The 60948-nt window shown below is 55.4% G+C and overlaps 2 protein-coding genes and 2 long non-coding RNA genes across 6 annotated transcripts; 2 read left to right on the top strand and 2 right to left on the bottom strand.

The window, feature by feature from the left end:
* Positions 1 to 2028: 2028 nt before the first annotated feature.
* Positions 2029 to 24420, bottom strand: Peds1 (plasmanylethanolamine desaturase 1). Its single transcript, XM_004858061.4, has 6 exons — positions 24203 to 24420; positions 16774 to 16893; positions 7319 to 7410; positions 6145 to 6289; positions 4487 to 4699; positions 2029 to 3367 (listed from the first exon to the last, which is right to left on the bottom strand). Exons 1-6 carry the CDS (start codon positions 24324 to 24326, stop codon positions 3246 to 3248), a joined length of 816 nt encoding a protein of 271 aa, XP_004858118.1. The 5' UTR covers positions 24327 to 24420; the 3' UTR covers positions 2029 to 3245.
* A 9671-nt stretch (positions 24421 to 34091) lies between these two features.
* On the bottom strand, positions 34092 to 35686 carry LOC106010539 (uncharacterized). The gene is made up of 2 exons (XR_015446031.1): positions 34844 to 35686; positions 34092 to 34754 (listed from the first exon to the last, which is right to left on the bottom strand). It is a non-coding gene; the product is annotated as an uncharacterized LOC106010539 (long non-coding RNA).
* A 13504-nt stretch (positions 35687 to 49190) lies between these two features.
* Positions 49191 to 51024, top strand: Cebpb (CCAAT enhancer binding protein beta). The gene has a single exon (XM_004858059.3). It carries the CDS (start codon positions 49457 to 49459, stop codon positions 50483 to 50485), a length of 1029 nt encoding a protein of 342 aa, XP_004858116.1. The 5' UTR covers positions 49191 to 49456; the 3' UTR covers positions 50486 to 51024.
* Positions 51025 to 54905: 3881 nt separating this feature from the next.
* On the top strand, positions 54906 to 57858 carry LOC106010536 (uncharacterized). Of its 3 annotated transcripts, none has more exons than XR_015446030.1 (3): positions 54906 to 54924; positions 56966 to 57357; positions 57689 to 57858. It is a non-coding gene; the product is annotated as an uncharacterized LOC106010536 (long non-coding RNA). The 3 variants fall into 3 exon arrangements; XR_015446029.1 differs by lacking the exon at positions 54906 to 54924 and adding an exon at positions 55058 to 55152; XR_001184289.3 differs by lacking the exon at positions 54906 to 54924 and having other exon boundaries at positions 55271 to 57357.
* Positions 57859 to 60948: the final 3090 nt, after the last annotated feature.

Genomic DNA, 60948 nt, shown 5'->3' with positions numbered 1-60948 from the left:
CATTTCTCACTTGTCACCTGCCTTGCCTTCTCCTTCCACTGGGATGCCTGCTGGATGTTAGAAGCCAAGGGTTCTGCTTGTACCTTCAGCCACCTAGCAGCTGTGTGACCTTGGGGATGATATAGGACCCTGTGCCTCAGATTCCCCATCTGCAAATGGGGCTAATAGCAATCACTGCTTAGAGCTGCAGAGACTGCATTTGTTTGTATTTTTAAGCCAGGGCCTCACTATGTAGCCCAGGCTGGCCTTGACCTCACAGCGAGCCTCCTGCCTCAGTCTCCTGAGTGCTGGGATGACAGGCGTGTGCCACCATGCCTGGGTTGCAGGGCCTGCTTTTGGGGCCTGTGCAGAGCTCTCTGTAGTTTGGAGTGTGGTCATTATTCGGTAGAATCTGAGTAGCATTTTCCCATCTGGCTGTCATGCACGCTGTTTGCAAGCCCCACCTCACAAGTGACCCCAACTCTCTCTAATCAGAGCAGAACATTTCTTCTTGTTTGTGAAAGTATTCAGGAGATGCAAGATAAAGAGTTTCAGGCCCAGCTCTCTCATTAGTAGCTGTGGGACCTTGTGCTTTACCGCTCTGGGCTCAAGCTGAGATTTTTTGCCGGCTCCGGGAACTGGCACAGGTTGGCAGGACCTGGGATCAGGAAGCCAATCCCTGAAGCTGCTCATCTGGCCCCTCTGGAGTGTGGCTGCCTGTCCCACCCTAGACTCTCTTGTAGTTAACACCTTTTGTTCCTGGCAGCTCCCGCCCTTCTGTTGTTTGGCAACCACAGAGGACCTGTTTCAGCCCTGGCCAATCAGAACAGTTCATCCCCCTTGGGCCAAGATGATTGATTCAGGGGCAGACAACGTGACCAATGAGAGCTTGCCCTGGGACTTTCACTGTAACCACTGGGAGGAAGACTACTGAGATTGGTGAGTTGAAGCAATGTCAAGTCTCAACTCAGAAAAACTGGGCAGAGGCAGAGACCACGTTCTGATCCTGCCAAACCCTAAGTCAAAACCACCTGTGGACTTTTCTGTTTTATGAGCTGATTCAGCTATTTTTTAAAACAGAGTCTTGCTGTGTAGTCCAGGCTGGCCTTGAACTATGTAGACTAAGCTGGGCTCAAACTGATAGCAATCTTCCTGACTCAGCTTCCCAAGTGCTGAGATTACTTGGTGGTGTGCACTACCACATGTGGGTGATTCAGTTACTTTAGGTATCAATTTCTGCCTTAGTTTTCTGTCACTTAGAGTTGACAAATCCTAATACCCCTTTCCTCAGTAACAAGTCTACTGGTGGGCAAACTTGAAGGAAAATGAAGTTATGGGTCACATTTTAAAAAAATAAATGCTATATCTGTGACTGCTCTGGAGTTTTAAAATCTCCCTGTTCCCAACACACCAGGCTTGCTTTTCTTCTCAGTAATGTTGCAGACACTAGCTCAGAGTTTGTGAGCTCAAACTTGGGGGTCCCATACATTAGGTAAGTGCTCCACCTCTGCCCTATACCTCCAGCCTAGATTGTGTGCATAGTGTTCACTATTGAATCCTAGTGCCTGGCCCATAGGAGGTGTCTTACAATTACTTAGTCAAAGAATAAACAAGTTACTTCTTTATCTATCTAATAGGTCCAGCAGCTGGACCTCAGCCTGTGAGGCTCTGTAAGAACTGTCTGGTTTTCTTTTTTTTTTTTTTTTTTTGGTACCGGGAATTGAACTTGGATCCTTGTGCTTGGGAGACAGGCACCAGAACCAGAGCTAAATCCCCGGCCCGAACTCCCGTTTTTCTACCTGCATCTTTCCTCTTAGTTTAGTCTCAGCCTCACTGTCGTTCAGCCTCAAGCATGTTCCTACCTCAGGGCCTTTGTACTTCCTGACCCATCAAGAGGCTCCTCCCCCAGTTCTTACCTTGCTGGCCCTGCCTCCTCCAGGTCTCACATCTCCTCAGAAACGCCTCTGCCCGGAACAGTCCCATCCTGCTTTTCCAGTGTGGTTCTATCCTGCTTGACTTTCTTCACAAATCACCATCTGAATCTCCATGTGCATTTATTATATTTATTGTCTCTTTCCCCCGTTGGCCATTTCCACCCGGGCACTTCCTGGTACCCCAGTATCCAGGCCAGAGCCTGGCACATCTTAGGTGCTAATAAACCCACGTGCAAGGGATTCTCCAACCTGAGTCAGCCTTCGTTACTCTGTCCCGATGTACTTGAGGACCCAGTCCCACAAAATTGGGGTCTTCTCCCAAAGTGCCGGAAGCACATATCACTACTGATTCAGTCTCAGGTGACAAGGCGACCATCCCGAGGCTGCAGTTGGAGGACCTGGGAATGGGGTTGGGGGCCTCACCCCGGCTCCTCACACCTCCCCTCTGGCAGGAAACACCAGGCAGCCAAGGTTAAGGAGACTCTTGGTGCTTTGTTATAAATATATTACGTACATCCAAAACATGACATTAAAATATTACTCCATGTTACAGAAAAGATATTAAGGCTTTCTATTATTTACATTAAACAAGCAAGCACCTTTAAAAAAAAAACAAAAAAATAAAAAAGCCCCGCTCTTCCTCCTCTGACACACCTGGGCCAGAAGGGACAGTGTCCTTCCTCTTCCCAAATGACCAAGACCTCTTGCAAATGCCATACCTGGTGAAGAGGTCCCCTGTTGGAAATGTCAGATCTGCTGGAATAGGGGGGCAGATGGAGGCGGGCGAGAAGGGGGTGTCGGAACTTGGGTCGGGACTCCAGCTGCTTCTGGCTGGCTGCCCTCAGACCCCTGCCCCTGTGATCAGTTTGCAGGGCTGTGGTGGGACAATGATCTGGGGATACTTGTGTGTCCCAGGGACTCCCCAGACCTCTGGGGCGGGAGAAGGAAGGGCAGATAGAGGTGACGTGGTGGTCTCAAAGCCAGCCACGCTGAAGGGCTACCTGGGGCAGGGCAAGGCAGGGCAGGGCAGGGTGTACAGAGGTGGGTGGCTGCCTCTGCCCGAGGGATGGCCGGCAGGGCAGGCTCCCTCTTGTGCAGTCAGGCTTGGCAGGCAGAGCAGCTCAGGAGGCCAAGGAAAGAAAATGAGAAGAGGAAATGAAAAACCAGTGGCTCAAGTATTCTGTGTCCCAGGGGGTGGGCTGGGGTGCCCAGGCCCAGCCCAGGAGGTGTCCCCTCCACTCAGAGAGGCCAGCTCGAGCAGGCTGGGGTTTGGCAGATGGCTTTGTACTGGGGCTAAGGGAAGGTTGGCAACCAAGTGGCAGGCTGGAGAAGCTACTTGATCTTCTGGGCCCATTTCATGTCATCTGCCCGAGGCTTCTCGCCCGTCAGGCCCTGGATGAGGTCCTCCAGACGCCGCCAAAAGCCCATCTTCTCCAGGGGCCAGTTGAGCCAGCCTGTGGCAGAAACAGCACAGGGTGGGGTGAGCGGGAGCCACCGTCCGTGGGGCACGGGCCCATGGGAAAGGCTCTGCAGAGGGAGGGGACAGCACCACCCATGACACCTGGGGTGGGGGCTCCCACCAAAGGCCTCGGGCTGCTCCCCCAGGCAGCTCCCCCACCCCTCTGCTAGGAAGCCTTCCCGACTGCCCACGGAAGCTGCCCTCCAGGTCTGTCCCCACTGCTCTTCATTTGTATATGGCCACTGTGACAATCTGTGAGTGCTGCCCTTAAACTCAGCTAAGGTCAGCACTGACAGGGAGAGCACCAGGCTCTTTCCACAGTGCCTGGGAGGGCTCTGGCTCCCAGGAAGTGCTCCCTGAAGAGCACTCCAAAGCTCCAAGCCGTAGCCATATGATGGCCTCCCATTTGCCTGCAAGGCAGACAGGAACACGGGTCCTGTCTTGCACATGAGACCGAGCTCGGGGAGGAGCTTCTGGTTAGTAGGTAGTTAATGTGCTTCCTAAATGACCTCAGTTCTACCCCCAAACCTGCCCTCCAAGGAGTGGGGTTTTAGGATGTGCAAAGAGTATTTTGTGGCTCTCAATGCCATCTCCAGAGATGGGGAAACCCAGCAGCGGCAGCAGTAGCGTATCAAGCACCTACTGTGCACCAAGCACTACACTCAGCCATCTCCCCACGCCCACCACGGCCCTGAGAAAGTGGGCTGTGAGGAGGGGTGCTGAGACCCCGACTTGTGGTGACGAAAGTGACTAGCACCAGGAGTCTCCCGAGGGCACATATGGGACAGCTGGAGGCAACTCTGGGGTGGCCTGACTTGTTTTTTAGTATTGGGGATGGAACCCAGGGGTGCTCTGCTACCAAACTACAGCCAGCCCTTTTTATTTTTATTTTTTGTGTCTCTGAGACAGGGTTTCGCTCTATACCCCAGGCTGGCCTCAAATTCAGAGATCCTCCTGCTTCGGCCTCCCACGTAGGTGGGACTCAGCCTGGTTGCATGTTCTGAGAACATCCTGGAGGGCCGGAACTGCAGGCCCTCCCTCTGTGACCTCTGACCCCGCGGATGGCGCTGCAGCTGGAGCTGTGGGAGCTCGGTCCTCGCCGCCAGTGCCACACCTGTGGTGATGCAGAAGTAGGTCTCGTGGGGTGAGACGTGGTGGATGCGGTGGTGTTTTCGCGGCAGGATGATGTGCCAGTCCTGCAGGAGGGTGACCCAGCGTGGCAGCCCAAAGTATGTGTGTGACCACTTGTGGATCTGGTTGGTGAAGGTGCCGAAGATGGTCAGGCAGAAGACAAAGCACTCCCAGGGGTACAGCTGCTCCAGGGCTTCTGCAGGAGGCAGGAGAGGACCCGCAGAGCTGTCACACGGGCAGCAGATGATGGAGGGGCAAGGGCTCAGAATGGAGCACTGCGGTCAGCATGGGCCCACCCCAGGTCCCTGCCCTCACTTCCTGGTGGTATCGGCTTAGGGTGAGGACTCTGCTCTTTGAGTTTCAGTTTCTTTAGGTTTTTTGGCGGGGGGGGGGGGGGCAAGGTCTCGCTGGCTGGCTTTGAACTCACTATGTAGCCTAGGCTGGCCTCAAGCCTATCCTGCCTCAGCCTCACAAGTTCTGGGATTACAGCCATGTGCCACCATTCCTGGCCATGGGTCTCAGTTTTTTTCACTGTAAAGTGGGAATAAGGCTTTCACCCAGAAAGCAGAGCCTGGGCAGCTTACGTGCATGTGATTTATCTAGGGGGTCTCCACCTGATTTCATGAGGTGCTCTGGGGCACTACTATCTCTAGAGCTGGCCCACCCAGACTTATCCAGAGGGGTGAGGCAGGACCTCCCCACCAGGTCAGTGCAGGAGGGGTGGCAGGGAGGGTACCACCCGCCCACAGATCCTCATAGCCTCCCCTGAGAGGTGCCCACAGCACCAGTGAAGTGCAGGGCTGTTAGAGAAGGACAAGGGCCCCCGAGCGACTGCCTCTGCGCCCGCTGGCTGGATTGGCTTGCCTGGGGACAGACCCTCCCCAAACAGGCAGCACTGAGGCCTGAATTAGCGGCACTTTTTCTGGGCAATGCTAGGGATGGAAACTTTGGCCTCGTGCATGCTGGGCAAGTGCTCTACACCGAGCCACAGCCTGTGCCCCTTCTGCCCAAAGCCTCAGGGCAGGCAGGTACTGCAAATGAACATGTGGGTCAGGGGCAGAAGAACAGGGATTAGCGAGGACTTAGGTCAACTGGGGCACATGTGTGCTGTCATAGGAGGTGGATACACTTTGGCTCCAGCTTAATGAAGCCCGGAAGGGACAAGGACCCAGGTGGCCCCGGTCCCTGACGGATGGGATTGCCAGAGAAAAGTCAGGAACCCAGGTCTTTATGTCAAACATCCCCCATCCCCACCCCGGCTTTGAGGCACTGGGGACTGAACTAGGACCTTTGCACTAAGCTACACCCCCAGCCCTTTTATTTTGAGACAGGGTGTCACTAAGTTGCTCATGCCGGCCTCGAACTTGAGATCCTCCTGCCTCAATCTTCTAGAGTGAAATACCCCACTTTTATGTGACGATGACTGGAGAGAATATTTTAAATAACTATGAGCAGGGCTGGGTGAGGACTGCTGCAAGTTCAAGGCCAGCCTGCTCTTCACAGTGAGACTGTCTCAAAAATCAAAAAACAAACAAAAAAATCACTGTGAGCAGCCCTGCACATACCTGCAAGCCCCAGAAACCTCCTGGGGAGTTTGTCCCTGATGCCCCTATGGGTGCTCCACCGACTGGCTGGCCTTACCTGTCCTCTGGGTGCAGAACTTGTAGGCCATGTTTAGCAGTGGCAGCAGTGTCACCAGGCAGTTGTCGCCATTGGTCTCGATGAAGTCGTGCCTTGTGATGGCCGTGGGGTCAATGTGGTGCTCCCGGAACGGGCGGATGAATGCCTGCAGTGGGTTGAGCACCGCCAACCGGTCAGCTATGGTGCCCAGTGCTCTCTGGCCCAAAACGCGCCTGCCTTGGGCTCGCCACCCTGCCTTTGCTGCTCCCGCCGCTCCTTTTGGGCCACCCCACTGACATCGAGGTCTAGCAACTGCAGTGGAGATGGGTTGAAATGTCCCCAGCAGAGACCTTCTGTGCCTCTGGCCTCAGTTGTGCTACGAGGGCTTGGAGACACTTCCACCCTGCTTCTCCACCCTGAGATATTTGAAGGCCTATGAGGTAAAAGATGGGACCATCTTGGTGTCCCCAGCATCTAAGTCCCTCCTTTGGGGAGCGGACTCCCCTCCTCACAGTACAAGCTGTCCTGACAGGGCGGACTCCATGAAGGGGCTGGCCATTAATGAGAGGAAAACTGAGGCAGAGACGGAGACATGGGGAGGAATACTGACAGGCTGGCCTCTGGGCCCCACCATGCCTCAATTTGGCTTCCCTTGAGTTTCAGTTATGTGAATCAGAAACCTTGTTTGAGTAGAATAGAACAGTTTGGATTAGATTTTCTTTCACAAACAAAAAAGTTTCACTGGTACAAGATAAAATCCAATTAAAAGCCAGGTATGGTGGAACACGCCTGTAATCCCAGCACCCTGGGAGGCTGGGGCAGGAAGATCACAAGTGTGAGTCCAGCCTGCGTAATGAAGCAAGATTATTTCGAAAGTGGAAAAAAAAAAAAGCTGGGGATATAATTCTGTGTAAAGGCCCTTGGTTCAGGCCACATCACTGGAAAAAATCCAATGAACATACAGACGTAGTAGGGAAGGAGAGGAAGAGCAAGACATGGTGGCTAAGCAGCAGGTGGGCGCCTGTCGGAGCTCTCTGGCTCTCCCAGGCCTGCTGCTTCTGCTTCCACTCGCCCTGCTCTTGGAGGAGAGACGCCAAGGACTGGCTAGCATGACGGCTCCATCTTTCAGACAGGGCAACTGGGGCTTAGCAAAGAAAGGGGACTCACCCAAGGCCGCGGAGCCCGACATACGCACCTTCCCCACGATGGGCAGCTCCACGGAGCCCCACGTGTCGGCCCCCCAGTGCACCAGGCCGGACAAGAAGTCAGCGATGAGCGCCCCTGCGACTGAGGACAGGAAGGGGGTGAGCTGGTCAGGGGCCGGCGGAGGCCCGGCCCTGCGCCCTCCCTCCACCAGGGGGCACTCGTCCACTCACTCGGTGGCCTGCACTCCTTGCTTCGGACGCTCCCTCCCCGCGGAGGAAGCCTCAGCAGAACAACCCCCCGCCCCGGGACGCACGCCCCCCCCCCCCCCCCCCGGAGCTGGCTGTCCCTCCCCTCCGCCCCATACAGGAAGCTCTGCTCGGGTGCCGCTGGGATTGGAGAAATGTCCAGCTGGACCTGGTGTGAACCCCACAGCTCGTGTAGCCACCCGCAACCTTTTCCTTGTCTTTGTTCTCAATGGGCTCAGAATGGAGTGGGGTCTCCCGCCAGACTCCAACGCCATTCACACACTTGAGGGGTCCACGTGACACATCTGGACTCCAAAGCGGGCTCCACTCACTTGCTGTGTGACACTGAACATGTTACTTGACATCTCTGTGCCCTGTGTTCCTCTTGGAGACAGGAACGATGACGATTATACAAAACAGGGGAAGGTATAAAATCAACATTAAGGGGATTTAGCTCAGTGGTGCCGCTGCCTGCCTCGGAAGCGGAAGGACCTGAGTTCCATCCCCGGTACCAAAAAAAAAAAAAATCAACATTAAGATATCCATAACTTTTTTATACTCCAATAGTGGACTTGCCCAGGCGTGGTGGCTCATGCCTGTAATCCCAGAACTTGGGAGGCTGAGGCAGGAGGATCACTGCGAGTTTGAGGCCAGCCTGGGCTACACCGTGAGCTCAAGGCCAGCCTGAGCTACAGAGCGAGACCCTGTCTAAAAAAAAAAAAAAAAGTGAACCAGCTGAGAAACAGTTCAGGAAATCAATTTAACTCATAATCATTTTTTTAAAAAATGCCTAGGGGGCTGGGGATTTAGCTCAGTGGTTCCGGCACCTGTTGTGCAAGCGCAAGGTCCACAGTTTGATCCTCGGTGCAAAAAAAAAAAAAAAAAAAAAAAAGCCTAGGGATCAACCTAAAGAAAGAGGTAAAAGCTCTACAATGAAAATTACAGAACACTGAAGAAACTGCAGAAGACAGAGATGGAAAGACCTCAGCTGGACATGTGGCACACACCTGTAACCCTAGTACTGTGGAGGGTGAGGCAGGAGGATCACAAGTTTGAGGCCAGCCTGGGCCATTTAGCAAAACCTTATCTAAAAAAAAAAAAAAAGGAGCCGGAGATTTAGCTTGCTGGCACTGTACCTGCCTTGCAAGTACAAGGTCCTGAGTTCCATCCCCAGTACCAAAATATCAAAAAGTAAAAAATAAATAAAAATTAAAAGGAAAGAACTTCCTTGTTCATGGATCAACAGAATTATTTTGCTTTGCTTTTTGGAACAGGGTTTCACTATGTAGTTCAGGGTGGCCTCAAACTCATGGTGACCCTCCTGCCTCAGCCTCCAGAGTGTTGGGAATACAGGTGTGTGCCAGCATGCCCAACTGAAACGAATACTGTTAAAATGGCCATAGTATCAAAAACGATCTACAGGTTCACTGTAATCCCAATGACATTCTTCACAGAACTAGAAAACACGATCCTAAATTTCATATGAAAAGACCAAAGACCCAGAATAGCCAAGGCAATCCTAGGCAAAAAGAGCAAGGCTGGTGGCATCACAATACTCAATTGCAAATTATACTGCAAAGCATAGTAACAAAAACAGCATCGTACTGGCGCAAAAATAGACACGTAGACCAATAGAATAGAATAGAGGACACAGAAACAAACCCATACAACTACAGCCATCTGATTCTTGACAGAGGAGCCCAAAATATGTTGCAGAAAAAACAGCCTTGTTAACAAATGGTGCTGGGAAAACTGGATATCCACTTATAGAAGACTAAAACTAGACCCCTAGCTCTCGTCCAAAAAAAAAAAAAAAATCGATTCAAAGTGGATCAAAGGCGTTGGTATAAGACTTGAAACCTTAACACTACATACGATAATATAGGGAACCACCGGAAGCCATAGGCACAGGTAGACTCCAACAGCACTGGAAGGAACAGCAGCACTCAAGTAATGGGACTAAATAGAAAGTTCCTGCACAGCAAGGAGAACAACAGACAGAGTGAAGAGAACGGGAGAAAATCTTTTCCAGATACTCTTCTGACTGAGAATTAATACCCAGAATATACAAAGAACTCAAAATCCCTAACACCAGCCCCACACACCTGTAATCCCAGCACTCTGGGAGGCTGAGGCAGGATGATCATTAGGTAGAGCCCCTCCTGATCAATTTACAAGACCCTGTCTTAAAATAAAAAATGTGTTGAGGATGTAGTTCAGTGTGAAGGCTCTGGGTTCAATCCCTAGTATCAAAAACAAAACAAGGACCAGGGATTTAGCTCAGTCGTTCTGGCGCCTGCCTTGCAAGCACAAGGTCCCGAGTTTGATCTCTGGTACCAAAAAAAAAAAAAAAAAAAAAATCAACAAATACCTTTAACACCAAAAATCAAACAGGCCAATCAATAAATGAGCAAATGAATTGAATGAATGCTTCTTGAAAGAAGCAAAAATAGCCAGTAAGTATTTGAAAAAATGTTCAATATCTCTAACCATTAGTGAAATGCAAATCAAAAACTACACCGAGGGCCAGGGATTTAGCTCAGTGGTTCCGCCACCTGCCTCGAAAGCGCAAGGACCCAAGTTCGATCTGGGTACCAAAAACAAACAAACAAAAAACTACACTGAGCTGGGGGTGGTGGCACACATCTGTAATCCTAGAACTTGGGAGGCTGAGGCAGGAGGATCACCACAAGTTTGAGGACAGCCTAGGCTACACCGTGAGTTCAAGGCCAGCCTGAACTACTGAGATTCCACCTCACCCCAGTCAGAATGGCTGTCATCAGGAATACGAAAACAATAAATGCTGGTGAGGATGCAGAGGGAAAAGGAATCTTTTACACTGCTAGCGGGAATGTAAATTAGTACACGTCCTATGGAAGTTAGTATGGAGACTCCTCAAAAGGCTAAAACTAGGACTACCATGTGAGCCAGCTAGAGCCCTCCATGATACACATGCAAAGGAGTTAAGAGTCGGCACATGGGAGGGTGCCTTTATACCATGTTTATTTCAGCCCAATTCTCACTACTAGTCAAGCTATAAAGCCAGCTTAGGTGCTCATCTGGGTGAACAGATAAAGCAAACGTGGTATCATGCAGTATGGACCATCACTTAGCCATAAAGGAGGAGGAAATTATGTCATCTGCAGGGAAATGGATGAAACAGGAGGTCGTCAAGTTAAGTGAAATAAGCCAGACTCAGGAAGATAAATACTGCTCATTCTTCCTCATACGTGGAATTGAAAAAAGATGACATGAAAGTAGAAGGGAGACTATGATTAGACAGGAGGAGAGGACTAAGGGAAGGAGGGGATAACGGGGAATGGATATGATCCAATCTATCATACATGCCAAAACCCAATATTTAGCAAAATTAGTAAATACTAATGAAAATACATTTTTATAAAAGGAGCTTTGGGGCTACCAGCTGTAGAGCACTTTCTCAGTGCCGGGAACCTCAGCGACCCCTCTTCACCCATGAGAGAAGCCGAGTGGCTCTTAGTCCCACTTTGTCACACACCTGGCATGTGGCATAACTGGGCTCCCAATCTGCCTGGAGACCCGAATCTAACTCAGCAGGATGTCCCAGCACCACACACGGGGAAGCTGAGGCTGGGTGGCTGACAACCCCAGAGCCGCCGCTCACTCTGTCCTTCCTCCCCCATCCCCTGCCCACTCCCCCTCCCATGTTGCTTGGTCCGCTCTTGGTTGCATTTGCTGTTCCCTCTGCCCGCAATGCTGTTCCAAGAGGCTGCCCAGCCCACAGCCTCCAGGACTTCACACTTCCCCCCAGCATCTTGTCAAACAGAACCATGGCTTTTTTGTTTGTTTTGCTTGTTTATTATCTCCCACACCACAAGAATGTCAGTTCAGTTCCTCGGGGGCCAGGATTTGTTTATGGCTGTCCCCTGGTTGCCAGCATATATCTGAGTTCAATAAAGTACTAAGAACAGTTGGGTGTGGTGGCTCACGCCTATGATCCCAGCACTCTAGGAGGATGAGGCAGGAGGATCACAAGATTGAGCCCAGCCTGGGCAACTTAGATACTGTGTCAAAACAAAACATAAAAGAAGGGCTAGGGAATGTAGTTTGCTACAAAGACCCCGGTTTCAATTCAAATCAATACATCTTTTTAAATGCAGCAAAAAACACAAAACACTTGGCTGAGCTGGGTCTGGTGGTGACACCTGTAATCTTAGCACTTGGGAGGCTGAGGCAGGAGGATCACTGTAGTTCCAGACCAGGACCTAATGTGCGCTGCACTCAAGCCCAAAGACGCACCAACACCACACTCACCACCTAGGGCGGGCGGAGGCAGAAGACACCGGCAGTCTGGTGGCCAGGCCAGCTCTTCCCTGGGCTCAGCTGCCCGTGGACTGGCTGCCTGAGGCTCAGGCTCCCTGTGCTGCTGGGGCCCTTGGCTGCTTGGAGACACAGGACAGGGGCCTCGGGGCACTTCGGGGGCTGCGTGAAGCAGGTGCACAGCCCCTGACAGCCTGAGAACCGAGCCAGAGCAGGCTGGGGCACCTTGGGAGCTCCCACTGCACACGGCCTGCTGCGGACACACGGCTTCTGCCTGCCAGGAAGGACAAGATGCCATGTGGCAAAAGCCACACTTAGACCAGACAACAGCTGTGGGCCACATATGTCCACACCTGGCCCTGGGCCTTGGCACCTTCACCTGGATATGGAGGGTAGCAGAGGTATCTTGAGGAGCCTGCTTCCCATGAACATGGACTATGTGGTGCATGCTCCATGGGTCCAGCATCCTTTACTACTATGATTCACTGGGGGTCCTTCATATGCTCACCCTTTTCAGGGCTGAGTAGTACTCCACCCATTGTTTGGTAGAATGTAACAGACTACCCCTCTGGTTCTCATTAGACATTTGGGTTGTCCTGCTTTGAACATTTGGGTCCATCACTAAGTATGAACAGACACTCTCGTTCCTTTGGGTGAAGGAGTCAGATGCTTTGTGTTTAACCTGATGGTATTGATCACTTAAGGCTCCCAGGCCCCGTGCCAGCCCCTCAGATGTTTCATCTCCTTTAATCTCTAAACTGTGCAGGCCAGGAGGTAACACATGTCTCATCTCCTTCATCAGCCTAAGCATTTAATCCTCACAAATAATAAGGACGATGATAAGAAGAACAATTTGTGTGACAATGGCCCACACATGTCGGGCGCTTCTTGTGCATGGTGCTGGCTGAGCATGTGAGACAGCTAGGCTGGGGCTTAGCTCCCACTCCTTAAGTGCAGCTGGGCAGAGACCTCCTTCTGAGGACACAGGGAGGGGACAGAGTGACTTTATGGTGGAGACACCTGCCAGGGCTGCCCGGGCCAGTGATCATGGTCACATCACAGCAGCGAGCCCTGCGGACCACAGCCCCATGCACGATGACACCCAGTGCCTGCCACCTGAACTGATCGCTCTGGGGCCTAGCTACTCATGACAAGTGCCATCCAATGCAGGCCGTCCTGCAAGACACCTGACCAACCACTTCTCAAGAGCGTCAAGGTCCCAATACAGCAAGAAGGGCCCGAGACTGTCACAGTCCGAAGAGCCTGAGTTGGTGGAATTCTAGCTGGGATCCTGGATCAGGAAAAGGACACTGGGGTCAGCTAAGATGACCCAGTTCACAGTGTATCCCACCGGGCGGACTCACTGTGACAACGAGGGATATGTTGTAAGATGTTAAAACAGAGGCCAGGAGCCCAGGGTGTAGCTTTGCTGGGCTAGCATGCTCCAGGCCTTGGGTTCAATCCTCAGCACTGCAGAAAGCATGTGTGCGCACAAAAAGGGTAAAAATGGGACAGTGGGAGCATGGGGTTTATGGGGACTGTGTACCTCCTGCTCAACTTTTCTGTAAACCTAAAACCGTTCAAAAGCAAAATCTATTAAGAAAGCACAACCTCTCTCCCCACGTCCTCAGTCAGAGGCCCCCCGGAGACTCAGCGGCAGGGGCGGCCAGGCCCACTCACTGCCACACAGCTGAGGTGCCGGGCCTTCCTGTCCAGGTCTGGGAAATGGGGCCACCTCCCCCAGCAGCAGAAGCTACACAGTGGATGCAGGGGTTGCGCTCTGCCCGTCACTCCCCTCGCAGATCCCCAGCCTCGTCATCTGTGGAGTGGCCGGCCGTCAGGGTTGGCCGGGCAGGAGGGGCGGGCAGCAAGCACACAGAGCCTCTTTGTCCCGGCTCTCCCTGAAGGCTGGCTCACCCCAGGGTGGCTTCAGCCTGCTCAGCACCCTTCCCTGCAGAAACAGAGATAGGAAAGGGGACAGTGACTTGGGACAGCACCTGGGCCTCCTGAGCCCCACACGCTGCCCCCAGACCTTCTCTGGGCCTGCTCAGGACCCACAGGCCTGGTGTGGAGCCGGAGTGTGTGGCTAGGGACCCAATGGACACCGCTGAGGGTGGGCCAGGCCCAAAGCCTTCTTCACGGCTTTCAACTCAGAATCAAACCCAGCCCTGAGCCGTGTGACCTCCCTTCCGACCTTTGAGCTCACTGGGTCCTGTGCCCGGAAGTCACACCCGGCCCTGGGGCAACCCCAGGGGACACCGACCCCTTCAGGGGTTGCCCTCAGCCCCCCAGTCTTTCTGCCTTCCTCAGGGGAGCATGGGCCCACTCCATCCTGTGACACTGTCCTCGGCAAGGTCACTGGCGACCTTCACGTGGCTAAGTCTGGCAGTCCCTTCGCTGCCCCCCTTGCGGGTGCTTCTAGCTGATCCTGGAGACTGCAAGGACTCTGGCCCTGGCGCCTCCCCAGCAGCCTGCCTCGGCCTTTCTTCCCCAGCCTCAGGCATCTCGCACTCAGCCCGGGCACCCCGCAGTCTCTGGGCTTCAGCCCCATTTCTTCTCCAGGCTTCCCAGTCCCGCTCCCCACAGGTGCCTCCCCTCTCCTACACAGCACATCCAGCACCTGCAACCCGTCTCCACCTCGGATGCCCTACCTGCCTCGGCGGACAGCCCGCTGTCTCCTCCCACCCTGGCTATCCCTTCCATCCTCCAATGTCACCTCCTGGCACTTATAGCTTCTCATGGTCCCTAGAATAAAACCTGCAGCTCTGATCATGGCCCTTACAGTCCTACATCTTCTGTCCCCACTACCTCTGAGCTGTCACCAACCTCCTTACCTCTGATCAATTCTTTCTAGCCACACAGGCCTCTTCTGTATTCACCTGCCAGCCTCAGGGCCTTTGCACTTGCTGTTTCCGCTGCCTGGAAAGCCCCTCCCCAAGATATCTGCATGGGCTCCTCTCTCCCCTTCTCAGGACTCCATACAAATTCCACCTTTCCAGAGGGCTTCCCTGACTACTCCCTTATCTTGACTCTGCTTGCCAGTTTTGCCACCTATTCTGCCTGGCTTTATCGATTGACACCTTTCATGCTTCTGTTTTCCCTGGCTTCCAGGGCCACTTGGGCACAGGAACCTCTGGAGACAGGTGACAGGGAGGGGCAGGCTGGCGGCTGGCATGGTGCCCTAACCACCTGCGTGTTAACACTCAAATCAGGCCGGCTATTGAAATGGATTGGGACCTGTGCAAACAGTGCTATCAGGGGATCATCGGCCCTTTATCAGCCGCTAGGCAGAGGTTCAGAGCGGGGAGCCGGTGCCACGTGGGGCAGCTGGACATTCAGGTCCCAACCAGGGAGGGAGGTGGGGACCTGCCCAGGACACCCCCCTCCACGCCTCTGATCCCGTAGCTCTACCCCAGCTGGCCCACGGCCCAGACCAGCCTCTGCCCCAAGCAGGAAGTCTGTGGTATGAGCTGAAGGTCTGGATTTGTGATCCCAGACTCTGCCGCTGCCCGCGTTGAGGGGCGACGGGAGGAGGTGTCACGTGCCCTCACAGAGGATGGTGACTTGGAACCTGCCTCTGCAGGCTGCCACAAAGAATAGGAAGTGCCCAGACCGGTGCTCTCATCCAGCAGAAGCTCGAAAAATACCCACTGTCGGTGCTGCCCTGGGCAGTGGCCTGGCGGGGGGGCGTCCCCTCCCCTCGCGTCAGGCACAAACTGTCTCAGCACTGATGCGCACCTGCATTTTGGCAGCACTAACTTTGTATGGATGGAAAATGAGGCTCAGAGGCAGTGACACCTGCCAGGCGGTGGGGAGGCCGGGGAGAACCCATCGCCCCAGCTGAGGCCCCGAGGCGCAGTGTCTGTTCAGCTCTGAGTGTGGTGCCCCATCCCAGAGGCAGGCAGCAGCCCGGTCCGGTTGCATTGGCCGGCTTACCCTCCCTCAGCTGCCCAGTGCCCCCATATGCGCCCTGTCCCACCCGGACCCAGATGCCTCCATTAGTCGGCCCGGGCTCTCTCGGCTTAGGTGGCCAGAATGTGGGAGCTGGACTCTTAGGGAGGACAGGCAGGACAAGTGTACAGCTGCCCCTCAGCTTGGGAGCCAGGACAGGGAGGGAGTGAGTGCCCGAGTGAGACGGGAGGGAAGCTGTGTGGGCAGGAAGGAAACTGAGTCACCCTGGGGTCTGGGACGGAGCTGGCACACTAAGACTGATGTTGTGCTTCTGGCTGGTGCCTTCTCTGAGCCTCAGTTTCCTCACCTGGAGAAGGGGGACAACTTTAGCATCCTCCTGCAGGTGGGGACCGGGCAGGACGGAACAGTGGGAACCAGAGGCATTAGGGGCACTCATGAATGGAAGCACACTTGTTCACTCATTCACTGATCAGTAAGCTCTGGGCACCTGCTGTGTGCCAGGCCTTGTGCTCGGGTCTAGGGACAGAACAGTGAACGAAACAAACACAGATCTCTGCCCTCAGTGAGCTGACATCTGAGTTCGAGGGAGACACGGGGCAGGACGGCGACACAGCCTAAGATGGGGATGCCACTTTTGAGAGACAACCAGGGAGGGCCTCCTGAGGTGACCTCAGGGGAGAGAAGGCTGGAGGTGTCCTGGAAAGAGTTCAGGCATATGCAAAGGCCCCGAGGTAGGAATGTGTCTGACAGAACAGTGGAGGCTGGGTGAGGAAGCAATGTGGTCCTGCCTGAGGTTCAGTGGGGTCTCGAGGGGGGCAGCTGAGGAGGAGCAGAGTCTGCACAACCTCTTCCTTGGGCCACATGTGGGGTCTGGATGCCGGGCGCGGCTGGGGCTGGGAGGGCGGGAGGCAGGCGGGGTCAGGGCTGCACTCGGAGCCAGCAGTGTGGGCCGATGGTTTGAATGAGGAATGGGGTGGGGTGGATGTCACAGTGCGACAGGAGGCCTGTGCGCATGCGCACACGCACAGGCCGGGCCGTGGGCACTCACCTACGCCCAGGACCACGAGCGGCGTGTGCTCCCAGCGGGCCAGCAGCAGGAGGTGGACCAGGTTGTGGGCGATGAGGCTGAAGCACAGCACCACGGAACACCACTCCTGGAGGCGCTTGCCTGTGGGGAGAGGGGCGGAGCTCACAGTGCCGACCCCGCCGTGGGCCACACGGAGGAGCTGGCCCCGCGCACCGGGCTCTGACCGACAGAGCCTGAACCCCCCCCCCCCCAGCCCTCTCTGGAGAATCTGGGGAGCGCAAAGAGCTTCCAGGCCCCACCTGTCCCCTTGAACGAGCGGACTCAGAGGCTCCAAATCTGCCCAAGCCTCCACGGAGCAGGAGAAACAGGGCCTGGGGGCACGGGGGCTTCTAGGCTGGGCCACTACCTGGCACGGCCAGTCAGGGTGGGGTGGGAGGCAGAGCTGTGGGTTCTCAAGAGAAGTCAGGGCTCTGGGCTTAGGTGGAAAATCTCTTCAATGGTGCTGTTTTGTGTGTGCCTGAATCTACGCCTTTGCACTGAGCTACTCTCTAGCCTGAAGCCCTTTTCAATTTTTCTACAATTTTGAGACAGGGTCTTGCTAAGTTGCCCAGGCTGGGCTCAAACTTGGTGATCCTCCTGCCTCAGCCTCCCAGAGTGCTGGGATGACAGGTGTGTACTACCAAGCCTGACAGCCATGGATTTTTTTTTTTGGTATTGGGGATTGAACTCTGGAGCTTGCACTTTGGAGGCAGGCAGCAGCAGCATGAGTTAAATCCCCGGCTAGCCATGTGTTTTTAACACGCCTGTCAAGCTGATTCACTCACTGTAGTTTGTGTGAGATGCCGAAACTGTGGGACTAATCCAAGTGCTTATCACCTGGGGCTTGGCCAAAGTAACTCAGTTCACAGCATCTGTGCAGTCAGGAGGAACCCAGCCGCCGTTTGTGTGTGGACCAGGGGGCTGTCTGCGATAATCCAGTAGCAGCAAACAGCAAAGCGCTGAACTGCAGCCATTTACCCAGGAAGAAAAACATCTTATGTGGTCAAGGGTGGCTTTATATTTATTCCTCTTTGAATGTACCAAATCCACATTTTCCTTTTAATTATAAATCTAAACATTTAAAATAAAATGAAATAAAAACACCACTGGATGACACAAAACCTGTGAATTGGTCCCTGGGAATGCATTTCCCAGGCAGCTGGTCCCAAAGGCACAGGACCCTTGATGATAGTAATAATGCTATTGTTGTTAGTGGTTAACATTCACTGGGCAGTTACTAAGCGCCAGGCAACTTTGAGATGGGAAAACAGGGTCAGAGTGGCGGAGGCGGTGCCCACAGCTGCCCAGCAGCAGACTTCAATGCCATGGCCACGGCTCTGGCTCGTGAGTCTCTGCTCTCCCTGACCCTGCCCTGATGCCCTGGCCCTCCCTCCTTCCCTGCCACCTGATCACCCTGTGGAGAGTCCAGAGCAGGAGCCCAGGCTCACCTCAAACAGCAGGGCTGGAGGGCCGGGGATTTAGCTCGGTGGTTTAGCAGCCTGCCTTGTAAGCACAAAGTCCTGAGTTCAATCCCCGGTACCAAAAAAAAAAAAAAAAAAAGCCATGTGACTGGGGTGGGGCTGGGGCCAGGGCATGCTGCTCCCCAAACCTCCACCTCCAGGAAGCCGGAAGCCATCCAGGATGCCTCCCCCACCTCTGTGCTCCCCCAACCCAGCGCCTACTGCTCAGGGCTACAGCCCTATGGGAATGTGAACTCAGGCTGCCCAGGACCATGTCTGGTGCACTCACCAGGCAGGGCCCTGGTGCTGGGCGCAGGCATCAGACCAGCCTGTGGAATCAACAAACTCCCAACCACAGTCCTAGAGGAAAACTCCCGGGCTACATTCACCAACATACCTTGGAAGGAAGTATTAGGTTGCCCATTTGTTCAGACAGGGAAACTGAGTCTCAGAGAGAGAGAGAGAGAGAGTGAGCGAGCACGTGCATAGGTCTGGTCCAAGTCAAATAACAGCACACTGCTCCTGCCTCATCCTGAACCAGAACCAGGACAGCCAGATACCTACCTCCTATCCCACGGGAAGATCAAAGCTCAGAGGACAGTACACCATAGTGTATAGCAGAGGACACTAAGGACCAGAAAGGGCAAGGACCTCAACAGAGGCTGCACAGCAGCAGAAGCGGGCCTAGAGCTCCTCATTCCTTGCTCAGTTGGACTGTTTCCCTTGGGCCTTCCTGGCCCAGCAGCCCCAACCTGGCGTCACCCGATTAGGCCCAGTAGGGCCTTCCACTTTCCGTTTCCTGTTTGTGGCCAGGGCTGAGAAGCAGGAAACCCTGGGAGTAGAGACAAAGAGCAAGAACAGGGGGATGCAGCCTGTGATACAGGACAGGTAGACCCTCCCTGACAGCCCGCTCTGCAGCCTGCAGGGACAGAGTGGCAGAGCCCACGCGGCAGGACCAGGTAACAGTAACCATCACCTGGCTCACACCTGTTGCCCAGCACACAGGGAACTGGGTGTGGCCCGCATCTGAGATGCTGTGAACTGGTCCCGCTGGCAGGTTTTACGTAGTTTTTTAAAAAGTGAGCTCAACAGCCGGTTTGTGGTGCACAACTGTGATCCCAGCACTTGGGAGGTTGAGGCAAGAGGATCAGGAAGATTGTGAGTTCAAGGACTATGGAGTAAGGCCCCAGCTCAGAAACAAACAGACCAAATCTCAAAACCCCACAAGACACAAAACAAAAGAGAGATAAATTTAAAAATCACATAAACTCCTGCATCCTCAAAGGGCTCAGGATCCTGGGTGCCCCATCAGATGTTGGCTCCAGGCTCACAGGTCCCCTCCCTTCCCTGTGTCCTTGCACTTTGGTGGCAGCCCTGGTCAGGCTCCTGTGGTCATCAGAGTGTCCCCCCGAGGCATGGGCTCTCACTCAAGTCGTAGCTGTCAAGGAAGGGACTGTGTGATCTGCTCATCCAGACGAGGAACCTGCAGCTCAGAGTTGGGTGTGGATGCTAGACTCCTACACGGGACACAGTGGCCTGCATGTTCAGGCCTCAGAGGTGGCCGGCTCTCTCCCCGCGCCATGAAGGTCCCTGCAGTCTGAGTATCTGGCCACTGAGACTCCACCTCTGCAGACTGAGTACTTCAGTCCTGGCCCCTGAGAAATACACAGGTGATGACAAACAGCTTCATGGGGCACCTTGGCCCGGCTGCATTCAGGGCTGCGAATGTCTGTCACGCCAAACCCTGGGGACCGTCCTCCCCATCCTTCAGAGGGATGAAATAGCCTGGACCTGGCCCAAGTTGCTCAAGGGCTACCAGAGTCATGGCAGGGGCCGTCAGCCCTGCAGGCTGGTGGGGTCAGGTGGTCACTGGACAGACAGATGTGCAGGCTGAGGCCAGGCTGTGCTCGGAGGACAGGGAGGCCCGCCTGCCCCCCAGCTGGAGTGCTGGAGCCCATTTCCCACCAGCCCTGGCTGGGGAGGACATAAGCCAAGTTACAGCAGTGACCCCTTGCTGGCCTGGGGTGGGGGGAGTGGGGGTTGTGCCAGTCCTCTGCCATCTTGCTTGGTCGGGGGCAGGCCACAGCCAAGGGGTTGGCATCGGGCTTGCCTCTTCTCACTTAGGTCAAGACGAGCCCTGAACAACCCATGCTTCCACCAGCCCTGGACACCAGGGGTCCCCTGAGCTCATGGCGGACAGAGGAGGTACAGAGAGGGCAGGGACCAGAGACAAAGGGGGACCACAGATGGCAGCAGGAAGCAGAGACCAACAGAACAAAGAGCAGGGACAGGAGATGGGGAGAGAAAAAGCATCACCAGGGACAGGAGACAAAGCAAGCTTGGCTGGCATGTGGCAGGGACCAGGCCTGGCTGGACACAGGGCCCCCAGGCGGCTTTGGGCCTTACCCTCGGGCTTGGGTGAGGCCACATGGTGAACCCCAGGCTCCTGAGACCCTGCTCTTGTCCCACCCTGTCCTGCAGTGGATGCCCGCTCCATTCCGCACCACCCACCCTGTGTTCCTGACACCCTGAACCCCTCAAAATGCTCCTGTGCCCTCTGGGGCAGAAGCGGCCACAGCTGGCCAGGGAGACAGACAGCTGGACCCACACCTCTCCAGGCTGCATCCACCCGTGGAGCCCAGGCCCTGAGAAGTGGCACAGCCAGGTTCCGGCTGGCACCTCTGGAAGAGACACCCACCTCAGGCCCTTCACAAGCCTGGTACTTAGCAGGGGGTGGCTCCTTATTAGGAAGCTCAAACCCTGAGTCGGGGGCTGTGCAGGACCCTCTGTGGCTCCCGGGTCCCGCAGGACCAGGCCCCAACTCCTTGGCCAGACACTTGGGGCCCACAGGACCAGGCATTGTAACCCCTCTGCCCCATGCAGCCTCCTGGCACGGGCCCTGCACGTCTACCCTGCACGCCCAGCCCCGAGCGGCTTGCTTCCACAGGGCAGGTAGAGTCTGGAACCCAGAATGTCCCCACCGAGTTCCAGGCCTGGGCTGCAGGAACTGTGGTGTGACCTCGGGCGGACCCCTCTGCCGAGCCTCGTGATATTCCTACAGAGGTGGACGGAGCGCTCAAGCCCCAGGCACCCAGGCAAACCCAACAGACGGCCCCAACCCAAGGGTCTTCCCAGCCGCTGGGGCAGGTGCCACCTGACCCCAATCAGGATGAATGCATGGAAGAACGCATGCGCAGGTGCGGCTGAGGCGGGGCCAATAGGGTCTCAGCTTCCTCCTCTGGAAAATGGAGTCCATACCAGGGCATTTCGCACCACTGCAGTGACAGTGAGATGAGAGCATGTGCGGAAAGTGCCCTACACACAGTCAGTGCTCAATAAAGGCTGCTAGTTCGCTGCCCTCAGGACTGCTGTCAGCTGTCAAGGGCCAGACCACTCCCGGCACCAGGAATCTCAAGAGCTCAGTCCCAGAGCCCAGGAATCTCTCCCACTCTTCTCTGCCCACTCTGCTCCAGTCTGCCCTTCTCAGTGCTCTGCAATTGTGCCAGGAGTGTGGCCACCTCAGGGCCTTTGCACTTGCTGCTTCCCTGGTTTGGATCAACTCTTCCTCAAATATTCTCGAGGCTCCTTCCTTTCTTCTCCCTTCAGGTCTCTGTTCAAATGTTACCTGCTCAGCAGGGCCTGAACTGGCTGCTGTCTACATCACCCACCTCCTGACTACTCTCCCTTCCTCCTTTCTTGCTATGCATTTGCTTCTTAGCACTTGTCACCACTAAGCAGGTCAGACATTTCCCTTATTTGGGGGTTTACTGCTTGTCTTACTAAAATGCCAGCTCCAGTTTTTCTGTTTTGTTTGATGCTCTGCCCTCAGGGACTCGCATGTACGTGCTCAATATATGTTGGCCCTGGCCTCTCCTTTTCCTGCCCAAGTCCGGAGAGGTCAAGTTATTTATTTCTCCAAGGCCACACAGCACCATGCCAGAGACAGAGCAAGGGAAGCCTATGGAAAGGAATTGCGAGGAACCTGTTTGGTTAGTCTCCCTTCCCCTTCCGGGTCAGGGGAGAGAAGGCACTGATTGCTGGTTTGGAGCACCCAGGGGACACTGCAGCCTCAGGTTCCTGTGTGGTTACTCTTCAGAAAGAAAGGCACTCCGGGAACCCAGAACTGGACAGCGGTGACCGGGGTGAGATGGCAGTCCCTGGGGAAGCCCACTGCCTGGGAGCTGTTCTGTTGAAAGCAGGCAGGGGGCAGATGTGGCCCCCAAAGGGGGGCTTTGACTCCTTACACTTCCTGGGTGGGGAGCCTGACGGCCAGAGAGGTGAGAAAGCCAGCTCACTCCAGCTCACACACAGCACTGCTCGGGCTCCTGGGCTCCTGGCTGACTGTAGGAGGGTGTGTCCCGCACCCCGGCACTGCACATTCGGAGACCCTGTTTCTTTTCCTAACACAAAGGGGCAGGCAAACTTTCTTTTGCACTTGGTTAGAAGGGACAAAAGGAAAGCTGGGAAGGGAAGTGGCTTGGCCCAGGTTCACATAGCTCAGTAGTCTGGATGCCCGGCCCCCCCATATATCCAGGGGCTGGGTGATTTGGGTGTGGCTGGAAGAAACCATGGCAGCATGGACCAAGTGCCCAAGTGAGGTTCGCAAGACTGTACACACAACCTGGAACTGCAAGGCAGGAACAGTCTCCGGTGATCTAGGACCAGTGAGAGAAAGGAAATGGCCCAAGGTCATGCAGCCACTTACGGCAGACGCTGGCAGACGTTGCATCAAACCTACATGAACAAGGTGGGGGTGGGGTATGGCAGCCCCAGGCCCACCCAGCCCAGGGCAGTGCAGTCCCAGTGACAGATGTCAGACAACCAGGATGTGACAGCGACACCCTGGCAGAGGGACCTGGCGGCTCCCAGTCACCAGATGAGTTCTCAAAGGCACTTCCTGAACCCCTGGGGTCACTGGGCCCTCCCAGAGAGTGCAGGGCATGGAGGAGCCCTCAGTGAGATTCCTGGGGCGCACTGGGGAGTCAGAAACAGGATGGGGGTTACTGCTTGCTACAGCAAGACGGTGGGCAAAGCCAGAAGCAGCCAGGGACCTCGGCCTGTGGGGAAGGGCAGAGCTGCAGCCAGAGTCTCTATGTTGTGATCCGGTCTGGGGACCATGCCTTCGCGGGCTCCGCACCCGAAATCCTAACGGAGGAGATCCATACATGGACGTGGGGGAGGGGCAAAGCTGGACTTGGGGCTTGTGTATGAAGGGAGCCTCAGCTGGGGGCTTTGCATCCCCCCACCGCCTGGAATCCAGGAATGTGGTGGGGAGGGCCGATGCTCCCCACCCCGAGGGTCCGCCCCCAAAGGGTAAGGAAAGACGATCGAAGGCGGCAGTCACTGAAGCAAGAACTAGGACGGGGCTCTGGGGTGTGCCAGTGTCTGGCACACTCTGCAGCCCAGGAGCTCCCAAGTTAGTGTTCCCTGAGAAAGGAGCTGACATTCCCAGGTTTGGAGGCGGGGAGGGGATGAGGTCACTGAAGCTGGGGTCCTGGCGAGGACGCAGATGCCACGCTTGGCTGTAGATTCTCGATCTGGGAAACCCAGGAGGGGATGCGACTTTAGGGAGCCGGGGACAGTGCTTGTAGCTGAGGGGCTGCACTGGGCTGGGCCCCGGAGTGAAGGTTCCTAAGTCTGGGGCCGCTCGCAGCAGCCCAAGTTGCCCTGGGGCCGGGGTTCTAATTTGCGGAGGGCTGTGCGTGGCCTGGGAGCGGATAGAGTAGCTCCCCGATCCGGGGAGTGTCTCCGCAGCCAGAAAGCCCCAGGGCTGGGATTCCGACACGAGGCTGGAAGGAGACGCCAGGGTGGGTTCCCTGGACCTAGGGCCACTATCTGCAAGTTAGAAACCAAAGCTGGAGCTCCCCATCTGCACCCGAGGCTGGGATTCTCCACCTGGGGAGCCAGGGTCCGGGCTGGTGATTGCAGGCCCAGGGGGGCCGAGGTCCTACCTGGCGAGTAGAGCGCGGCCAGCTCGCGAGCCCCGGCGTGCTGCGCGCCCCAGCGCCGGCAATACGCCGCCTCGTCCTCATCGAGCTCCGGCTGCGGGCCCGGGCCGTCCTCGGCGCCCGCCATGGCCACTCTCCCAGCCCTCTCGATGCGATCTGCTGGCGGCTGCACGGCCGCGGAACCGAGGCAAGATCACGCCGCCCAATGACCGCCCAGCGCCGGGAGCGGCGGCGGCAGCGGCGGCCTGGGAGGGGGCTTCTCCAGGCGCGCGTCACAGCCAATCGGGGCCCGCGCCGGAACTGTGCGGGCCAATCGGCGGCTGCCGAGCCGTAGCCAACCGCTCCGCCGGGGGCGGGGCCGCAGCTGGGCGCAGCTGGGCGCGGAAGCATGGGGCGGCAGCGTGTCCCCGCCCGTCCCGCTCCGCCCGCAGCCGGCGAGGCTGCGGCCTCTCGAGAGCCCAGGAGCGTCACTGCCCACCTCGGTCTGGGCCGACAGGTCGAAGCAGTGGGCGGAGACCCGGCCCGGAGACTGGCATTTCTACAGCAAGCACCGTTAAGCGCCGATCGTGTGGGAGGATCCTGAGAGAAAGGCCGGAGCTGGAACTCGGAGCGCTCATCGAGCCTACTGTGTGCGCCAGCTGTGTGCCAGCTCGGTGCTGTGCACCCCGCGGGGAGAAGCCTCCAGCTTGGTCCCCATCCGGCCTCAGGAGCTCATGTTCTTCCGAGAGAGGGGACAGGATGAAAATGACTATAGGTATCTCCAAGATTTGTTGAGTGTTTAATAACTGCCGGTCCAGAGCCAGAGAGCAACATTCCATTTAATGATAGGCCCTCTTCAGAGGTGCTCTGCGGAGGGCCTGCTCCGTTGCCCTCTCCTCCAGTCACTGTGGCATCAACCTGTGTTGTCTTCGCAGGCTTGACACGGGCAGGGAACTTGCAGTTCCCGTTTCCTGGGCCACAAACAAGCTCCTGAGGGCATAAAACTTGCTTTGTTTCTGAGAACATCCCCAACCCAACCCCTTACCTGCATCACCATTTGGCAGGTAGCAGCTCAAAAAATGCTTGTTGAAAGAATTAAGGTAAAGCCAAATGCCTTTAATATTTCAACAGGTAAATGACAGCAACAGGCTTTTAGCCTAGGTCTAGCTGGCTCAGAAGTACACAGTGACTGCCAGGATAACTTCCGTACAGTGGGATCAGAAGCTGCCCTAGAGGCTCTAAGGGACCCAGGAGATGCCTGGCCAGGAGATCAGGGAGAGGAGGTAAAATCTCCTTCCAGGTTTCTCTTAGAGTCTCCATCTTCATTTTTCTCTGAGTGTTTAAGCCCCAGATTCCTCAGCTGCCAGTCAGCCCAGGGCTGTTTCTCCCCTGGGGGGCCAATGTCCCAGTCAGCCTAGTGCCCCCTCCCCATCTTCCCACACCTCTCAGGAATCAAAAGCCGCCTTCAGATGGCAGGGATCAGCTGCCGCCCAAGTCCCTGCAGATGCTGGTGAAGTTGACTGGCCTTGTATCATTTACTAACTGCAAGGTTGTATTTTTAACCCAGGAGGTTACCGTGCCTTGCTTTGTGGTGGCTGGATCTTGGATTTCAGGGAAGCACCGTCCAAAGCCCACCTTGTGTCTTAGAGCCTTCCAAGCAGGCTGGGGTGGCTAGTTACTTCGGGCATCTGGAGACTGTCAGTGGCCAGCACCAGGGATGCCAGTGGCTGCTACACAGGCAGCCAGCCTGAGGTGACACATTACTTCACTCACTCGTGCTTGCTTGCAAAGCACCAACCTGACCCAGGCGCTCTTCTGAGAAGACAGGGAGAACAGAGGCAGGGACGGGCTCAGGGAAGGTCTGGTCACAAAGGTGACATTCGAGCCGAGACCTGAAGGAGAGGAAGCACCACCTGTGCAAATGTCTGGGGACATCACTCCCAGCTGAGGGAGCACCAGGGAAAGGTCGAGAGCCAGGAATGTGCTGGCCGCAATTCAGAAACATCAAGGGGGCCTGTGCAGTGAGGACCAGGGCCTTGAGGGGGTCGGAGAGAAGGGGAGAGAGGCACGTGGGGTGAGGCTTCGAACAGGATCACTGGTCTTTGGTTTTTTTCTCAAGCTGGTCTGGGAAGTCCCTTCCCTGCAGGGTTTGAGCAGAGGGTTCATATGATCTGACTTATTTATTTATTGACTTGCAGTCTTGCTATGTTGCCCAGGCTGACCTCAAACTCAAGATCCTCCAGCCTCAGCCTCCCGGTAGTTGGGATTACAGGCACACACCACCACCTCTGCTTCTTTTATTTTTAAGAAACTTTTACTGTTACTAGGTAAGACACTCCCAAGCTTGAAGCTGAAGATGAGATAGAGGGGTACTCATTAAGAAGATGTGCCATGGGCTCCTACCCTGGCTTCCTTCTTCAGCCCCCCTGCTGGGCCTGGAGTACGTTTTGCTGGGGCAAAATGAGTACATAGTGTTGTCCTTCCATTTTCACAGCAAAGATATGTGTATTCTGCTCTTGGATTGTTGTTGTTGTTGCTTCTTGTACCAGGGATCGAACTCAGGACCTTTCGCTTGCCAGGCAGGCGAGGTGCCGCTGAGCCATGTCCCCGGTCCTGTTATTTTTTATCCTTCCCTGACAGTACAGTTACAGAGTTTCCTCATCCGTTTTATTTTATGATATAAATTACATACCTATACAATTCAGTGATTTTTAGTTTATTTACAAAGGTGTGTAATCACTGTTGTCTAAGTAGAGAACATTTTCATCGCCCCTGAAAGAAAGTCCATGTCCATTAGCTGCCACTCCCTATTTCCCTCTTCCCTCAGGCCCTGGCAACCACGGATCTGCTTTCTGCCTCTGTGGATTTGCTTGCAGTGGACATTTCCTGTATGGAATCAGGTAACGTGTAGCCTTTTGTGTCTGGCTTCTTTCTCTTAGCATAATGTTTCCAAGGTTTATTCACACTGAAGCACGTGCTGGGCCCCATCCCCTTCCAAGGCCGAATACCACCCCACTGTATGGATGTGGTGCATTTTGTTTATTCATCTGGTTGATGCACATTTGGTTTGTTTCCATGCTTTGGATGCCGTGAATAATGCTGCAGTGGACACTGGTGCATGTGTTTTTGTGTGACATGCATTTTTGTTTCCTGTAGGGATATACCTAAGAGTCAAGTTACCGAGTCAAATGTCTGCTGTTCGAGAATCAGCATGCCAGTTAATCTTTATCGTCAGCTTCACTGGATTAAGAGACTCTCGGAGAGGCAATTGGATTGTGAGGGTACTGACCTCATCAGTGGGTTAAACCATTGATGAGTTTGTAGCTGAATGGATATTAGGAAGTGGGGCCCGCTTGCAGGAAGTGGGTCATGGGCGAGTGACCTTGGGGACTATACCTGACTCCCTAGGCCTTTCCTTACTGGGGTTCCTTCCCTGCTCTCTGCTTCCTGCATACCTCGAGCTGAGTTACCTTGCTTTTCCATGCATTTCCATCATGATGTTTCTGCCTTGGAGCCAGATAGATGACCATGGACTGAAACCTCTGAAACTGTGAGCCCAAATAAACTTCTTTAAGCTGCAGGTGCCAGGCATTTGGTTCCAGCAGTGGAAAGCTGACCAATACAACCATCAAACTATTTTCTACAGCAGCTGCACCATTTTACATTCCCACCAACAATGTATGATTGTTCTAGTTGCTCCACCTCCTCAGCAACATTTGTTATTTCCCATTTTGGGGTTACAGCCATCCTAAGAGATGTGACCTGGTATCTCATTGTGTTTTTTTTTTTGGCACTGGGGATCGAACTCGGGTCCTTGTGCTTGCACAGCAGGCAGTAAAACCACTGAGCTAAATCTCCGGCAATTTCATTGTGTTTTTGACTTACATTTCCATAGTGGTTAATGATGGAGAGTATGTTTTTTATGTGGTAATTGCCATTAACATATCTTTTTCATATCCTTTTTTAGAAATATCTATTTAACCATTGAGTTTTTTTCTTTTTACTGTTGAACTGTAAGAGTTCTTTATATATTTATGGACATGAATTCCTCATCAGATTTGAAAATGTTTCCTCTCATCTTGGTTGTTTTTTAACTTTCTTGTTAATGTCCTTTGACTAACAGTTTTTTGGTTTTTTTTTTACTTTTGATGAAATTCAATTTAGCTATTTTTTTTTGTTTAGTTGTCTGTGTTTTAAGTGTCCTGTCATCTTACTTTTTAAACAGCTGCATCATATTCCACTGTGTGGCCAGACCATAATTTACTGGGCCGGGTGCCTGTGGATGGACACTTAAGTAGCTTCCTCCCCGCTTCCTTTTTGTAGCTTCCCCTTTGCAAGTGATGTCCAGGTCTGCATGCCCAGGGAGATCAGTGTGTTAAATGCCTTTATCATGTTGATGGAAACTGACAAGCCCACTGGTAGGTAAGTAGCTGCTGGAATCAATTACTAATGTATATTCTCACTGGCTCTGTTACAGCTTTACCAACACAGTGGCTATTACATAAGGTAATTGCAGAAAATTTAAAATTTAATCATTTTGCTATGCGAGGCATATTTCAGATGCTCAGTAGTCCCTTGTGGTGGGGCTCATGAACTGGACTTGGAGGACATTTCCACCACTGCAGGGCGTTCTGTAGGGCAGTGCTGGTGAAGAAGGGTGCATGGCCCTGACTTCGAGTTTGAGGAGGCTCCTTCTGGCTGCCTGCAGAGAATGGGCTCCAGAGCCTCAGAGGCAGGAGACCAAGAAGGTGGCTGTACTAGCTCAGGAGGGAGGTCAGAAAGGTCAGAGCAGAGTGGTGGGCGTGGAGGTGACCGAGTGGGTGATTCTGGATCTGTTTGGAAGGTGGAGTGGCCAGGGTTTGCTGGCTGATAGGAAGTGCCAGTGAGCCGAAAGAAATCAAGATGCACCCCAGAGTTTTGGCTTGAGGCACTGGAAGAGTGGAAGGGCAATTGCTTGAATGGGGAAGACGGGAGTGGGAGCAGGTTTGGGGAGGGGGACCCTGAGTTCTGTTGGGCGAATCCTGTGTGCAAGATGGATGTCAGATTTCCTGAGTGGTCAGGTGGCCTAGAAAATGACACATGACTTTCCCAACTACATTAGAGCAGAGCCAGAAAAAGAGGGAAGGTGAAACCATACCCAGGGTGGGTGCCAGGGTCGAGTGGTGACCAGTGGTGGAAGGAACAACCTCTAGAGCTTGGGCTCTTCCAGCTGTGTGGCCATGAACAGCTACCGGGCTGGGCTAGGTCTCTTTCCATCCGAGAAGTGAGGAAGGCAGCTCTGCAGGCTGTGGAAAGAGAGACAGTCGTCTGACTGCGACGCTGCACAGGCGCTGGGCACCGTCTGCCTGGGACACTTGGCCATGGAGGGATGGGGGTTGGCCCTGCCCCGACACCTGGCAGCCTCGTCTCCTGTCCTCCTCTGTCACCGCTGTGTCAGGGCCTCTGCTGTCACTGCAGCTCCAGACTCAGGCTGCCCCAAGTCCCGCTGATGCAGATCCTCTGTTCATTTCTTCACCAGATCCTTACTGCGGGCTGGACTCCATGCAAAATGCTGGCAGACAGCTGAGAACAAGGTAGCGATGTCCCTGCCCTCAAAAACAGGTACAAATATAATGTCAGGTGGGGACAAGTGCTGTGAAATGAAGCTTCCTCAGATGGGGGCAGGATGATGGCAGGGAAGGCCTCTCTGAGGAGATGACATTTGAGCAGACGCCTGAAGGAAGGAAATGAGACTTCATGCAGATCCCAGGTGAGGAAGTGCAAAGGCCCTGAGGCAGGAGCATGTTTGGTGTCTTTAAGGACCAAGAAAAAAGGTGTATCAGTCCATTTTCTTTCCTTTTTAGCGGGGAGAGGGTTGAGACAGGGTCTTACTGTGTAGCCCAGGCTGACTTCAAACTTAAGCAATCCTCCTGCCTCAGCTTCTCTGGTGCTGAGATTACAGGTGAGGGCCACCACACCTGGCCTGTATTAGTCCATCTTCTGTTACTATAATGAAGTGTCTGTGCCTTTATTTAAAAAAGGGCTAAGTTCTGCATAATGAAAGAGTATTTAGCTCGTGGTTATGGAGATTCAAGGGCATGGCACTGTCATTAGCTCAGCTCTGGTGAGCACCTGGTGATTGATGGACATCATCACAATGGCAGGAGCCACGCAAAAGGGAGACAGGAAGCCAGAGAGAGAGGGAGAGGGGCCAGGCTTGCTGTCTTCTAACAGCCCTCTGGTGAGAGCTAACAGCACCGGGAAAGCTAAGCAGTCCCTTTAAGGACATGCCCTCTGTGACATAAGGACTGCCCACTATAACATAAGGACCGCCCACTGAGGCCACCTCTTAAAGGTCCCTCCACCTAACAAGGCCCACTGAGAGCCAAGCTCCCATCACCTGAATCCTTGGGGGACGTGTATGACCATGGCAGAGGCCACAGGGCTGGAGCAGAGACCAAAGGGAACAGGTCGGGGGAGATGGGGTCAAGCAGCGTTAAGGGCCCAGAACATATGGCACCATTTAGGCCACACGTGTGTTGAATGAATAAATGAAGGAAGAGGCAGCTGGGTGGCTGTGGGAGTCTACATCGTTGGATGACCTGCCGCAGGGTGAGGCATCAGGGCGGGCTTCCTGGGGGAGGGGTCACAGCTGAGACAGGGTTAGGTAGGAGCTGGCTGGGGAGGGGCAAGTGCAAGAGTCTGAGTTTTCCAGGCACAGGGCACTGCACAGAGGTTCAGACCCAGGGGCATGAACAATTAATTTCATTTGTGAGCAGTTTGGTTTACAAACAGAAGCATTTAGCAATTTTGCTTGTGTTTGTAAACTCTGTATCAGGTGGTGAACACGGTCACCATCTTTCCTGCACTAACATGAACATGGCCATCTTGTCCAGGATTGTGGAATAAATTAAGTTTGTGAACCGAGACACCACTGTTATTTATTTATTTAAAATTTTGGAGCAGGGTCTTGCTGTGTAGTTCAGGCTGGCCTGAAACTCACTATGAAGCCCACACTGTTCTTAAATTTTCTATGTAGCCTTGGCTGCCCTTGAACTCATGGTGATCCTCTTGCCTCAGCCTCCTGAGGGCTGGGATTACAGGCGTGTGTCACCATGCTTCGTTTTATTTTATTTTGAGACTGGGTGTTGCCAGGTTGCCCAGGCTTGGCTCAACCACAAGATCCTCCTGCCTCAGCCTCCTGAGTAGCTGGGGTTACTGGCATGCCCTGTGGTGCCTGGCTGAAAGATTGGGTTTATACTCTCAACTGGGGACAAAAATCATCGAGGCTGGAGTGGGGCTCGAGAACAGAGTCAGAGAAATGAAAGTTGGGTGGGGCCTTGGATGTTTGGTGCCCCTTGTGGGCACCTACAACCCCAGGGGCAAGCAGCCTTTGGGGTGGAAGACTTGGTTTGTGCTTTGAGAAGGTCCCATCAGCCTCTCAGTGGGGTGAGGTGACCTGGCGGGGTGCAGGTAGGCCCTGGTGTGTGACAGATGGATTGTGGTTTGAGGGAGCAGTCAGGATGGAGGTGCCAGAGGTCAGGGGAGGTGGTGAGGGCTCCCTCAGAGGACTTCTTCCAGCAAACAGCTCTGCCCGCTCCGTGCTGGCCCTGTGTGGTGCTGGAGCCTCGTTCCTGAAGGCCACTCCTTCGGGACGCAGTGTCTCCTGTCTCAGAGGGTATTTGAGAGTGCCCTGCTGTGCAGCACAAAAACTGGGTGCAAAAGGGACGCTCCCTAAGATTTCAGATCCTTTCCCATTCATTCATTCATCCACTCAGCAGGTGCTTATTGAGCACATACTATATGCTAGGACCCATTTCAGTACTAGAAACAGCCGTGGGGAAAAAAAGAAAATCCCGGCCTTGTGGAGCTGGTCCTCAAGGGCAGGGACAGGAGGGGGACAATGAAGAGGGGAATCAGCTGCTGTTGTGCACTGGGAGGAGGAGGCTGCTTTGGGAAAGACATCAAGCAGGGAAGAGGGTTGGGAGGATGGGAGGCAGAGGGAGGGGTTAACAGGTGTGGCCAGGAAATCCTCTGTCCATGAGGTGTGAGCAAGGACCTAAGGGATGGGAAGAAGGAAGCCACGCAGGATTGTAGGAGAAGAGCATTCCAGACAGGGCAGCCCAAAGGGAAGGCACCTGGTGGCTGCAGACTTTGTTCTTTAGTGAAGTTTTAGGTTCACAGCCAAACCAGGGGAAGGCACAGAGGTTTCCTACGTCTTTTCTGTGGTCTTGTGGGACCGGCTCCCTGCCCCGAGAGGAAGCCCCGCCCTGGGACAGGCGTCACGGTGGGCTTCAGGATCTGGGGTGTGAGTGAGGAGGGACGCAGGGCCGTGTCCCATCAGAGTCCCCTGGCAGCCGGGGAAGGTTGTCCTTGGGTTGGTTCAACCTTGGAGGAGACAAAGGAGAGAAACTAGGCCGGTGGGGATGTGTGGAGCGCACCGTGTAGGGAAAGCAGTCTGGAGCCCAGGACAGCAGTGGGAGGAAAAGCAGAGCCGGAGGAGCGGGGCCGGGCTCTGCCTCGGTAGCTGTGGTCCTTGCGTTAGGGGCACAACTGCTCTGTCCTTGGATCAACTTTCTCATCTAGGCGAGGGGCCCGTGGAGTGCATTTGGGTTAGAGTGGACGGTAATAATAAATACCCCAAAGGCACAGCCATTTCTTTCTCAGGCAAATGTAGATAAGGGATATTTATTTATTTATTTATTTATTTTTTAGATAAGGGATATTGTGGCAGCTGTACGGTCACTGGGGATCGGGCAGGCTGTGGAACCACTGAGCTAAATCCCCGGCCCATTGTTTTTTTTTTGGTATCCGAGATCAAACTCGGGACCTTGTGCTTGCGAGGCAGATGGCAGAACCTGTTTTTGTTTTTGTGAGACAGGGTCTCACTATGTAGTTCAGCCGGGCCTTGAACTTGCTATGTAGCCTAGGTTGGCCTTGAACTCACTGGGATCCTCCTGTCTCAGCCTCTGGAGGCTGGGATTACAGGTGTGTGCCACTTCACCCAGCTAACTTCACCATCCTTAACAGGTGGCTTCCACCTCATGGTCCAAGAAGATTGCTTATGCTCCAGCCATTTTGTTGTATTACAGGTAGCAAGAAGGAGTAAAGAAGGCAGCAACACTTCCTTGCTTCTCTCCCACTGGTTAGAACTAGTCTCAGTTACGTGGCACTCTTTGCTGAACAGCTGTGAAGTATAGTTTTTCTCTCAAGAGACCAATGAAAAAGCTAGAGTTCTATTAATAATAAGTAAATGAATGCTAGCATTTGATAGCTGGAGTCTCAGCCACATGGCAGGCAGCAGTCCTCATCCCTGCTATTGGAACTGCCTTCTTGGGTTCCCGAGTCCCCCAGGCCCCTTCTAGCAAGTTCCTTGTGTGTCTGCCTTCCCGAGCCCTCCCACCCTTCTCCAGCAGAGGCAGAGAGCGTGGGAGGATGCGGGGGTCCTGCAGTGGACGTGGGGTGTCCATCCAGGCTCTGACCGGGCCACTCGACCTCCAGCACTGGCCTGGCCAGGGACATGTGGTTCTCAGGCAGCACCCAGCCCCGTCACATGTCTCAGAAACTCCCTTACTCCTGGGTTAGTGACCCCAGCAAGTCTACCCCCAGCTAGGCTTCCAATACAGGGCTCCTGGATCCTCCTGGCCACTGGCCCCCGTGTGCCTGGGCGTAGAGCCGAGGCAGCCCCTTGATGGAAAGGCCCCAGCCCCACCCACGGCTCCTGGCCCTTCCCTGGAATCTCTCACAGGCCGCTTCAGCCTCAGATAAACGCAAAGGCTCTCCTGCTGCTGCCTCCTCACTGAGAGCGATTCCCCGGAAGACGGACCTTAAGGGTGGATTGTGTCCTCTCAACACAATCATGTCATGAATTTTCCTTTTTCTGGGACCAGGCGGCTCTAACAGGTTAAAAGCTGGAATAAGAAGACAAAGATGATTTTCTAAAAGGCTTCTCTTGCGTGGTCATTTAACAATGAATTACAGATTTACAGAAAAAAATTGCAAGAATATCGAAGCCTTCATCTTCCCTCTCTTGGGTCCTCCGGTTGTCAGCGTTCCACTCGCCAGCTCTGTGATTGTGGCCGGCATCTTCCTGAAACCTCTGTGAATCATCCACAGACGAGGGGCCCTCTCAGCCCTGGACCCCTGACGCCTACCACCCGTGAACAGGGCTTCTACCCGGCCACTGTCTCCTTTGCAAAATCAGGGGATGCAACATAGATAGCTGATACAGGGTTCTAATTCCATCTCTCTTGTTCCTGTTCAAACCCCTTGGCGTCCCAGAAATGACTGGAACCCTCATTAAGGTGGCGACTGCCAACATCTGGGTAGAGTGCAGCCCGGGCAACTTAGTGAGACCCTGTGTCACACACACACACACACACACACACACACACCCACACACACCCCGGGCTGGGGATGTAGCTCAGAGGTATAGTGCTCCTGGGTTCAACCCATTACCAGAAAAAAACCAAACAAACTGGATCAGAAGCCTCCTCCTGTTGCACCCGGAACACTTGTGATCTGCAGTCTCCCAGCAATTCCATTTCTCCAGAAAACATTCACTGGAGAATTATCAGACGCTGTAGCAATTCTGCTTCTGCCAGAGGAAAGGAAAGCAGCCTGTGAGGAAGTCTGTCCACCCAGCTCCGCAGCAGCTGGAGAAGCCACCCCTGAGCTTGGGCTGACCAGGTCTGTTCCTCTTGCTCCAAACTGGAACCAGCCTGTGTGTCCAGCAGGAGGGGACGGAGAAGGTGGGGGTGTCATTGCGTCCTCAGCTTCCTTGGCTCTGAATGGGGCTGGGGTGGAGCTGGCTCGCTGCCTGGGCGTCCTGGCCCAGCTGCTGCTTTATGACATCTGAGCAAAGGCTTCTTACTCAGGCGCCGCCATCCAGTCCTCAGAGGCTGCCTGGGAATGTCACCCTGGGGATGGAGGGGGAGGCTGCTGCTGAGTCACCCCAGGCTCCTGGTGACCTGGGCAGAGGCTGGCCCAGTTAAAAAGCAGCTTTCATTTCTAACCTCACCACACCCCCAATTTAAAAGAACTGGTGAAATATGCCTCTTCTTCATCTGTCGGTGCACAGCTCAGGGTGCCAAGACATGTGCGATGTGCAGCCGTCTCCGCGTGCAGACCTCTTCACCTTGCAAAACCAAAACTGTGTGTGTTGAACAGCCTGCTGTGTCGCTCTGTGGCCTCGAGTGCCGTGGCCCTATGTGGGCTCCTGTGAGGCTCGGCTTTCACTGCAGCAGACCTGCAGGTGGGTCTGCCCTTCCACTGGGAGCCCGCTCTCCCCACCATGGCCCACCATGGGTGCGTGCTTGGGTGGCTTCCACGCTCTGCTGTTGTACAAATACCTCTTTGAGAGCCTGTTTTCAGTTTTCTTGGCTATGTACCCAGGAGTGGAACTGCTGAGTCATGCGGTACTTCTCTATATTTATTCTGTACTGGGGAGTGAGCCCAAGGGTGCTGAACTCCACCCCCACCCCTTCCTTATTTCTTATTTTGAGACAGGATTGCACTGAGTTGCTCAGGTTGGGCTCAAACTCACGAGCCCCCTGCCTCAGCCTCCTGAGCACTGATATCAGAGGTGTGCAGTATTGTGGGCATGGCTTTATGGTTAATTGTTTGAGGATCCCCGTACTGCTCTCCACACTCATTCTACCATTTTACATTCCCAAGAGAGTACAGGGTTCTACTTCCTCACATCTTCAACAATGCTTTTCATTTTCCTTTTTTTTTTTTTTTTTAACTTTTGAGACAGGGTCTCAGTGTGTAGCCAAGGTTGGCCTCAGACTTGTAGCAATCCTCCTGCTTTGGCCTCCCGAGTCCTGGGATCACAGGCATGCGCCACCTGGCCCAGCATATTTTCTTGACTAGGAGGCAGTTGATAGTTGAGGCTTCCTGACAGTCTCGAGCCTGTATGCCCCGAGTGCATTTTGTCTGGTGAATGTGAATGGATGACTGAGGAACGGAAGGAGCTGTCAGATCCCTGCCCCATGCACAAGGTTATTCCTCAGCCTGCTGACGGCGACCTCCAAGCTCGGAGAGCTGTTCACGGCCAGAGAAACGTAATTCTAAACCTGGCCTGCTCATGAGCTGGCTGTATGCCCCTGGCTGACCCATTTGCCTTCTCTGGGCCCGACATTCCTCAGCTGTAAACCAGGCTTAGTGAGTTAGTGCAATCTATGCACTTTATTTTTGCAGCACCAGGCACTGAACCCATGGCCTTGGCACTGAGCTACACACCCAGCCCTGTAATTAAAAAAAAAAAAGCCTGTTGAGACAGAGTCTCCCTGAATTGCTAAACTGCCCAGGCTGGATTTATAATTCTCCTGCCTCAGCCTCCCAGAGTGCTGGGATTACGGGCATGCACCACCATGCCTGACTCTATCTGTGCAATTTAAAATGTGTGGGGTTTTTTGCCCTTTGCGATTCGGTTTCTAGGAATCCATTCTCATAGGCCATGAACACAGGCTCAAGGATGCAGCTGCAGCTTGGTTTCCTTCAAGGCTGATTAAACCAACTCTGGTACAATCCTGCCCTGGGGCACTGGGCGGCATCTGGGAATTCTCTGGTGACACCTGCTGGTGCCAAGTGGTATTGCAGCGCAGTTTAGCTAGTCGTGGGGAGTTTCCCAGTGTCTATCAGGCAGCTGTGGGTGGCTTACAGAGGAGAGCTTTGAAAAGGTGTGGCAGGGGGCCTGGGATTTAGCTCAGTGGTTTCACCGTCTGCTGCGCAAGCCGAAGGACCCGAGTTCTATCCCCGTACCAAAAAAGAAAAGGTGTGGCAAAGAGGAGGTGGTCTGGGCGAGGAGGTTATAGGCACAGGCCTGGAATTGAATTCCAGACACCTCTTCCTGTCTGGGTGAACGTCTGGGTTCTGCCCTCCTGGAGCTTCCGGCTCAGCGATGCTAAATCAAAAGCATGCATGCTAAATCAAAAGCATGCGCAGGAGATCACTACAGGTGTGGGAGACACTGAAAAGGGAAGGAGAGCAGGCGTGGAGGTTTGCAGGTGCAGGTCCTGTTAGAAATAGGGTTCTGAGCCAGGCGAGATGCAGCACACCTATAGTCCCAGCATTCTGGGAGGCTAAGGATCCCGAGTTCAAGCCCAGCCTAGGCAATTTAGACAGATCTTGTTTCAAAAATTAAAAAACAAAAACAAAAACAAACAACAACAATAAATGGCTGGGGATGTATATCACTGCAAAGGCCCTGGGTTCAGTCCCTAGTACTGCAAAAAGAAAATAAAAAACCATCCTTCTCCCCTAAACAAAAAAATAAGACTCAGCTTGCCATGGTGGTACATACCTGTAATCCCAGCATCCTGAGAGGCTGAGGCAGGAGGAGCTAAAGTTTTCAGCCCAGCCTGGGCAACATTGATTTAGTGAAATCTAGGTGGGGTGGGCTGTAACTCAGTGTGAAGACCCTAGGTTCAATCCTCAGTGCAGCCATAAATAAGTAAATAAAAGACGACTGAGAAGGTGTCTCAGGAGGTGTTTGCAGAGGCTTCAGGGGTGGTGTCTCATGCGTAGGTAAGAAGGTGTAAAAGACGCTATGATAAACAGCAGACCATAAAGCTGGGCATGGTGGCACATGCCTGTAATTCCTGCTATTCAGGAAGCTGAGGCAGGAGGATAACAAGTTTGAGGCCAGCCTGGGCAAGTTAGCAAGACCTTGCCTCAAAATAAATTTTAAAAAGGGCTGGATGTAGCTCTGTGTAGAGCACCTGCCTAGTATGTGTGAATTCAATCCCCAGTATGGTTAAAAAACTCCCCCCAAACAAAGCATTAGTGGACCCTGAACTTTACATGCTGCATTCCTTACCCTCAGGACCTCAGAATGTGACTGTTTAGAGCTTGGGAATTTACGGAGCTAATGAGCAGAATGAGGGCATCAGGGTGGACCTTAATCCACTATGACATGTCCTCGAAGGAAGAGAAATGGGGACAGAGGCACGCACAGGACGACCAAAGACACAGGAAGGGGTGGCCACCTCCAGCCTGGGAAGCAGCCCCGCTGCCACCTCCTCCACGTCCAACTTGCAGCCCAGAATTGGGGGAAGATCCGTTTGTGGTGTTTTACCCCCCTGCCCTGCCCGTGGTACTTTGTCACGGCAGCCGGAGCTGCGGGTGGTGTGTGTGCTCGGATGCGTGAACAGTCGGGCTCCGGACAGAGCTGCCTGTGCCATCACTGGGCCCCAGGAGCCAGGGCTGGAACCTCTGCCGGGCTGGCCAGTGGGAAGCAGGCCTGGAAGGTGGGCTGCCCTCCTGCCCTGCTCAGACCCCAGGCCTCCGCCCTCGGCTGACCACCTGCCCAGGGGTCTGGGGAGCTGAGGTGGGAGGAGGCCTGGAGCCTCTCCCTCCTGCACCCAGGCTGCACCTCTGTCCCCGGCTCCAGCAGGTGAGGCCCTGAGGACACATGCGGGGCCTGGGCGGGGGTGTGTGTATGTGTGTGTGTGTGTGTGTGTGGGTTGCTCCTCCCTCCTTGTCTCTCTGGCTGTGAGGCTGCAGGGCCTTTGACTGCTGTGTATTTCTTTCTCTGAGCTTCTTTCCATAGCCCCCATCCCTGCACTTCTGGGCTCCTCCCGTGTCCCTGTGGTGGTGTCACTGTGGGATCATCTGTCCCTCTGTGTTGAAGCTCAGTGATTTGTTTCCTGGTTAAAGAGTGATGGGTAAGTGGGCTCCAACTCCTGGGCTCAAGCAGTCCTCCTGCCACAGCCTCCTGAATAGCTGAGATTACAGGGGTGGGCCTCACTGTGTCCTACGTAGGAATGACATTCTGATACCTGTGCTGTGGCAGGGATGGAGCTGGGACACATGGCAGGTGGAAGAGCCAGACAAAGGCCACAGCGACAGAAGGGAGACGGGGTGGGGGGCAGGGCTGGGTCTGCTGTTTAATGTGCTGTTTGATGTGTTTAATGCTGTTTAATGTGCAGTTTCTGTTGGGGATGATGGAAGGGTCACACGACTTTGTGAATGTAACCAGTGCCACTGAGTCACACATTGAAAAGGTGAAAGTGATAAATGTCACTGGAAAAAAGTTAACCCTCTGCCTACAAATGAGTAGAAGAAAAGTCAGAAAATATCTTCCTGACTAGAAGTGAGAAGCAACTTTGGTTTTCTTCAGTAGTATGGGTGGAGCCCAGAGCCTTTGCACTGAGCTACACCCTAGTCGTTCCTATTTTTTATTTTGGGACAGGGTCTCACTAAGTTGCCCAGGCTGGGCTGAAACTTGGGATTCTCCCGCCTCAGCCTCCTGGAGTGCTGGGATGACATTTTGTTTTTTTTTTCTTGGTACCGGGGATCAAACTTGGGACCTTGTGCTTTCGCACGGCAGGTGCCGGAACCACTGAGCTAAATCCCCGGCCCCAGGCACAGAATTCTTTTTTTTTTTTTTTTGGAACCGGGGATCGAACTCAGATCCTTGTGCTTTCAAGGCAGGTGCCGGAACCACTGAGCTAAATCCCTGGCCCAGAATTCTTGAATTAGAATCAGAACAGACAAAATATAGGGCTGTAGTTAGAAATGACTTTGTCCTTCTAGGTAAGAAGGTTTTAGTCGTGGGAGTGGAATTTGGGTGTGAGTCACCCTGGCCTCAGCCACTGTATTGCCTCATACTGAGCTCCACAGCTTCCTAGGCCGCTTCTCTGGTCTCTGCTGTGGCCGCTGCGGGGAAGGCCAGGCCGTGCTCAGCTGCGCTGCGCGCCACCCGGTGCTTATGAGGTGCTTCCGGGAGTCCCGCAAGCTTCAGTCAGACTCGCTTCTCGAAACAGCCAATTGCGGTGTTAGCTCTTTACAGCCTGCTTTGGGCAGTCAGCAGGGAGAACACAGCAGAGACCTCTGGCAGATCCACGGGGACAGACCAGGGCGCAGCGCCCGTGAGGTGGGACACCCCCAGCCCCAGCAAGGGGCGCAACGCGCAGGCGCTGCGGTGCCTGGGAGCCCGCGAAGCGCGGCAGACCCTAAGGGCTGGCGGTGCCCGTTTCCTCCCACGGGAGAAGACCAGAGGCTGCCGGGGGCTGGGTGGCGACAGGGGCATCGCCCCATCGCAGCAGTAGCCAGGGAGCTGGAAGGTTCGGGTGGATGGTCCCACACCACTGCCACCGAACTAATACACTTCCGGATGGCAAATTTTGTTATCTGAATTTTATCACAATACAAAACACAAACATATGGAAGGCAAAAAAAGTTGTTTTGACAATAAAATGAAGACATTGTGGTTGGTGAAGGACACTGGACAAACTTAACAGACGGATGTCAGAGTGAGGCAGCACCGCAGTGTCTAGGATGCATATGAGAAACTCCTGCCAGAACATACAAAAAACTGTGACAAGAAACAAAGAAGGCTGGGCATGGCGGCACATGCCTGTAATCCCAGCACTTGGGAGGCTGAGGCAGGAGGATCACTGTGAGTTCAAGGCCAGCCTGGGCTACATAGCAAGATCCTGTCTCAAACAAACAGAGAAACACCAACAGAAAAGACACCAGTGGCAGTGGGAGGGAGGCTGTGAATGAGAAAAGCTGTTTGCAGAGGAGGAAAACCACACAGGGAGGAAGGGGGTGCAGATGGCTTAGTAGTAACAGGAAACGCAGGCTTCGCCCCATGAGCTGCCGCTTTACACCTACTGGAGGGGTAAAGATTAGAGAGTTAGACAGCCCCAGATTTTGGTTTCAAAATGCTGTTCTCCAAGAAGGAGCCGGAGCCAGGGGAGGAAAAGTCAAAATCAAGCTGAGAACATTTTGTTGTGCAGGAAGAGCTCAGGAAGGACAGGACCAGCAGCCAGGCCAGAGGAGCTCACTGGCCAGGTCTGGGCTGATGGGATCCAACAGATGGGGAACAATGGGCTCATCCCCCAGGAAACACAGAAAGTCCCCCTCCATATGGTATAAAAGCATGAACAAAATTTAAAATAGGTCCACAGATTCTTTAACATTCTTCTATTCCAATAGTGGAGTCTAATTCCTGTCCCTCGGGTAGGGGTGGCCTTAGTGAAAAAGGTGAAGTGGTGCTGTGACTAACACTGTCGTAACCAATCTTGTGCCTCCCCCTGCTGCCCCTTGGACTGTGCTCGGTGAGACCATGTCCTGGCCAGGGGAACACTTGAGCAGCCCCCATAGTGAGGGGTGGAGCCCTGAGGAGCAGCATTCAGCGGGCCCTCCCATCTGAGTGACACGGCCACACCTGGGTCCCCAGCAGAGCAGCTAGTCTGAGCGGGCATGGCTGTGTAGAGGACACCAGATTTAAGCGACAGCTCAACAATAAGGAGAAATCTCATGAATATTGCCATATGTTGATTGCAAGAAAAGACTTTAGATATACTATATCAGGCTAATAAAATACATATATTACTCACCTGCCTGTACATTTTTGTTTGTTTTCAGTACTGGAGATTGAACCCAGGGCCTTTGTATTAAGCTGTATCTCAAGCCTGCTTTTTATTTCAGTCTTGCTGAATTTTTAGACTGGGCTTGAATTTTTTTTTTTTTTGGCACCAGGGATCAAACTGGGGACCTTGTGCTTTTGAGGTAGATGGTGGCACCACTAAGCTAAATCCCCAGTCTTGGGCTTGAATTTTTGATCCTCCTCCTCCAGCCTCTGAGGGCTGGGACCACACCTCACTTTTTATTTTATTTGAGACACAGTCTTGCTATGTAATTCAGTCTGGCCTCAAACTCATGATTCTCCTGCCTTAGCCTCCCAAATGCTGGAGTTATAGGTGTATGCCACCATGCCTGGCTTTACTTGCATCTTTTTTTAGCTACTGGAAAATTTAAAATTAAATGTATGATTTGCATTTACAGCTCACATTATATTTGTATGAGACTGTACTACTCTAGGCCTGGCTCAGCTTTCACAAAACTGTGGGCCCACATCTCTAAGCCAAGTCGTTCCCAAATTCCTAGCCAGTGAGAAAATCGATCATTACTGTTTTATGCTGCTAAGTTTTATTACACAGCAATGGGCTGATTAAGGTGAAGATCACAGATGGGTTAGTTAGTGGGTGAATCTGAGGTAAAACAGGTGAAATGGTTTAAAATCTCTCTCCACAAGGTACTTATTTATTACAAAAAGAACAGTCACTTGTTGCTGGTGGAGCTGGGCAGACAGCACCTCCACCAAGCCTCACAGCAGGGGACACAGGGAGGACAACATCACTTCTGTGGCTCCCACAAAGGCGTGGAGCCTGGGTCTAGGCACAGGAATCTTCAGGCAGATCTGCACCAAGGAGAGGGTGCAAAAGAATGGGCCCATCCTTTCCCAAAGTGTCAAGCTGATGAAGGACAAAGAATGATTAACTGTCCCCAATTTAGGGCACTAAGGGACGTGGCATTAGAGGACGTGGCTGGGGACACGGTGACATCTGAATGTGAATTTGAGACACTGAAAGGAGAGAGGTTAAATGTACAGAATGATAGCGTTTGGGATTGTGGAAAATATTTGGACTATCTCTAACTTTTCTGTAAGCAAAATTATTTCAAGATTAAAATAACATTTAAAAGGCATGGGCTGGGGATTTAACTCAGTGGTTCTGCCACCTTCCTCGCAAGTGCAGGGTCCCAAGTTTGATCCTCCGTGCCAAAAGAAAAAAAGGGCAGATTGTACCAGGGCTGCACGGATCACAAGGACATAAAAATCCCTGGACGCAGCTGGTGAGTGGCAGAGGGACCGGCTCCCTAAAATTAAGTACCCCGGATTGCAGGGTTCATTCCCAGGTCAGAGTTGGGCAGGTCGTCGGACGCCCCTGACGGTGCCGCGGGTACAGCAGGCGGATGGGGTGTGTGTCAGCTGCTCCGGCGGGGACCCCGGGTCTCAAAATCCTGCCGCTGAGCAGAGGGTTTGCACCCACGCACAAACCCCTTCCGCGAGTTCCGCGTTCTGCTGCAAAAAACCCTCAGCGTTTTTCAGGGACACAAAAAGACAACATCCAGAGGCGGATGCCAGTGCCCAGGAGCCGTGGTCCAGCTGCCCTCGGGGCCCCCGCGCCTCGCGGGGAGCAGCAGCACCTGGTAGGCACCTGGGGCCCGCCGGGCAAGGGTGCGCATGCGCGGGGGCGGGCAGGGGGCGGGATAACGGCTCGAGCCGGGCTGCTCCCTTGGACGGCCCTGAGAGTGGGTCCTGACCCGGTGCTAGCGCCACCCCGTGGCGATTCTGGGAAGTGCAACGGCAGGTGCGGGTGGGAGCGGCTGTGTGGGCCCAGCTGAGGGGCTGCCCACGGGCGTGAAGCAGTCACGGTGGACGTGGGAGCAGCCACCGAGCAGGGAAGATCAGACTCCCTGTGCCCGCCAAGTTCCTGACCCACAGCACCAGGAGGCTGTTCAGGTGGCTGTTCGGCCCCTGAGTTTGGGGTACATGTTCCACAGCACCAGGGCCCAGGCCTGGTTGTTTTCCTGTCTCCGCCTCCAGGGTCCTCAGTCAGTCACAGCCCCGCAGGTTCCCACCGCCCCTGCCTTGCGGGGTTCGCACACCACACGTCCCCCCTGCGCTTGGCTTTTCTGCGTCTGCTGACAGGTCCTGGAGCCCCTCCTAGATGTGTGCTGGTCACCAGCCACAGGAGGCGCGTTACATTGAATCACACTTCAGGAAACCATTTAGCTCTTCCACCACACCAGCCGGGTTTCCAGGGCTCCTGGCCCGGAGCAGCGGGTGGAGACAGGACTCTGCCTTCGTTCTGGGAGGGTCGGCAGCGTCCCCCGTCTTGCTCTTCTGTCCCCAGAGCCACGGACGTGACCCTGGCACTGGTGGGCGTCCCCGCGACTCTGGGGTGTGGGTGTCCTTGCTGATGAACGCCCGGCCTTTTGAGGTCCGGCCACGGCTCCCATCTTGATGGCTGTGGCTGAATACAGTGGAGGCTCCCGTGGCCGTGACCAGCGTCGGACGCCTGATCCCCACCCCTGTCCGCAGCCCGTATGAAGAGCCACCACGCCCCTTTTCACAGACTGGTAAAACCATAGAACATAAAATTCACCACACGACCCATGTACATGCAGAGCTCAGTGGCGTGAAGGACATCCACACTGGACAGCTGTCACCACTGGCCACCTGCGACTCTTCATCTTCCCACATGGAACCTGTCCCCATTAAACAATAACACCCCATTCCCTGCCCCCAGCCCTGGCAGCCACCACTCTCCTTCCTGTGTCTGTGAGTCTGATCACTCTAGGGCTTCATGTGAGGGCTCCTGACAGTATTCATTAGCCTTTTGTGTCTGGTTTAGTTCACTTAGCATACTATTTTCAAGGTTCATCCATGAATTTCCTTCCTTTTCAAGGCTGAATACTATTCCATTGCATGTAAGTACATTCTGCTTACCCCTGGATCCAAGGACACTTGGGCTGTTTCCACCTTTGTACTGCTGTGAATGATGGTATGACCACAGGTGTATAAATACATCTTTTGAGTCTTTGCTTGGAGTTCTTTTTGAGCATTTCCTCTGAAATGGAACTTCTACTTAGTGGCCTCATGGGGCTGATCTCTAATCAGATCCAGCAGCAGATCTGAAAGGCCCCACCATCAATACAGACTCAGAACCGGACCACTTCTTACCAGGTCAGAGCCCAGCGCCCTGGCCATGCCACTCTCGCCTCTCACTTGCTCGGTGTTTCCCTCTGCTCCCTGGCCTCCCCTCCACTACATTCCTGCATGCAGCCCTCTGGTCACCCAGAGGAAGAGCCAACCTTTACAATGGTCTATGAAGACTGGTGTGACAGTCTGCCCCTCTACTCCACCACAGCCACACGGGGCTGAGCTCACTGCTACCCCAGGGCCTTTGCACATACTGCCCCGTGCCCAGTGCTGTGTCCTTGCAGATACCCATGCAGCCCACAACTCTCTGCACTCAGGTTTCTGAGCAAATGTCACCTCATTGAGGACTTCCTTGGCTGCTGGAATCCATTAAAGTCAACCCCCCAGCTGCCTCAGTTTCCCTTCCCTCCAGACCTTTCCCAATTGTGTTTACCAGAACCTAACACAGTACAGATCTCATTCACTTATCTCGTTTATTTTTGGTCTTTCCCAGGAGAATTTCAGCTCCACAAGAACAAGGATCACTCCGCTTGTTCATGCACGTGTCTCTGGCGTCTGAGCCCCAGCCAAAAAATTATTTGGTGTTTGAATGAATATGTGAAGGTCGGGCATCTTTTGCCTCCTCGGACATCTCTGCTCCGCTCAGCGCTGCTCGGACCCGATGAGCAGCTGTCTGTCATCCACTGTGCTGGCTTCCCGAGTCCGGGGCAAGGCACCCAGTCAGTCCTCAGCCAAAAGGTTTATTTAAATCACTCCTGCAGTCCCACATCCTGCCACGCGGGGGCAGCAAACACACAGGCACGTTTCACGGCCTGGCCTGCGGCCTGAGGACGCCTTCTGGCATCTGATCCGCCTTCAGCGGCAGGGGCAGGTGGGGAACAGGAGGCCTTAGAGAGGAGGCGCGGTGGGGAACATCTCAGCCTTTGGAATCAGGGATCGGGCTTTTGAGACTGGCCTTTTCACCAATTCGCTGTGAGCTTGGGGGAGTCCTGGCCTGTGAAGGCCTCAGTTTCCCTGTCTGCCTGTCGTGTGAAGTTTCTCTGGCCACAGCCAAGCCCTTGCAGGGCCGGTGGGGCCCCAAGACACAGCAGAGAGGCCCTGCAGGCCCAGAACCCCGAGGGGGTATTAGCACCCCGTTCTGGAGATCAGGGACAGCTGGTGACACGGGGTGGGGGGCACAGCAGGAGCAGCCCCCAGGCTGGGATTGTCGGTGGCCTTTCAGCGCCCCTGCCCATGGCTGGCCTTCTGTGTTCCTCTCAAATCCTCCCATCATCTCTGTCACAGAGGCAGCCGAAGGTCTCCCAGGGGGGCAAGCCGCCTCAGTTTCCCCCTCCTGCAGGTGGGGCTGAGGACAAGCTGCTGTGGGGAGAAGGAACCTGGAGAGAGTTTGGAAAATGCCTGTCCCCTCTGCAGCCCCTGCCTGGCTCCTGCCACTGCCATGTGGCCACATGGGCTCAGCCCACGGCTTTGGTTTTATTTATTTGCTCCAGGGTCTTACTCTGTAGTTCAGGCTGGCTTTGAACTCACTATGGACCCGAAGCTGGCCTTGACCTGCCAGCGATCTACCTGCCTCAGCCTCCAGAGTGCTGGGATTATAGGTGTGTGCCACTGCTCCCGGCTCAGTAGTTTTGGTTTTAAAGAGAAGCTGGAAATTTGAATTTTGAAGTGAAGCTTCCTGGTTTGTAAATTTTAGCAATAGTCACTTAAAAAAAAAAAACCTAGAAAAACAAGCAAACCACCGTGGGATCAAACTGGGATCAAATCTGAGGGCTGGAGTTGGCCACTGAGACCGTCCCAGCACCCACGAGGACAGGCAGCTGCTCCCTTCCTGGAGCCAAGCAGGTCTGGTGGGCCGGGCCTGCTGAGCAAGGAGCTTCCCCAAAGGACACCTGGCTGGCACCAGGCCTTCGGGCCAAGCGGGAGCCCAGCAGGGCCAGCGTGGGGAAAGCAAGTGCTTCCGGCTCCAGATGGGGCTGAATCTGGTGCTTGGGGACCCAGGTGTCGCCTGACTCGCTGTGGGGCCCTGAGCCACCTCCTCTGGGCCTCAGTTTTCATCTAGAAAGTGAGATGGTGCCAGACCTGTTGCAATTTATCACAAACCCCAAGGGGAAGGCCAGGCAGGAAGGCCTTATTCCTTTCTATCCCTTTAATGTGACCATGAGCAGATCTCTGATGGGCCTCCGTTTCCTCATCTGTGCAGTGGAATAATAACAGCACCTACTGCCTATAAATTACCAGAAGGATTAACTGAGCGAATACACACCGAGCTAACATGGAAGGCAGGCATGGTGTGCACCTGTAATCCCAGCACTCTGGGAGGCCAAGGCATGAGGACTGCAAGTGTAAGCCCAGTCTGGGCAACTCAGTGAGAACTGTAGCTCAGCATGAAGACCCTGGATTCATTCCTTGGCGCACGCGTGCACGCACACACACGCGCACACACACGCACGCGCACACACACACACTCACACTCACAAGTGGTTCAGAGAGGGTAGAAGATTGGCTGAGGACACACAGCAGATCCTCCAATTAGCTTTAGACTCCACCAGCCTCAATGCACACCTGAAATGAAATGAAATCCTGAAATGCTGGGGTGGGGGACTGAGGCTCAGGGGAACCATTTTGCTAGAGGTCACAAAGCCCAGTTCACAGGGGACTCCGCCTTCTTGGTCTCTTCCATTCATCCATTTGCCATTGTTTGTGTGCCAGGCCCTGCCCCTGGGGAACTGGCATGGGAGAGGGCCTCAGGCACAGACAGTGAGAGGGGCTGGTGACACTGTTTTGTCATCAGGAGAATGGTGAAGGAGGAACAGTGATAGGAAGTCAGGGAGGGCCTCCCAGAGAAAAGGGACTGGCCCTGACCGGGGGCAGAGCTGGGGACAGAGGGGACAGCAGATGCACTTGTTCAACTGGTCAGCTTCGGACCCCCGGGCTCAGGACTCCAGGACCGGGCCTCATGGGCTCAGAGTATGGGGACACACGACCATTAGGGTCATGGCGGCTGCACTTTGGGGTAGGAGAAGGTCACCACTGGGTGGGAGAGGGAGGCTCTTGAAGGCTGAGATCCTGCAGCTTAGCCCCTCTGCAGCAAGGCCTGGGTGGGTCCCTTGGGGATGTCCCCACACCCCCTGGGCCTTGCTCCCTCCCCAGCCCAGGGGCTGCTGGGAAGGCCCAGAGAGCCGCAGGCGGGCGGCCGGCAGGCAGGCGGGCCGGCGGGATGGCTGGCCTGTGTTTGGTCCCGTCCCTCCCTGCCCCCCACCCCCCAAGGGCAGCTGAGATGTCATTTCTCCAGCTCTTGGGGGCGGAGGTCACCCCAGCTCGGCAGATAACACTGAAGGTTGAGAAATGCCCGCCAGCCCTCTGGGGCCATGGCTGGGGTCAGTGGGCCGGGGGTCAGCGCGGCCTGGGCGGGGAGCTGCAGGACCCAGGGCTCTGATGGGCCCCAGCCCGGGAGGGCAGGTGGCCGGCGCCTCGGGCCTGCTGGCCGGGCGAGGTGGGCGGTGGCATCTTCCCGGCAGGCCGCACAAGAACCCTGGGTCCAGACCCACCTTGCGGCCGGGCAGGGGCTTGCTGAAGTGGGGAGTCCCTCCTCTCTCCTGCGCGGCCCCTTCCCCGCAGCCTCACACAGCGGCTCTGGCCTCGGGTGCGGGCAGACAGGTCCTAGGGAGCCCGCTTCTCTGGGACACCTGGGGTCGGCCGGGGCGCAGCCTCTCTGGGGGTGCCTTGCTGTCACAGTCGGTAGGCCAGAGGGTCCTCACACTTACGCCTGGCGCTCGGGAGCCTGTGGGGGGACAACACGGCTAGAGACAGCAGCAAGGTTCAGAGATGCGCAGGGGTTCGGCACAGTCACCAGCGCGGCAGAGCTGGGCTGCTTTCTCCGCCGCCGCCGCCGCCGCCGCCGCCGCCGCCGCAGCCGCCGAGGCCGGCCAGGCCAGGCGGAGTGGGCGGGAGAGGACCGGGCGGGCCAAGCGCTCGCAGGTGCGGTGGGCGGGGTCGGGAGGGCTCCCCCTGCCTTGCGTCCCCGCCCGGCAGGGTCCTCACACTGAGGCGGCTTTGGGGTCTCCTGGGGGGAACCGCTCCTTCCAGGAGCTGGGTGCTGGACGGGGGCCGTTAGGGGCGGAGCTGGGGCCGGGCCGGGGTCCCGGGGTCTGGCCGGGGAGCGCCCTTCTCGGGGCAGCAGAGCCTCGGCCTCCTCCAGTAGGGGGCGGGCCGCGGCCGCGTTTGGGGCGGGGGAGGCGCTCGGTCGCCCCCTCCCTGCCTCCCTCTCCTCCCAGCGCAGCCTCCAGCCCGGAGGGGGCGGGCCGGGGGCGGGGTCGCACCTCCCCCTCTCCTTCCCAATCCCAGGGCGGAGGGGCGGGGGGCGCCAGGCGGCCCCCCGCGGTTGGGCGACCCCCGGAGGGCGCGCCCCGGAACCCGCGCAGGGCCGCCGCGCCCCGCTGCCACCCTCCCGGGGGTCCCGGGTGGCCGCGGCCGTCGCGTTCCGGCGGCGGCGGCGGGAGGGGCCCGGGGCGGCGTGACGCATGGTTGCCAAGGGCCGCCTTATAAATAACCGGGCTCGGGAGAAACTTTAGCGAGTCAGAGCCGCACACCGGACCGGGAAGGGGCCCCATCCGAGGGTCCAGGCGCCTCAGCCCCCGCACTCCTAGCGGACACCCCGGCATCGCCGGCCACTGCAGCGGCGGGGACACAGCGGCGACAGCCCGGAGCCGGGAGGCCGCGCCACCTGCGGGCCGGCCGGAGCGGGCAGCCCCAGGCCCCCTCCCCGGGCACCCGCGTTCATGCAACGCCTGGTGGCCTGGGACCCAGCATGTCTCCCCCTGCCGCCGCCGCCGCCCGCCTTTAAATCCATGGAAGTGGCCAACTTCTACTACGAGGCGGACTGCTTGGCTGCTGCGTACGGCGGCAAGGCGGCCCCCGCGGCGCCCCCCGCGGCCAGACCTGGGCCGCGCGCCCCCGCCGGCGAGCTGGGCAGCATCGGCGACCACGAGCGCGCCATCGACTTCAGCCCGTACCTGGAGCCGCTGGGCGCGCCGCAGGCCCCGGCGCCGGCCACGGCCACGGACACCTTCGAGGCGGCTCCGCCCGTGCCCGCCCCCGCGCCCGCCTCCTCCGGGCAGCACCACGACTTCCTCTCCGATCTCTTCTCCGACGACTACGGGGGCAAGAACTGCAAGAAGGCGGCCGAGTACGGCTACGTGAGCCTGGGGCGCCTGGGGACCGCCAAGGGCCCGCTGCACCCCGGCTGCTTCGCGCCTCTGCACCCGCCGCCCCCGCCGCCCGCCGAGCTCAAGGCGGAGCCGGGCTTCGAGCCCGCGGACTGCAAGCGGAAGGAGGAGGCCGGGGCGCCGGGCGGCGGCGCAGGCATGGCGGCGGGCTTCCCGTACGCGCTGCGCGCCTACCTCGGCTACCAGTCGGTGCCGAGCGGCAGCAGCGGGAGCCTCTCCACGTCCTCGTCGTCCAGCCCGCCCGGCACGCCGAGCCCGGCCGACGCCAAGGCGCCCACTGCCGCCTGCTACCCTGGGGCCGCGCCGGCGCCCGCGCAGGTCAAGAGCAAGGCCAAGAAGACGGTGGACAAGCACAGCGACGAGTACAAGATCCGGCGCGAGCGCAACAACATCGCCGTGCGCAAGAGCCGCGACAAGGCCAAGATGCGCAACCTGGAGACGCAGCACAAAGTCCTGGAGCTCACGGCCGAGAACGAGCGGCTCCAGAAGAAGGTGGAGCAGCTGTCGCGCGAGCTCAGCACCCTGCGGAACTTGTTCAAGCAGCTGCCCGAGCCCCTGCTCGCCTCCTCCGGCCACTGCTAGCGCGGCCCCCGCGCGCGCCCCCCTGCCGGCTGGCCTCCGCGCTGCTGGCGGAACTTGGCACCGGGGCGCCTGGCAGCGCGGGGAGCCCGTCGGTAATCTTAATATTTTATTATATATATTTCTATATTTTTGTCCAGACCAGCCGCACGTGCAGATGGCGCGCCCGCCCGTGGTGTTATTTAAAGCAGCAGCGCCTGTGTGTACGGATGACTCTGAACTCGGCCTCCCCCTGCCCCTCTCCGGGTGCCGGCGGGCGGGCCGGTTTCGAAGTTGATGCAATCGGTTTAAACATGGCTGAACGCGTGTGTAGACGGGACTGACGCAACCCACGTGTAACTGTCAGCCGGGCCCTGAGTAATCGCTTAAAGATGTTCCTACGGGGTTGCTGTTGTTGTTGTTATTATTTTTTTGGATCTTTTTTGTATTATAAAAAAAATCTATTTCTATGAGAAAAGAGGCGTCTGTATATTTTGGGAATCTCCGTTTCAAGCATTAAGTAAGAACACTTTTAATAAACTTTTTTTGAGGACAGTTAAAAAGCCTTTTGGATGGATAGGGTTTTGTTTTGCGTTTCTGGAGTGTGTAGGGGTTATGTGTGAGGGGGCTGCTGTTATTTTTGGACTTTTTGGTGGTTGGGTGGGGGTGTTGCAGCTGGCTTCCCTCCTCTGCTGCTCCCCTCAGGTCTGCTGGCAGATGGCGACCCAAGCTTCTTGGGGAAGAGGTGCAGAGCTCGGGTCAGGCTTTCAGGGTGACTCAGCACCCCTGGGTGCTGTGGGCTGGGAACTCTGCTTGGGGACAGAGGTTGGTGTCAGGCTTGGGTTTGCAGACACCGTGAAGTCTGTGACCTCTGCATCGTTTAGGGACAGGCAGGCAGGCAGGCCTGTGGCTGTAGGAGGAGGGGACGCAGGTCTTGGTCCTGTTTGGCCCAAGTCAGGGCAGATTGTTTGGTAAGTAGAGTGGGGCGGGCTGTTTAAGAAGTACTCTGTGTGTGTACTTTGAGTGTGTATTTTGTACTTTGTGTGTGTGCATGTGTGTGTTAAGAGGGGAGCCTGGCTGTGCTATGGGCGAGTCTGTTTGTGTGTAGTGGGAGGAGAGACTGGGCCAGGTGGAGGAATGTGGTGGAAGGGTCCTGCACTCATAGCCCTGTCCCTTGGCTTGGGACACTGCCACTTGCCCTCTTTGTCAGATGTAGACACTGAAGCCCAGCCTCACCTGCATATTCAGGGTGGCTGAGCTTGGCCTTGAACCTGGGGCTGGCCGCCCTTTATCCCTGATTCCTGGGCCCTGATCCCTCTCCCCCCTCCTGCCCCTCCCTGCTGCCCCCCCAGTCCTGGCCGGCATTCCTGAGAGCTGAGGATGTCCATGGAGGGGTGTCGGCATCCTCTGGTGCCTGGCACGCCAGAGGTGTTATATAAGCGTTTGCTCTTGTTATTATTTTTTGCTGGGAGGCTGCTGGCATTTGGCACCCGGGTCTTCAGCGCAGTGTGAGTGTGTCAGGTGCTTGCCAGAGATCTGCCCTGCCTCATTTCATGACAACCTCCAGAAAGGTGGGTGCTCTAGGACCCCTGCTTTGAGAGCCCAGCTGTCAGATGCCTGTGATCTGGGGCACTGGTTCGGGGTCTCCTTGCCCTGAGGAGTTGGGGAGTGGCGGGCCACACAGATCCACTGGCCTGGGGCCTGGGCCACCTGAAGTCTTGGAGCAGCTGCTGATCTGTGGCTTGAAAATGGGGAGTGCTTCTCTCCCTCTCCCTCTGGGGTCTACAGTTGCTGTCTCCGAGGGAGCCTGGAGTGTGAGGGACAGAAGGTGACCCTTGGACCCCACTGTGAGGACTGGGGCAAACTCCCTGTCTCTGATGCCCGTGTTGCATCAGCACGAGGGCCCTGCAGACTGCTGGACACTGACAACCCCGCTTCAGCTCAGACCTGCCCAGCCGCCCTGACCAAGTCTCGGCCCTGGGCGGAGGACACCTGGCTTCAAGGTCCCCGGAGGCCTGGCCGGTCAGTCTCTGCCCCAGTGGTCTCCTTCAGCACCAGCGACAGCACTGGGGTCTGCTGCCTCCGGACTCACCTTGGGCTTGGGGCTGGGCCTGCTGAGGAGGTGGCTCAGTTTTGCCATGGCCAGTGAGGGAGGGTCTCCCTGTTGCTGCTATCCCCTTTTGTCGCAGAGTTGCCTGGTGGCTGCAGCTACCTGCTTTGCAGAGGACACAGCAGGTGAATGGGAGCGGCCTGGCCAGTGAGCCTGGCAGTGCTCTCTGGAGCTGTGCACACACTCCGTCTTGCTCTAATCCGCATGGGCATGCAGTGGAGACATCCCCATCTCCCAGATGGTAACATGAGGATCGAGTGAGGTGCAGTGATACACAGCTGTGATCCCTGTTACTCAGGAGGCTGAAGCAGGAGGATTGCAAGTCCCCAGCCTGGGCAACTTAGGAAGACACTGTCGAAAGATAAAAGGCTGGGGATGTAATTTAAGGTTCGTGTTCAGGGTGGAATGGGGGCTCCATCTGATTCCCAGGTTTCTGGGGAGAGTTTGGGCTGGACACTTCACCCCATCCCAATCCTGGGCCCTCCTGAAGGGCTCCTTGCCTGGCCTCAAGTTTAGGCCCCTAAGCCTCACAGGGAAGTGACTTCATGTGGGATCATAGTTTAGAGGGAACAGAAAGGGAACCTGAGCAGGAGCCCATCTGACCACCTGAGAGAGCGGGGCACACGACCATACCAGAGGCCTTGGAGACGTCAGATCGGATGGGGTGACACTGTCCCATGGGTCACCAGACCGAGAGGGTATGGGCTTTCAGGGAGGAGGGAGCAGCTGCTCAAAAGTCCTGGAACAAGAAAGAGCAGGGCGGGGGAGAGTGCAGGAGGCTCCCTGGGTGGGAGCCCAGCGCCCTGGGGGCAAAGCAGCACCCCAGGCCCCAGGCTGATGAGCTCGCTGGCGGAGGGCTGTCCTGTGAGGCCATGTTGGCCGATGAGGCTGGCAGGAAGGGCGCAGCCTGGGACCCCAACCCCTGTCTGCTCAGGACAGGGGACCTGACAAAGCCCTTCCCACCTTAGAGTCTGCAGGAGAAGATGGGTCAGTGAGGCTGCAACCCTGCCCGTGCTGGGCCCAGTGCGGAGGCCACCCCAGGGCTGCAGCTCCTGTGCGCAGCTTTTTCCTGGAAGCAGATGGGCTGGGGGTGGGGGTGGTGACCAGCTAAGGTCACAAGGCTAAGAGCAGCAGGGGTTGGCACTGGGGCGGGCGGGGAGCGGCTACCTGCAGACACCTGGGAGGCTTCCTCCCCGGCTCCCGCTCAGACTTGCTGGGGTGGTTTTGTCTTCATCTCCTGGACATTTATTTGCCTCATTATTTTTCATTTATTTGACAAGCTTTTATTGAGCACCTGCTGGGTGCCAGCTTCTTTATTAGGTGCTAGGGACAAGTGACCAAGATGAAGGTGACAGTTTATAGGGGGAGATGGACACTGAATATTCAGCAACCGGAACAAGATAGTGACAGGTGGGGACAAGGGCTCCGCAGGAAGAAAAGTGGGGCAGGGAGGGTTGGGGAGGTCCCCGAAGGCCGCCCTGGGTGGTGACGCCCATACCTGTGCCAGGTGAGGCCACCACACCACTCGCTGCGCCGTGTGGGGATGCACCTTTTATCCTTGTGAGCACCCAGCGTCATGGGGGCTCTCTGTCTCCAGATGGGGAAAATAAGGCACAGGTGCAGTTACCACCCGAGGAGCTGGTCAGCGGTCAGGAGAGCTTTGAGTTCCCAGTTCCCTGGCACCTGAGACCCCTCCTTCACCTGCTCCACCACGGCCCCAGCCTCTTGGCTGTTTTCCGGTTCTTCTGTCCTCAGCCCAGTTGTTTCTGGGCCTGGCTGTCCTGGATGACCCCTAGTGGTGTCCCAAGGCCACCAGCTGGTCTGCTGCCCCTCCTATGGGGTTTTTGAGGGTGTCCTTGGCCGTGGCTGCGTGCAGGGTGGTGCCAGAGGCCAGGGCTGGCGAACTGAAGGAGGGGCCAGGTGTCCTCTGAGGCAGAGAGGCGGGGTTCCTTGTTACCATAGTGGGGAAACTGAGGCCCTGTGTGGGACGTGCCTTGCTCAGAGAGCGGCAAAGCTGGGATCTCAATCTAGGCCCATGCATGCCCAGTTCACACGCTATGGGCAGACAGATTAGCACCCTCTGGGGTGAGATGCCCGGGCAAAAAGAGTAAAACTCTCAGTTCTGTTCCTTGCATGTGAGAGGCCTTGCCAAAGCCTGTGGCTGCTCTGGGCTGGGCCTCCTCGCCTGCAAACAGTGCGCACAGTCACCTGGTGTCCAGTGGGCACCTCAGCGGGCCCAGGACATCGCTGGCCCACAGCTGCTGTTCTCGAAGGTAGGAGAGGGAGCTGGCACCATGGCCATGCAGATTGTGATGTGGCCTCTAGGATGAAGCAGAGAAGGAAGCGCTTGAAGGTACCCAAGGAGGAGCAGAGGGACAGCACGTGCAAAGGCCCCGAGGCAGGCCAAGCTCAGTGTGTGAGGGGAGGAGCCGAGGCAGCGAGGGGTAGAGGGGACACAGAGGACAGAGGGGTGGCAGGGCCTCCACACAGGGCCTGTGGGGCCAGGCCAAGGCTGACAGAGGTTGTTTTGAGGATGAGCGAGTGGATGGCCCTGCCAGGCCTGGCACTCAGAAAGTGCTCGGTAAGTCTGCTGATGGTGTCATGCAGGCCCCTCGCCCCGGGGAGGAGGCACAGGACAGTGGGTGAGGGTGCAGTGAGACTGCCTGCCCGGGCCTGGGACAGCACTGAGAGCCTATGACCCAAGGCCGGGAGCCATGTGAGGTGCGCCAGGCTGGAAGAGGGGCGGGTGCTGGGTGCGGGCGGGTGGCGCCGGGTGCCAAGAGGGGCAGAGTTCTTCGGAAAGCTGGGGAGAGGCCGCCAGCCTGGGCGGGCAGGAGCGGGCTGCATGGGAGGGACTCCTTGTGGTGTGGGGGGATCGGGTGGGAGCCGGACCCCAGAGGGTGTTTTCCTTTTGCCTGATTTCCCAAGCAGTGCCCGGTCACGGTGGCAGGGCCAGGGCATGCAGAGTATCAGTAGGGGGAGGAAATCAGAAGTGCCCCCCATTCCAGGACTGAGACGAACCCGCTAACGCTTGCTGTGCGGCCTCAGCTCCCAGACCTCACCTCTGCACCTCCCTTTGCTCAAGTGGGACAGTCATGGTGCCGCCCCGCAGGCTATGGAGAGCAGCGCCGGCAGTGCCACTTCGCCTGGCACTGTCAGCCTGGTCACTGCCACGTGGTGGGGAGGCCCCGTCCGCCCCTTCCTGGCTGTGCAATGTGGGCAAGAGAACGCGGCTCGCTGGGCCTCACTTTCCCTGCCTGTGAAAGGAAGGTGACGAAATTCCTCCGTGTTTCCTGCAGATCGGACAGTTTAATTCACAGAGCCATGGTGGAGATCCCTGTCTACAGCAGTTCTTATCTTCCAGAGTTTTCATGTTTACTGCCCTCCTTCTCCCTGGGCAAGGGGTCCCCCCTCTCCGTTGGCAGGGGCAGGTGGTCTAGGAAGAAACTACTTTCCCGCTTCGTTTGCAGCTAGGAGTGACTAATGAGATAGACAGAAGTTGTAGGTGGGGCTTTCAGGGAAGTTCTTTAAAGGGGCTGACTCAACTGTGAGGCACATCCCCTTTGCCTGCTTCCTGCCTGGAACTCAGATGTGATGGCCAGATCTGCAAGGGCCATCTTGAACCATGAGGCAAATACTGTAACACAGGAACTATGTACTTCTTGCATGGTAGAAAAAGACAAAAGGCACTTGACGGCAGCAGAACAGCCACATCAGTCCTTGCCTGCCTTACACTGGGCTTATTTACACAAGAGAAAATAAATCTGCTTGTGGGGGCTGGGGATTGAGCTCAGTGGTTCTGGCACTTGCCTTGCAAGCGCAAGGTCCCGAGTTCAATCCCCAGTACCAAAAAAAAAAAAAAAAAAAAATCTGCTTGTTGCGGTCCCTGTCATTTTGAATTAAGTTTTTTTTGGTACCGGGAATTGAACTCGGATCCTTGCACTTGTGCAGCAGGCAGTGAAACCACTGAGCTAAATCCACAGCCCTAGGTCCCTGTCATTTTGGCTTCCTGATCTTGGCAGTTGAATCTAATTGATACGTTGGGCAGAACCAAATCAACTTGTATGAGCTGTTTCAGTGATTTGCATTTCTCAGGGATGCCCAGTGCTTCCTTATCAGAGAAGGTGCTACCGAGACTATTGTCTGTGAGCTCAAAAACCACCTTTTTGCTTAGGAAGAATTTATATCAGGTGGAAGGGTTTCTGTAGAGAATTTTTAGAATAGAAGTAACATCTGAAGGGCAGGGGATTTAGCTCAGTGGTTCCAGCGCCTGCCTCGCAAGCACAGGGTCCCGAGTTTGATCCCTGGTACCAAAAAAAAAAAAAAAAAAAAAAAAGAAGTAACATCTGAAGACTGCTGTAAACATATCCTTCCTGTCCCTGTGACTCCGATAGGCTTGTACCAGATCCTTGGAAGCAATGGAAACTTCTCTGCTAACCTCAAAGTCCTGCCCTCCTGGCCCCTGTGACCCACTAAGGGGTCCCTAGATTTGGAACTGGGGATTGAACTCAGGACCTTCCGCTTGCAAGGCAGGCAGCAGAACCACTGAGCTAAATCCCTGTCTCAGGGTCCCTGGATTTGGAAACAGAGTGTCAGATGCTGCTGCAGCTCACAGCGCATGTTGGCTGCCTTGCTGGAACCAGATGCCCCACACCACCCTGAATAACCCCTCTGGCCCATGGCACCACCACCAGCTACCACCTGCTCCACCAAGACCTCGGCGTGCCAGGCCTGGAGGTACCTTTGCCAGGCTGCCTGGGGCCATCCGGGCCGAGGTCTCTGTGAGGTGAGTCGGGGCTGGGAGTGGCTGGGGGAGCTTTTATTTTTATCGCTGTCACCAGATCCCTGCCCCAGCTCTGGAGCCCTGGCAGGGACACAGGTGGCCCGGGAAGAGGAAGGCTCCGCAGGGAGCCTAGTGTGCAGGGTCAGTGGCTGTGGAGGAGAGGGCATGGGGCTGAGGTCACAGCCGCCAGGCTGACCTGTCCCTCACGCCATTGGCTCAGCTTGCTGACTCCGGGAGCAGGGGGGCCCTCCAGGTGCAGGATGACTGTGCTGTCCAGCTGTTGGAGGAGCTGTCATCGGTCCTTGCATCTCACTGCTTTCTGTCCTCTCCTTAGTGTGACGAGCACAGGGAGTCACGCACACAGGGGTCAGCTCTGTGGACGCCTGTGCTCTAGTCACGGGACACATCCTGCCAGCTGACCTCAGGGGCTCACTCTCCTGACTTCTAACAGCAAGCATCGGTACTGCCTGCTTCTGTGCTGCCAATAAAAGGACTCACACAGCAGATACCCTGTGTCCTGCTTCTCCATTCTCTAATCTCTCCCTCTCTCTGTGATGCTGGGGATTGAACCAGGGCCTCCATACTGAGCTACACCCAGCCCTTATTTTTTTTTTATAGTTTGGTACTAGGGATTGAACTCGAGACCTTGCGCTTTCGAGGCAGGTGGTGAAACCACTGAGCTAAAGCCCCAGCCCCAAGTCCTTATTTTTTGATTGAATGATTGATTGATTGAGACAGAGTCTCACTAATTCATGAAGTTGCCCAGGCTAGGGCTCAATTTGTGATCCTCCTGCCTCAACCTCCTGAGCGCTGGCATCACAGGTGTGCAGCACCACAACCTGCACGTGTCTGGCTTCTTTGATTCCATATTGTGACTGTAACATTGGCCCGAGTTGTTGTGTGTACCACATCTGTTCGTTTTCCTGCCCAGCAGAGGCCCACTGCTCGGATGCCCTGTCACTCACTTGTCCCTTGCGTGGTCACACACACCGAGATTGTTTCTTGTGCTCAGCGTTGCAGAACCAGGCCAAGATGATGTTGCCGGGCTGTCTTGACAGACACATACTGTACTTCACTCGGGGTGCTCCAGGAGAGCCTGCTGAGTCACAGCCCAGGCTCTGAGCATCTGTTTTCATTCCTGTTAATGATATTCAAACCTCTGTCTCATTCTGTTTCTTACCCCCACCCCCGTGTTTAAAAAAACAACTCTTCAGCCTGGTGTGGAGGTGCACGCCTGTAATCCCAGCACTTAAGAGGCTGAGGCGGGAGGATTCCTGTGAGTTCGAGGCCAGCCTAGGCTGTATGAGTTCAAGGTCAGCCTGAGCTACACAATGAGATCCTGTCCCAAGTAACCCAAACAACAAACCTTTTCAAGAAAGATCTCAAAGGGATAGAAAAATTACCAATACTACACAGATATTTTTTTTCTGAGTAATTTGAGAATAAATCACTGATCTGTTGTCTTATCATCCCTTACTTGGATATATAGTTCTGACAAAAGAGGGTGTTGCTGGGCCGGGGATTTAGCTCAGTGGTTCCACCACCTGCTGCACAAGCTCAAGGACCTGAGTTCAATCCCCGGTACCAAAAAAAAAAAAAGAGGGTGTTGCCTGCAGAATTTCAATACAAGCATCAACATCAGGAAATGAACCCAGTAGGTTACTGCCATCTGCCCAGACCCTTTGGGCTTGCCAGCCACCTTCCCGCACGGCAGTAGAATCCGGTTGAACTCACACATTGCATTTAGCAGCCGCATCTCCTCCATCTCCTTGAAGCTGGACCAGTTCCTTGGATTGTTCTTGACTTTCACGACCTTGCCCCTTTTCCCCCCAGGACTGAGGATGGAACCCAGGGCCTCGCATGTGCTACCCAAGAGCCCTGCCCCTGAGCCAAACCCCAGGCCACCTCGGGCTTCAGGGGATGCAGGGCAGCTGCTTTGTAATGTGCTCCTCTAGGCTTCACCGAGTATTTCCTGTGGTTTGACTCAGGCCCTGCGTCTCTGCAGGAAAATCACGGCAGGGAGGCTGTGTTCTCCCGGTCATCTGCTGGATGGTTACACCTGGACCACTCGGAGAGGAGCTGCCTGCCAGCTTCCCATTTGTTTGTGTTTTTGGTACTGGGGATCAAACTCAGGACCTTGCACTTGCGAGGCAGGCAGCGGAACCACTGGGCTAAATCCCTGGCCCCCAGCTTCCCATTTGTAATGCTCTTTCTCCTCCTTTGCAATTAGTGCTTGAGGACTTTGCAACTGTGTAAATATCTGAGGTATTATCAAACTTTCAATTATTCATTTATTTTTATCAGTAGCATGGGTGCATGGCTTTCAGTTTTATCCATTGTGCTGTAATATGTCATCATCATCACCGTTAATTTATATATATGCCAAAATCATCCCAGATTTCCCGATGATGAGTGTGATCATTATGTGTATCTAAAATGTACCAATAAATGTTTAGCTGAAAAAAAACCCCACAAAATCATCCCAGATTTGGCCACTGGGAGCCTGTGCACCTGTATTTTGAGGACAGGACTCCTGCCACACCTGGGGGTCCCTCACCCCAGGTCCCCAGAGGTTGTGACATCCTTAAACCTCCTTCAGTGGTGCAGATTTGAACCCTTGTGAACTCAGGAAAATGAACAACAAACAAAACCTCCAGACTTGGGGGGCAGAGCCCCCTTTGTACAATGCAAACCCTGTCCTTCAGTCCCAGATGTTGCTGGAGGGTCCTGCTATGCCTTTTCTTTGCAGCCAGCTGGGCCCTGGTAGGAAGCGGGTGGCAGAAGAGAGCCGAGGTCCTCTCCACCGCTGCTTTGCCTGGCGAGGACTCTGTGGACTGGGATTTGATGTGGGACTGCTCTTCATCCTCGTGCTGAGCTGGGCACTACAGGCCCTTGGCCCGCATCTCTGGCCCCCACCCACTGGATGCCAGTTATAGCACCCTGTCCCCCACACGTGGCAAGCACAGATGTCTCCAGACATTGTCCAGTGTCCGCTGGGGACAAAACTGCTCCTGGCTGAGAATCCCAGGTGTGGAGAGTACGCAGCCTGGCTGAGGCCTGTGAGCTAAGGGGCTCCCCATGTGGGCTCAGAGAAGGCCCCGGCTCAGCTAGGGGATCCGGCTGAGCCGGCATCCGCAGGCCCAGGGCCTGGTCTGACTAGAATTCCCGGCTCCTCTTCGTCCATGTCTCTCCCTGGGTGTAAGTTCTGGGACACAGGGCAGGAACTGGCCATGGGACAGGTCTGGGCTGGGCAGCCCTGAGTGTCTTCAGCCCCATGCTGGGCACTCCCTCCGAGAATGGGGAGATCATAATCGCAGCCAGCCTCGGGCTGGCTTGTTAATCCTGTGTTAGCTCCATGAGGGCGGGGTCCTTCCTGGTCCCCATTTTCCAACAATGGGGCAGCTCATGGCTGTGTCACTGCCTCGGCCCTGTCCCTGCAGAGATGCAGAAGCTGAAGCTCATTGTGAGGAAGCATCAGACAAACCCAGAGCGAGGGACACACTGTAGGACACGGGCCTGTCACCCTCCAAGTGGCCAGGTCTTGAGCACTGAGGAAGGACCTGGCTTGGGTGGAAAGAACCTGGTAGCAGCAGA

Source organism: Heterocephalus glaber, unplaced genomic scaffold (assembly GCF_053883595.1).
Source record: "Heterocephalus glaber isolate CG9 unplaced genomic scaffold, H.glaber_assembly_v1.0 deba00001673, whole genome shotgun sequence".
Classification (NCBI taxonomy): domain Eukaryota; kingdom Metazoa; phylum Chordata; class Mammalia; order Rodentia; family Bathyergidae; genus Heterocephalus; species Heterocephalus glaber.
Note: the sequence above shows the minus strand (reverse complement) of the source record. Positions and strands in the feature narration are given on the sequence as shown.

Excerpts from the sequence above, each read along its gene's own strand:
- Peds1 (XM_004858061.4), bottom strand. The coding sequence starts at position 24,326 with ATGGCGGGCGCCGAGGACGGCCCGGGCCCGCAGCCGGAGCTCGATGAG. Across the intron at positions 16,894-24,202 it reads GGCCGCGCTCTACTCGCCAG|GCAAGCGCCTCCAGGAGTGG; the intron begins GTAGGACCTCGG and ends CTCTCCCCACAG. Across the intron at positions 3,368-4,486 it reads CTACTTCTGCATCACCACAG|GCTGGCTCAACTGGCCCCTG; the intron begins GTGTGGCACTGG and ends TTTCTGCCACAG.
- Cebpb (XM_004858059.3), top strand. The coding sequence starts at position 49,457 with ATGCAACGCCTGGTGGCCTGGGACCCAGCATGTCTCCCCCTGCCGCCG.